Genomic DNA, 65,862 nt, shown 5'->3' on the forward strand with positions numbered 1-65,862 from the left:
TTTTCTGGAAGTCAAAATTTGTTTTCACAGCATATATGTCTTCTTTTTATGCCAGGTCATCAAATAATGATCGGAAGGAGTAGCTATTCTTTTTTTTCGGATAGGAAGGAGTAGCTATTCAAGTACGCACACATGCATGCAAATCAACATATAGTATTACCATGAGAATAATGGGAGATTCGCCTAATGACAGCATAAAGAGAGAGTATCAACAAATATGAGATGACTGCAGCTACATATAGTAGAAACCAGAATTGCATAAAGAGAGAGTATCAACAAATATGAGATGACTGCAGCTACATATAGTAGAAACCAGAATTACGCTCTTTGTAATCCTGACGTTCACAAACAGGCTCATACCTTGGAGGTAAGAGAAGACACATCAATTAAGTTTCAAGTTATATATGCTTTGATTGACGGCGGCGTTGGTGCAAATAAGGAAGAGGAAACACTCTCCTAATTTTGACTGAAGGGACAAAATTAGGAGAAGGGTTGTTCATGTTTGAAGGTATAATCAGCTTTCTTACCGTTGTTGATTCCATTTGCCACTATAAATTTATTACCTCCTAACTTCGGTCCCAGTCCCCATCATGAGCATGATGCATGCATTGAGGTTAAACAATGAAATTTCGACATTAGGACAGCCGGCAAGTATTCAAGTTCCACACTCATGTATTCATCAGCTAAAAACTGGTCTTGCATGGTTTTCAAAGTCACTAAGCAGTAAACCAAAGGTGATGGTACCAAAAAGGGATTATATTTGACTACATTATCATCGGAGTTGGTGCATGCAAGGACGGAACCAGAGAAAACGAGACGCGCGCAAGCTCCAGGAGCCACCAGGTAAAACTGATACAGAATATATACTTCCCAAACAAACAAATATTCTCTCCATCCTATATTAAGTGACTCAAATTTGTCAAATATGGATGTATTTATATCCAAAAAAACATCTATATACATGTAATATTTCGTCACTTGATATGGGACGGAGGGAGTATATAAACATTTGTTGCGTGCACTACAATGGATGCATAGACTGAGCTTCAGGCCTTCAACACATGCCCAACAAAGTGATTTGGTACGTATTTCTATCAACTCAAGAATCTGATGCTGAATTCAACTTTCCAGATATTTGAGCTCAAATGTTTTTAGACTTTGACAGTAGGAATTATAATGTATATTATACAGGAGAATTTTCCGTTTATTAAATAGAGTATTTTTTATTTAAGCTAAAATCAAGTGCAATGTTTAAGTATAGGAGTAGTTGTGATGCAGTTAGGCTAATGAGGGAAATGGAAAATGGAATGTAGATAACAAAAATGGGTTTGCTTCTTTACCGGAAAAATGGGCTTTCTACAATCAAGAAAAATGACCCAGAAACTTAAACTTCCACACATTGAAAATAGTACTTTTGTACATTAAGCCTTCAAATACAACATAAAGAATTTAATATAAGTGTGAATTTTATAAATGAATCAATTATTAATAAATAAATATTCAGAAATACATTAGATATAAATAAACTATGAGTTTAAATACACTTAAACAAAAATATTTGATTTTATAACACAAACCTAGCTAGTTTTAGTAAACAAAGAAAAATATGCAGCTATGTCCATCACGTTTCAAGGAAAAAAATCAACTTTATTTTAGCAAATCTATTTTCAGTTCACTCATTAATTCCCCTAGGATATATATATGAGTGAATATGTTCTCCCCCATGTATACGTTACGTCTTCTGCTTTAGTTGTTCCAACGAATCAAAATGGCAGCAAGATCTGCTAACCTCTTTATATACATTGGCATCCAAAGCTACCTACTGTGCTGTGTCCACATCCTCTTTTGTTAGAGCTTAACTGGCCATGCTTGCAATGGACCACTGAATGTTATCTGCATGCAGTCATGCGCACACGCAAAGATACTAGCTAGGGGCGTGGAAGGGATTCAAATAAAATGAGAAATATGGAAGCCATGTTTCCAACAGTTTGTAAGTCTTTCACGATTGAGATTAACAATTTTGGGCTATTACCCTGTCAAGAAACCATAGCATCCTTCCTCCACACCACCATAAAAACGTCACTAATTCAGGGTGAACGTTAAAGTTTTTTTTAGTTCCGTTGGTTCGCTATATGTGGCTTACTAATACTTTTTTCACCAATCGAATATAATTCAACTAATTCAGTTTTGGTCTATTTAAGGCGTATGTCATCCAGATTTACAAACAACCTACCAAGAAATTCCTACATTAAGGTGAGAAAATGAAAACTTCTTGGCCATATATCATTTGTGGGACCATAAAATTACGCACTTGATTTATCTGAATTAAAATAATTTTTTGGGGCGTAGAAGAGTGTAGGGAGTGTTCGGCTGCAAGGGAAAATAATTCGGGTGGGCTTTAAGGGAGAGGAGAACCAAATAACGGAAATGAGAAAGTAAAGATAAGAAAAGGAGGGAATTCTAGGTTGAGGCTTTATTCAGATGTGGATTGAGGAAAAATATGGGTAGCCTGACTGGGTTTGAAGTCCACGATGATTTGACTCTTAAAATGATTTTCAAAATTTGGAAAGCACAAAAAAATATACGAGATCGAAAGAGTGCATAATTTGAGGTGCTACTAAAAATATCTTTCACCAATTTTGAAATACCATGTTTGAAGCCCAAATATTTAAATCAATGAAATACATTTTAAATATTAGAAAACTTGGAAAAGAACATACTCCCTTCATTCCATAATTCTTGTCGAAATTACATGTATCTAGACACTTTCTAGAATTAGATACATCCATTTTTGGGCAAATTTGAGACAAGAATTATGACGGAGGGAGTATGATTTTTGAGAGAATACAAAGGCATCTCTAGAAAATGAATAAAATTTAATCTTTTTTTGTCTAGAATATATCTCGGCGTGTATATCATATATTGAAGAAGAAGACTGCGACGCGGTTACAAGCCCAAGGCGGTTTTACATGACTACTCACCCAGAGTCCACCCAAGATCCACAAAACCAAAAACACTAAAAGCGCTACCCACTTTGAGGAGCCCCGCACTCACCCAAGCGCTGCTCTCACGCCCTAGATCTCTAAGAATCTGCAACGCGTTTGGGGTAACGTCGTCGAAGACCACGACATTCTGATGCTTCCAGATACTCCGGCAAACAAGAGAGATCGCCGTGTTCAAATTCTTCCGCTCCTTCTTGTTGGCGACCTCCAGGTCTGTCCACCAGCTGGCCAGCGTGTGCTGAACAGTCGGAACCCAGGCAGGCCGATCCCAATGACCTAGAACCACAGTCCACACTTGCCGCGCAACCACACAACCAAGAAGAATATGATCGATGTCCTCCTGCACCCGATCGCAGAGGGGGCATCGGGGAGGGTGAGGCAATAAAAATTTAATCATGCATTAATTAACGTTCATAGTATAACAAATACCTTCAAATACTTTGATATGCTATATTTAGGATTACTTATGAATTTATTAAATTGGATAAATAAGATAATGAAACAGTACCAAGTCAAGTCTGAAAAAGTTACAATAATTTAGAGATGCATAAGTTTACATGAAGAATCGATGTCAACAAATATCTTTGGACCAATTTAAAGTTCTAATTCCCCAGGTGAGTTGATTTGTTTGTTTTGAAGCCCAAACGTTTTCAATGCATTAAAATATTTTCTAAATTTTGAGAAGTGTAAACGATTCAGAAAGTGTGAAATCAACTCCAAAAAGAGGTGTCAAAATTTAGGATTGCACAACTAATATGCAAGGTTTGACAATTCATTAACGTGAAACATATTAAGTCGTCCATTCAATATGTGAAAATTTTCATTTTCGTCCACAATAATTATTTGGATACAGATTCAGTGATGTTTGATAAAAGTACTATAATAGAACATGGCACAAAATAGTACCGCTCGTTTTGTTGAGATCACATCTAGGTACACACACAACTACTCCTTCCGTCCCATATTACATGTATCTAAATGTATTTTAGTATATAGATACGTCCATATTTAGCAATTTTGAGTCACTTAATATAATATAGGACAGAGTGAGTATAAGAGTACACAAATGAGGATGTCGATGTAGGCCCCACACCACGCTTGGTGGTTGAGCAATGGCTGGTTCGGGACCAGAGCACCAAGCTGGTGAATGTAATGACTGTCTATTCCAGCTAGCCATGGGTCCATGAAAGAGAGAGGACGAATGGTTGGAGGAAGCAGAACAAGCCATGGGGCAAAGCATCTCAACAGGATGAGAAAGGAATTATGGAGTGAAATGGTTCACAGGTCGCTCAAGCATACATGTTATGTTCGATGCAAACATGATTCATCCGCCTGGGTGGAATCGAATTCTTGGCTTGTTTTCATCATTATTGTGACCTGTCGATCGAGCTCGTATAGCTCGTACGTGTTGTCTACCATGCTTTAATTATTGTCTGGCCAAACCTTTTTCTTTTCCTTTTATGCTTATTTCCTTTACTCAAAACAGTATTTTTGCTCAAAATTGCTGGACAATTGAAGATTGACTCATACTCTTCCTCTGTTCCATGAAGATTGGCACGGTTTTGAACTAGCTCTAACTCAAACCACATCAATCATTATGGAATGAAGGGAGTACTAATCTTCATTATATTGACAAAGTTAATAAACTATAGTAGAAAATTGTAAACTTACCCGAACTAAAAGAACAAGTATTCTCCGTACGTACATAAAAGGAAAAGAAAAAGGTTAGCCATATACATTCCTCTTCCCTTTGCGGTCTCCGATGACGAGCGCCGGCGAGCCTTCACCTTTCCTTCGCCATTAGGTAGTGTTGTGTTTGCATGAAAGATCAATCACACGAAGAGACACACGCACACACGCAATCAAATACTTTTAGGGCATATTTCTTTTTTTTCTCAATGTTACAACCTTGACACAAACCATCAACGTTGCCTAGCAAACCAGCCACCAGAACCAAGTCTGACTAGGCGACTAGGACTCTAATATTGGCCTACTCGAACTCTAACTAGTACGTACTTAGATTAACTTCAATTCTAAACTCACAAGGACTCTTTACTTGTCGTCTTCTATGCTCCCCTGATTTTGACTGGCCGGGGATTCACGACTTGTTGACTACATCAACGTATGCTTTTTTTCTAGACTCCTGGTCATATCTTCCGCGTGGGTTGCACTGTCCACACCTAAAGCAATACGTGCTAGCTAAACCCATAACTCCACAGAGTGACATGACCTCATTGAAGAGACCCAGCTTCACTGGTTACCGTCCCACTGCGCAGTTGAGTTTCCGTCTTTTCGCCAAGACACACATATGGCCATCCGCTGCCGTGTCTGCACGCACGTCTTCAGCCTCAGTGATACACCTCACCGGACAGCCCTTTGATCGTGACACACTTCCACTTCAACAGGGTCTCACACAGACGAGCATTTGGACACAACCACGACTTAGAGACTCTGAAATGGACGTACATACACAGCTTGACCAGATGTCGAGTACTTTCCGACGATTTGTATGATCTCCCGTTACTAGGAGATCGGCCCATTGTGACAATAGTCCTATCTGATCTGTTGCACGTCACTCTGCACGTCGATGACGAGGCGGCCATTGGAGCAGCGGCCGGTGGAGAAGCTGGAGCCGCAGGGAAGGCGCGTGACGGGGTTCAAGACTTCGTTCACTTTGAAGACGATGGGGTTGTTGCGGTGTCGGTGTAGGAGTTGCCGAAGCTGAAGATTCGCGAGGAGGAGGGACACACACTGTGCACAGCAGCTTGCTCATCATGGCGTGGTTCTGGGGGGCGGGAGGATGGACAGCTTACGATTCAAACGGGGGCAGGACAGTATAGCGCACTCATGTCAACCCCAGTTTAGTTGCATCCGATGATCGGCCCGATCAGATCTGACATCTGCGCTCAGCAAGCTGAACATGGGTGTGACTTTGTCGGCTCCTGAGATGCTCTTTTTTAGTGAATGTCAAAAGCTCTTAATTAATGTGAGGGACTATCGGAGATCTTGCGCCAGAGTGGATCTCAGGGCTGCCGACGGCTGATGTCTACAGCTATGGGATGATACTTATTGAAATCATATCCGGGCGAAGGAATGCAGTGTCGTCCATGCTTTACTGTAGTTAGTTAGCAGAATATAAAGATCACAGTTTTGCCCTGTGAAAAGATCGCATGCGTTTATAGTTTCTTGTGACGTATACGACTGAACAGCAAGAAGGCATTTCTGGTCCTAAAGATATACTACTCTTTCGGACCCATATTACTTGTCTCAAATCTGCCCAAACTGATCGGTCTTGGCTAGCGCATGAAGAGCCATACATTTGAGTTCACACATGTTGACTTGGCTAGCTTGACTTCCCCGTCACATGTGAGAAAGGGTGTTGAAGTGTATAAGTGGATTGCCTAGCTTTTTCCATTGGATCGGTCTTTTGGTTGTGTTGGCTGGCGTTTGAAGCTTGACAGTGCATCCCCCTCTTGAAGATTATTTTCTGCTTAAGAAATAGTTTAGGAGATTATTACCTGGCTTAACAAGTTCCAACCATGGCATCTTCCAGTCACAGTGGTTACCAGTACCATCATTGTCAGATGAGAGAGGAGACATATGGCTGCGCTCGATGTGGCCACGATATGTGACCGACCGGCGATTCTCAGACCGTGGCGGCGTCCCCACATGGCCTCCCCTCACCGTAACTAAACATTTCCCTTGTCAGCTAGTTCTTTCTCCAACCAAATGTGTGGCTCCAAAGCAACCAGCTAGGCTGAACAGCCTCTTTGGAAAGAACTCATGGTCCAGCACCAGCAAGCAAGTTTTCCAGTATGACTAGGACTTGCCAGGTTATAAAATCCACATATCTTGGCCTTAAAAGCAGGCCAACATTTTCCAATTGACTAGTAATGCTAGCCGGTTTTTCAGGGTTTCATTCTCCTATTTGACTGGGACTTGGAATATTAGGGCTAGAACATCCACATTGTTAGTGTAGGTCCTCTTACTAAATGGAGAAGGTAAGCAAGCGCCTGCACTTCTCAGCACTACTTCTCTGCTTGATCAAGGTCATGTCGTCTGCATGTAAACTCGTCCATGCAACAGATACTCTCCTTCCAGGCCAATCTCTGAGTGGTAACCAGACCATACTGTCAAAACATGGTGCTTTCAAGTTGGGTTTCAATTGCCTATCCCCTCCATGTTATTTAGACTCTCCCTTTGGCATATGGTACATTAACTCATCAACTTGTAGCCCTCTTCTAGTTTGGGTGCCTGTTGGAGATCTCCACGTGGTTAACCCTTGGTCCTGGTCATTTAACCTCTCAGAATCTGGAAACTTACACCTAACTGATGGTGGTTTACCTATTTGGTCATCGAGTGGTATGAAGAGTACATATAGTTCTGCACTTGCAATACTTCTTGACAATGGAAATCTCATTATAAGAGATCAAGTGAATAGTTCCATAGTGTTTTGGCAAAGCTTCGATAACCCAATTGGTACAGTGTTGCCTGGAGGGTGGCTGGGATTTAGTAAGATCACTGGACTGAATACTTCCCTTGTTTCCCATTCAAGTTTGGGTGGATATATTCTGAAGATAAATGCAAGCCAAAGTAGAGGGTTTGTCGTCCAGAATAATTATTCAGAGAGTTTCAGGTATTCTGGCACTTTTCCAAGCTGGATGGGCATTCAAGAAGATGGAGACTCTTATCTCTCGTTCGATAACACAGATGTATATGTAAAGTTGGATGCTGAGGGTACTGTTAGTGCTGCTAAACTAGGGGGCTGTGGCTCTGTGCTGTGGTCTGCTCCAGATAGTCAGTGCGGCTTACATTCATGCTGTGGCCCAAACAGTATTTGCTTAGTGAGTCGATTTCACCGCCCTGAGTGCGAATGCTACGATGGTACCACTGCAGGCTGTTCGATGGTACCGTCCTTAAATTGTCAATCTAGTGGTCCCGTTTCTTTCTATCCGATATACGGAGTCTATAAGTTTCCTGAGAATCCATGGTCAATAGAACTCATAGGCACCAGAAACTGTGAAGCTCTTTGTTTCAGTGACTGTTCCTGTACTTGTTATGCTTTCAACGGAACATGCTTACTGTGGTATGGGGAGCTGAAGAACACGTTACTGCTTGATTATGGTTCAAATTTTTATCCTATGATTGATCAAACAGAAATTTTATATCCTATGTATGTTCGTTTGACCAACCAAGAAAAATCGGGTTCCAAGATTGAAATCGTTCTAACAGTGGTAGGTGTGTTAGCGGCAGTGCTCATCCTTACGTGTCTGGCTCTTTTGCTGGAAAGCCAAAAAAAGTTATTCATGGATAGACCAGTGGATTCCAATAGCAGCCTCAGGATATTCTCCAATGCGCAATTAAAAAAGGTAACGGGCAGTTTCTCTGAAAAACTTGGAGAAGGAGGTTTCGGCTGTGTTTTCAAGGGGACACTTCCAGGGTCTTCTGTGGTGGCTGTCAAAAAGCTAGAAGACATTAGACAAGGGGAGAAGCAATTCCGAGCAGAAGTGCAGACCATTGGAATGATACAGCATATTAATCTTGTCCGTTTATTTGGGTTCTGTGCTGAAGGAAGTAAAAGGTTGCTGGTATACGAGTATATGGAGAATGGATCATTGAATTCTCATCTGTTTTCGAAGAGTTCTGCAAAACTAGTCTGGGAGCTCCGGTACCGTATAGCACTTGGAACTGCAAGAGGCTTGGCTTATCTGCATGAGGAATGCAAGGATTGCATTATACACTGTGACATGAAGCCGGATAATGTACTTCTTGATGCAGAGTTCTGTCCAAAGATTGCAGACTTCGGTATGGCAAAGCTCCTTGGTCGAGATTTCAGCAGGGCACTGACAACAATGCGAGGGACCATCGGATATCTTGCGCCAGAGTGGATCTCAGGGTTGCCGATCACACATAAGGCTGATGTCTACAGCTATGGAATGATGCTTCTTGAAATCATATCAGGGCGAAGAAATGCAGAGAAAATTAAGGAAGGGAAGTTTACTTACTTTCCCATCTTTGCTGCGGTCAAGGTGAATGAAGGAGATGTTATGTGCCTGTTGGATAGTAGTTTGGAGGGCGATGGCGATGTAGAGCAGCTTACCAGAGCTTGCAGGATTGCATGCTGGTGCATTCAAGATGCTGAGGATCAGAGGCCGATGATGGGGCAAGTTGTTCACATGCTAGAGGGTGTCATGGATGTCGAAGTACCTCTGATTCCGAGGGCACTGCTTAGGTTTGTGGGCATGGAGGATTGCACTCGCTCAACAGACTTTTATACTCTCTGAAAGACAAAGCTTTGAATAAGTATTCAGAGCTCATTTCTCTTTTGTATTATCTAAATAGCACTTCTCCCTTATTTACCTTGGATCTGAATTGTAATCTCCCTGTCCTTAAAGACTTGTGATATCTTACCTCTTTCTCCGCTGTCAGGACGGTTTGTCCATGCATATTCTGAACATACAGAACTGTAAATCCTATATATTGGTCTGAAACTGAGACAAAGATACGAGGTGAATGAATTCTACTCCCTCCGTCCAACAAAGGATGTCTCAATTTTGACCAAATTTGAATTTGGTCAAAATTGAGACATCCTTTGTTGGACGAAGGGAGTAGTAGATTTATTTACTAGAACGATTATCCTGATGTTTGAAGCAATGTCTTCCATGCTTTACTGCAGTTCGTTAGCAGAATATTCTTTTTTCCCAATTCACCCTACACTTAGTCTACAAATACATACTTGATACTTGCAGCATCATGGCGTGTTCGTGGGGGCCGGCGAGGATGGACAGCTTACGATTCAAACGGGGGACAGGCAGTGTATAGCGCATTCATGTCAACTCCAGTTTGGTTAATTAGTATAGTTGCATCCGATGATCCAATCCGATCTGACATCTGCGCAGCATGAAGAACATGGGTGTGACTTTTCGACCCTGTAAGATGTTCTTTTTCAGTGAATGTCAAAAGCTCTTAATGTGAGGGACCATCGGTGATCTTGCGGCAGAGTGGATCTCAGGGCTGCCGATCGCACACAAGGTTGATGTCTACAGCTACGGGATGATACGTCTTGAAATCATATCCGGGCGAAGAAATGCAGTGTCGTCCATGCTTTACTTCAGTTTGTTAGCAGAATATAAAGATCACAATTTTGCCCTGTGTGAAAGAAAAAAATCAAATACGATTATAGGTTCTTGTGAATATCAATAGTAATGACGTATACGACTGAGCAGTATGAAGGCATTTGATATAGTTCTGTATGCAACCTGGAATTTCCAGATTAAATCCAAAACTTCAGAACACAATTCCAACACAAAGAGTGAGCGATTTCCAAAATAAACTCGGCGTCTCCATGTTACAGTTAGCATAAAACAATTAATCCGATTGTTAGGAATTTGTAATTTGCTGCTCATAATTCAGAGTCTAATCTTAGGTGCTTCTCTGCTTCCATTTCTTCGGTTGCTTCCAATGCTCCTTATTTCAGAAAGTCCTTGGTTGGAGACATGGAGTCAGACAGGCCCAAATCTACAATAGTTATCAGTCTGTGAATCCGATCAGCTCCTGCTTCCTTAGTCCTTACTAACTGGAAACTGCTCTGTCCTGAAGAGGAGCTATGTTGTCCAGCCAGCCGTTGGCGATATAGCCGTAAGCTGCCTCCGTCAGGTGGACGCCGTCCCAGAACAGACGAGCAGACGGTTTCTCGCAGAGCTTCGCACCTTCATCTCCACACCAAAGCGTCCCAGGCCCTCCGCAACAGATGTTAAGAACATCCTCTTCAAACCCTGCAAATTTGCAAGTTGCAACCACCAATATTTAACCACCATGTCTTCGCAAATGGCCATAAGAAATTAAGAATGCAGGATATAGCTCTTCAACATTTCTGCTGTGGTGCTTACCAAACTTGCTAGGCGACTCGACCATCTCCATGATGGGGCCGAAGAGGTCAGCATAGATGATCGTGGCATCCGGGTGCCTCTTCCGGAGCTTCTCCAGGGCCTCCTGCAGCAGCAAGTTGTGGTGCATCCCTAGCTTGTTGTAATCTTCAAGGCAACCGGTGGTAGAGTTGTATTTTGACGGGTCGGCGTGGGCGAACATGGCGAGAACCGGCGGTGCGCATCCCGATGGTATCATCCCGGGAACGACGAAACTCCTCACACCGTGGTTCATCAGCGTCTGTTACCAATGCCACAGCTAATATCAATATTGGAGTGCTACTACATCACATTCTCTGTTTTAAGGCTTCAGTTTGGTAACTTGCTACGCATTTCTTACTTTTCGAGGTGCTAGTACATTGTTTACTGACCTCAATGGCCTTGGAGATGGTGCCGACGACATCCGGAACGAATGACATGATCTCCTGCAGGCTCTTCACGGAGATTGAGAAGTGGTAGTCGTTGATCCCGAATTCACCCACGAAGAAGAGGGATCTGCCGAAGAACTCCTCGCACTCTGCGTCCCAAAATTTGTCACTCTGCAGGTAGAGCGGCTAGGTGCGTATCCAAACCACTGTTGTAGCTTTGACTAGAGGAGAATCAAGAACAACCTTGGGTTGTGCGGCAGATAGAAGGCTTTGACTAGAGGAGAATCAAGAACAACCTTGGGTTGTGCGGCAGATAGAAGGCTTGAGCGAGTCGAACCACTCCAGCTGCACGCCCAGGCTGGTGTTGAGCGGGAACTTGCTCTGGCTATGGAAGAAAGCGGCGTCGAGAGCGGTGGCGCCCCCGACGGCGAAGTTGGCGCCTCGACGGAAGCTCCCGTTGTGCGCCAGGGACGGCGGGAGCAGCGGCAGGCCCAGGCCCTGAGCTGCGAGAGACCGAGCAGAGGAACAAGTTAAACAATTACTACTAACGATTAACAGTTGAGTTGACCGCCTCAATCAAGTTTGATCTCTCCAGATCAGGAGAGTTCATTGGGGATTGGAAGTTTACCGACGAAGTCGATGATGAGGCGGCCGTTGGAGTTGCGGCCGGTGGGGCGGCCGCCGAAGAAAGCCGAGCCGTAGGGAGGGCGCGTGACGGGGTCGAAGATGGAATTGGCGGCGAAGACGACGGGGTTGTTGCCGGTGTCGGCGTAGGAGTCGCCGAAGCTGAAGATGGAGTCGTACGGCCGGATCCGGACGGACAGCGCGCCGGGGGCTGCTGCCCGTCCCAGTCCCAGGTTCGCGACGAGCAGCAGGAGAAGCGAGACGGCGCAGCGGAAGTCTCTCATCTTCGTGTGGCTGTTGGGAGGAACTTGGGAATGGACAAGATCGCACATGGTTACTGTCAGACTAAAATTGCCCCGAATTGAGGGGAATCGTATAAATTGCAAAGTCCTAATACATATGCTTGAAATCGGGTATCTAATCCTCTGTAAATGCACATGCAGCGGAAAGGCCTAATTATGGTTTCCATAGCTCCAATGGCTTCGGATCTTGAGGTCAACCCCAACGCTCATCTCTGGCCGCAGGCCAACACGTAGCGCAGAAACAGCCACACATTCATGTACTGACATGTCCAATAGTTTGGTACTTTGGTGTCCTCTCACAAGGGGGGAAATGAAGAGGAGTTTGATTGGCCAATTACAGGTAGAACAGTTCCCTGTTTATGCAAAAGTACAATCATACTGTGATTTTTCTGCAAACGGATCATATACTCTCTCTTTTCTTTAGGGATCATATACTTGTTTTTCCACAGCACATGCTCACACTTGTTCTCTTTCAGTTGAACATACGAGAAAAGTAATCTTCTTGCAAAATGTTCAGAGATCAGACAACGGTTTTCTTTGCTCGGAGATCAGCAGTGAGCAGGTACTGCATACAGAAATAATTTCAACAATTCCGCATGGCAAGGTGTTACAATTGCGTAACAAGTAAATCTTAAGACAAAAGAATCATACAGTACCGTCAAAACATAGAACTTTCCTTGCTCCTACCCTTGCAAAGTTGGACTATAGATACTTAGGGAGCTCAAGGGGCTGCAGATGAGCTTTCTGCCTTGTTCCGAGCTTCCGCCACTGGAGTTGAGGCCTCTGTCGAGGGCCGTGTCCCAGTGTCGTTCCTGCCCACCTCTTCAAGCATCCTCACCATGTCCGACATCTTAGGCCGCCGTTCTGGAGTCCTTGAGACGCACGCCATTGCAATCTGGAGCATCTCCACCATCTCCTCCTCAATGTTAGGGTACCTCATCAGCTCACCGTCAAACACTTCGGCGGTCCACTCCTCTCGGACAACGGACTGCACCCACCTGACAAGGTGGACTACCTCATTGCCCCCGCCAGTTATCTGAACGGGTGACTTGCCGGTGAGGAGCTCGAGTATGAAGACACCAAAGCTGTAGACATCAGAACACTGCGTCGATTTCCTTGTGTCGGTGATCTCAGGAGCGCAGTATCCTAGAGAACGAGACCTTGCGGTTATCGGGTTCATCAGTGATGCCAAGCCAAGGTCAGAGATGCAGCCATATTGCTGGCTGTTTAGGAAGACATTTGAGGCCTTGATGTTGCCATGCACGAATTTCCCATTGTTCGCAGTGTGAATGTGTGAGATCCCTCTTGCTGCACCCAGGGCTATCCTTACCCTGGTTTCCCAGTCCAATGGTGTTCTGTCCAGACCCCTCTTTCCTGCATGGGGAAAATGGCAAGATGAATGTCATTCAATTTTGATATAAAAAAAGTGCAAATGGCTTATGCTTGTGAACTGATCTCATATCAGATGAGAAGAAAAATTATCTGCATTGCTGTCACAAGCTCACAGCAGAACTATATATTCACATCAGAAATGCTTGTGTGGCAAACAAAGCCAACTGTTCCTAGACTGAAAGCACCTAGTATTAGCTCTACTTCTCCATCAGAGTACTGATGCATCTAACCGTGGTCCTCCTCTGGTCCTTGATTCTGATAGTGAACTGAGGGGAATTGGTTATGATAGTGAACACCTACGCCACTATTTGTTGCATTTATCTTTGAAATCTGTTTTTTTTCTTTTACCAATTTCGTGTGTCTGTCCCCATTTCAGTCTCATTCCTTGCAAATATCACAGTGACAGGTAGGCAACAAAGCTCTTTCTTATAAAAAAGAAGAAGTCTCAAGGTAAAATTACTAATGAGTTAAGTATGCAACGTGAAATCTGAATTCCAGGACTTTGGTAATTAAGTTCTTTGGTAACAAGATGGCACGATTACCATAACATGATTACTTGACGAAACAAATATTCTCATGCTACTCCATCGGCCTTGACATGACTAGCACCATACACCAAGCATGCGAGGCTGTTGAAGGCTTTGAATGCACATGCAAATAAAGTAAGTCAATGCAGCTAAGCATGGTGTGGACGCTTGAAGACTACCATTCGGCTATAGTGAAGAAAACAAGAAGTTTTTGATATGGAACAAGAATCCAAGTTGAAGTATAGGAAAATAGAATATGCTGCTCTTGGTGAAGCAAGTGTGATCAATGGATCGTGGTATGCTGAAGATAAACCTTTTAGACAAGGAAAGTACTCCAAGTATTCAAGCAAGACTTTTTTTATCTAAACTGAAATGAACAGTAAAAACAATGAATGATGAAATTTTATCAAAGAAGTAAAAAAAAAACCAATAGAATCAAAACTGAGGAAGTACAAACCAGAGCTGTTTCTACAAAAACCATGCGCTGGTAGAAAATTAGCAGCCCCGTGCCTTAACAGTAATCATTAACAACGGAAGAATAAGGGTCCATAATGTATCTGTTAGCCTTTCTATACTTCACTAATTCTATCACTAGCACATCCTAGTTATCCACCCTGCTATGCAATCTGACAAAGTCAACAGAACTTTGTTGAGATAAACTAGCTGCTTAGTTATCTATTCTAACATCTCACCCCTTTCCAAACTAAAAGCAACCTCAGACCTCCATGCCATCAGAACATCACATGCTAGTATAAATCACCATCCTTCTCAACTGCGACAGCTCCTAAATCCTAGAAAAAAGTATTTCTTCAATAGCACTTCTATCATTATCATGTTGCGGGACCATGCTAATCTTGTCAATACCGTTCCAATTTTATGGGATGTCTCCGATGGGACCACTCTCATTATCATCACCGTTTAGAGTTCTAACAAACAATGGCATTTACTCTCAAACAACTAAAAATTGCAATGTCCATCAGCCCATATTAAAATTGTGAAAGCAGCATCAAGAATGCAGAGCAAGAACCATACCATGAAGCATGTTGGATACACTTCCCCTGCTGTAGTAATCGTACACAAGCAGCTTCTCGTCCTTGGAGTAGTAGTATGCCCGGAGCTCCGCCACATTGTCATGCCGAATCCGACCAATGAGCTCCATCTGCTGTTCAAACTCACGTCGCCCAGCACTGACCTCCTTTAGCCTCTTCACCACCACCGTCGTGGCGTCCTCCAGCAACGCCCGGTAAGCCGTACCGAACGCTCCCTTCCCAAGAACCTCGGCTGAGGCATGGAGAAGGTCCTCCAAATCAAACGCCAGCGACGGGCCCTCGAAAAACACCAGCCGGTTGCCGTCCCCAGCCTTGCCGGTCACTGCCTTGGACTCCGGCGACTCCCTCCCCTTCTTCTCCCCGCCCTTCCCGGACACCACCCGGCTCCCCTCCTCGCTATCCCGCCTGTTGCAGAACGCTATCAAAAGCACCGCGACGACGGCGAACAACATGACACACCCACCGACGACGATGGCAAGAATGACCGCCTCGCTGAGCCGCGGCCGCTTCTTGGAGGGCGCACCGGCCGCAGGCGGCGACAGCGACGGCGGCGCTTCCGCCGGCGACACAGGCGCCGACCGCGTCATACTGTTCCCGGCGAACGCCGCCTCCGCGAACCTCAGTAAGGACTTGGGCACGGGGCCGTCGAAACGGTTGAAGGACAGGTTGAGAAACTGGAGCTGCGGGAGGCCGAGGTCCGGGACGCGGCCGGAGAGCGAGTTGTTGGAGAGGTTGAGCGCGGCGAGCTGGGTGAGGTTGGAGAGCTCCCCGGGCAGGGTCCCGTTGAAGTCATTGAAGGAGAGGTCGAGCACCTGCAGGCTCCGCAGGCGCGCGAGCCCGGGGGGCACGGTGCCGGAGAAGGCGTTGAGCTGGAGGTGGAGCCCCGTGAGGTCCGGGAGGCCGAGCAGCTCGTCAGGGAACGCGCCGGAGAGGCTGTTGGCGCGGAGGCTGAGCACCTGGAGGGCGGTGAGCCGGCCGAGCGTGCCGCGGGGGACGGGGCCCGAGAGGCCGAGACCCGGGAGCCGCAGCGCGACGACGCGGGAGCCGTCGGCGCTGCAGGTGACGCCCCTCCAGCCCCCGCAGACGCGCGCGGTGGAGGAGGACCAGTTGAGGCGCGCGGCGCGGCCGCCGCCCACCCCGGCGAGGAAGTCGAGCAGCGCCGCCCTGTCGGCGTCCGGCTCGGGCGCGGCCAGCGTGGCGCAGAGCAGCAGGAGCGCCGCTAGGCGGAGCAGCCGGGGCGGCATGCTGCTTGCTCCGCGTGCCGCAGCAGGCGCAAGGGGCAGGATTGCAGCGGCTCAACCTTGGATCTGAGCAAGGGTGAGGGAGACGAGGAGTGGAAGGGAAGCTGGCCTGGCTGGCTGCTGCCTGTGTGTGCGTTTCTTGGCCTTGGGGAAGCGTGTCTGCTCTGCGAATGGGGAGAAGAGGGTTCCGGTTCCGGGGCTCGGGCCGTGGGGCGCGTGTGGAGACCCTTTGTAAAATTCCTGGCGTTTCCATTTCCTTTGTGCTGGATTTGTGGGGAGCTGCATGTGGGTCGAAGGACGATCGTGTTGGATGGACCAGTGAACAACGAACGGATGGGTGCTGTCCCCCCGTGTCGGTCACCGCGCCGCGCGATTCTCAGAATTCCAACGAACGCCTCTTCGGGGAAGTTGGGAAAAGGTTTTTTCCGCACAGGGTAAACTAGTTTTTCTTCGGAGGAGAATGCATTCGGGGCCTCCGTCTCCATTCTCCAGTCTCCAGGTGGGCAGGGAAGTTGGGTCCTTTTTCCCTGGGCTGTCAAAAGCACCTGCCCTGCAAGAAGACGCCAGCAACGAACGAGCTTGCTGTACTTCTGGTGATTCGATTTACATTTAACATATTGGTGTTGTTCAAACGGAGTTACAATAATGTATTCAGTTAACCATGTGAAAGTGGCGTGCTTTACTAGCATGGCATGCCCGACTACTGCCCCTAACATGTCCTCTCGGAAAGTCAAAAGCACCACATTGGCAACATCTACCAGGTCGGAAAATTCTGTAACCAAGAAGGTAGTACATACCCCTGACAAAGTTTACAAAGCAGTATAGAGAGAGCGGAGGTTGCTTAATCGCATATATCAACGTCAAGGCAGCATAAAACTGGGTTTATCTTTGGACTCAGGGCGGCGGGAAAAGCGACTCGGTTCCCATGGATTCTGTTCAGGAAAAAAGATGGAAGCCGGTGATGATTGCGTCCAACAGCAGCTGCTTGCTTGCTTGACTTCGCTTTCACTTTCTCTTTTTGTCAGATCACAAGGACAAGTTTGAACATCCCCAAGCCCACCGGAAATACTTCCCTCGCTTCTTCTACCTTCCTCCTTGTGGGACACTGCCGTTAGCATCATCAGGGTGCAATCATGTCAACTCGAGGAATCGAACAAAAAGGTTGGCACTAGCATTAGGCATTAGCACACCCTAATTGCTTTCCGATCGGCTTCAAACATGAACGTACACGTCTCGTCATTAGGCATGATGGGTTGCAGCATTATTGATCGGGGGTTGTTGATTTGCCACTAGTTTGCACGAGAAGCAATTAGGCAGGCAATCATTATGTGCTGACTGTTAATATAGTGGAGCATGTACCAACCACCGTGTGTGAGGGTGGTGCCATGGATATTGTGGCGGATTGGAGCCTTGGAGGCGTATGGATGCAATATGCATGCACCGTGTCAGCACGTGTAAGCTGAACTTGTGTACATTAAACGGAATTCAATGGCAAGCCAGCCATGCACGCCAACGGCAATGTGGGCGCCTAAAGACGCATCTATGCACCAGCACCACAGTGAGCAGGTTGGGAAATTAGTATAAAGCAGATGAAGATACTTATTTCTGCCACACTCCATTTTTCTAAATAAAAAAGGTTTGGCGGCAAATAATAAATTGTCACTTCTAGGTGGACTAAATGGCGTCGCTCTGCTGAGCCTTTGGGCCGCCATCCTAGCCGCCACTGTTTTAGCCCTCTATTTCCCGGTCTTTCATAGTTCATCAAAAATTCAAAATGTCACTACGCGAACTTGGTTGTCTAAAGACAGAACCGCCTCCATGTTGACGACAATATCGTTTCAAGCGGGGTGACGAACCATTTTTTTCCGCTGGTTTTGCCACTTGAGTGATACTAAATGGCTACGACAAAAAAAAATTGTCTTAAATCTCAGTTCAGTATCAGAACCGTTGGATTAAGATCCAAGAGTCATCCTTATTCTCCCATGTTTCACGTGCTATCGTTTGGATTAAGATTCGATGACCAAGTACGTCTACTGATCTCTAACTAAAAACAGACGAATTCTCGGTAGCGAAATTGATTTTATAACATTATCCAACTAAAATATATTTTTCTCCCTTTTTGCTAACATGTTTTGTTCGTTTGCACCGTGTTTTGAGGTGGGGGCCAAGAAAAGCTATCAGAAGGATACATCGAGTGCCTTTCTTTACGGTGACATGGAGCGTGTGACTATGAACATAACCATGAAGACTGTATATTGCTGTTCAGGTACACAATCCGTACTTACGAATCCAATGTACACCACCAAATCTAGGAACTTAACTGGGCTAGGAGCTACTCCGTACCGTCTTCCGTACACAAAGTCGTACTAGTATCTGTACGTGGATCTAGATCTCTACGTACGTCTTCGGCGACAGATACGTGCCTCAGAGCTAGTACACTTAGGCTTTGCATTTTAGAGGGGTTAGGCCTTCATTTCTAGCTTTTGGGTAGGAATCGACATGGAAATGATGGAATGGACCCCTCACTCGATCAATCAGCACACATCTCGCACACCAAACAGGACATCATTAGTTCCATCTTCTGCATAGCATCCAGACAGTTGCTTGGATCGCCTTTGTTTAACGGTGTTTGTGTCATTGTAAGCGGTTTGTCCTTCCCAGAAGATCATCCCTGCTTCTTTTACGTGTCGTCCGATTTTCAAATCCTAGGCCACGGAGAGCGGATAGAGGTTAGTAAAGGTGAGGGTGACGTTGCCGCGCATCCGATTTTCAAATCGCCTAGCACACTCGTCATATCAGAACGACTAACCGGCCATCATCTGTTGTCGCCTTTTGGCTTTCCGGCTTAAGACACGTCTGACGTCTATATAAGCATATGGAGCTTTCACCTACTTTTTTTGTTTTTTTTGCCACGAAGCGACCTTTTATTTAGCATGTTCGTTTGGCAATCAGGCGAAACAACTCGGCAGAAGCACAATCTCGCACGACTAGCTAACTGCAATCTGCAAGTTCTATTGACTGGTCATTTCATATTTTTCGGTTTCCATTCAGTAGCTGAAGTGCTGAACAACCAAGAAAACAGAGACTCAGAGAGGATTGCGAAGCAGAGTAGCTGAGCAGCGTGCTCCTACCGTTTATCATCCGCAGTCCTTTCGGTTGAAGGTGCGCTGCGAATTTCAACAGATCACAATAGGGTTAATTACGGCGTGCTGTAGTAATTTCGAGCGTGTTTTACGCGATCCCTGCTTTGTAGTAGTAGTAGCACGAGAGGAGAACCCGTGGAAGGGATAGGACAATAACAATTGGACCCCTTGGTGACACGAAAAGGCGATCAGGCCAGGCGATGACGAAGCGTTTCTGTGGACTGTTGTGGTCGCCAGGGCCAGGCCAGGCCATGATGCGAGACAAGACGAGCGAGGTTTGGACTTGTCACTTGTGGCCCGTGACGGCGACGCCAGTCCCCCGCTTTGGATGCCAACCCCTACCAATCTGGCCATCTGGGTACGGAGGAAAAATAAACAGAAGCCGGCGAAAAGAATCGCGTCCTCAATGGTGACCGACGAAGAAGAAGGAAAACACGACACGATGGTACGCTCCAGGCCCCAGCGTGCCTGTGCCGCGCTCGTGTGTGTGAGCTGCGGCGGAGGCGTGAGGTGCAGCAGCATCGAACGACGGGCATCCTCCTAATTCCTACGCATACAAATAGTTCCGGGTACTGCTAGTTTAATTTGGTCAGTTCGCACAGATTCTAACCAGTTTTCAAAATTTAAAAGATGAGCAATTTGTGGATGAGTTTTCAACAAATATTGACAAACTTTCAAATTCTAGGAATATATTTTTTATTTTTGATAAACTTCCAAATTTCTGCTGATGGTCTTTTTGTCCAAACTTTCAAATTTTCTGGTATTAATTTTCGGATGGACATATTTAATTGACTTCCAAAAAAAAATAGCGGATGGGACATGGATGAACCCATTTGCATCCTTGGGCATCTCCAAGGAAAACCCCCAAATCCTCCCATTTGTCCAAAACTGTCCATATGGGGTCCATGAGCAAAATAAATAACCCAATGAGAACCCCCATTTGTCCAAAAATGGTCCACAGCCCCCATTTCTTTCACAAATTTGGGGAGAGTATGGAGAGTCCCCATTTGTGCAAAACTCATTCAAATCTTGTCCACTTGTCTTCTTGCCCCACATGTCAAAGACTCATGAATAGATAAATAGGAGTTTATCATTAGACAACTTGATATTTTGACCACCCCCATTTGTCAAAAACTCCTCAAATGAACAAACGGGGAGGACAAATGGGGGCTCATCCTTGGAGATGCCCGGGGTCTACCACGAATAATTGCATCAGGTTGGGCTGATTTGCTCGACCTAATGTTGGACCACGAAGCGCGGTTATGCATGAGCAAGGGATCTCAAATAGTTTAATCCGTGCCACTTAACATTTCATATACGATGAACAAAATTGGGGTACTTTTTTTTCTTGTAGATGTAGAAGCAATTTCTCACCACGTTATTTACCATATATTAAATAAAAATGGTTATGTTGACATCTTTTAAGTTGGATGACACAAGATAATATCACAAGAAAAAAAAATTAGATATACATTACAACTATATACTACAACGGATGTATAAGAAGTAACAGATACTGTTCGTTGCTATCTTTTAGTTTATGATCGCTTTGGTGTACGTGGCTATGGTGCATTTCAAGCCAAAGGGTTAAAAAAATCCACTCATATATCCCACGCACAACTCTAAGGCCAGTTTTGTTCTCACGTGGGCTGCGTGCTGTTGTGTATGGGTGAGGCATGAGGTTCGAATTGTTTTTTTTAAGGCCCTCGAATACAGCACAACTGTAGTATCTGAACTTATGCACTAACACACACCATACGCACACCACACTCACACAACATACACCCCTAATGCGCAAGCTAGAACTATAATCCCCACACTAGATTCTCAGAGCCACCACAGACTCTGTCGGCAACATGTACGTTGCATTAAGCGTGTGAGGCTGAAACAACTAGGGGATAAAATCCTGGGTGAGACACGCGAATTTGATCCCACGGGGACTCGAACAACCGCGTACCTGGCCACCTGCTCTAGCGCAGCTCTCCTTCGGAATTTTTCTAGTGCTACGTAAGAAGGTTTCTTCTTTCAACAATGCTCTGGGGTTTCTTCTCCCTGCATACCTAATTTGTGACTGTGTGGGATGTTGCATATTGGTCTTTCACCAATTTCACAAATCGAATATTTCATGTAAACAATACAGTACTACTCCTATATAACACTGCTATAAAACTCATCATCCTTGCACGGTCATACTCACGGGCGTTCAAAATACGTCAATGGAAAATGGATCCTCTGACATGTCCTCGGTACAACCTGTGAGCAACGTGTCATCTGCTCTGACGGGTTATGATCCGGCTAGGGTCCCCTATCCGTCAAAGCTGAGGGTTTAAGAAGCATCATTGATAAACCTTTTTGATCCAGTGTAAGAAATCTAGCTTTAAGTTTGATGAAACGTGTCTACTCCTGTAGGAGCCACATGCATTTATATCGATTCATGGAAACCGGTTACAGGAGATAAGTCAGAGTCGGCTTAGCTTAACTCTACTCCCAAGTTTATCTACACAGGGAGAATCAGGTTTAAACTCTAATCGTGTATGCATGTAGCTTGGGGTTGTTGCAAGATATTTCAAGAGCTTGGACCTGATCCTTGGACAGGTTACTGTCCTGATCAGCTTAAATGCAAGAGGAGATGCACAAGTTGCTCTCCTATTTTTAAACACAAGCAATCATCAGTACTGGAGAACTAAAGGAGTGCCGAGTCTTCTATGGAGATGAGAGAAAAATGAAGCTTCTTTGCTCGAGGTATGCATGTGCTATCTGTTCTTGTTTCAGTTTGTTCCTTCGTAACTGTATATATTGATCATTTCTTTGTGTTTCTCTACTTCTTGCTTCATAGATAGATAGATAGATTGTGCTTGCACGAGAAGAAATGAACTGCATGTGTTCTTTCTCTGCCTTCTTTGCTGCGCTGATCCCCTACATGATCCTAGCATTTGATGGTAGCCAAGCTGCAATCGCAACTGATACCCTTTTTCCTGGCCAATCTATCTCCGGCAGCGAAACCTTGGTTTCCAAAAATGGTGTATTTGAGTTGGGGTTCTTCTCCCCAGATCCAGGTGACACGAGACTCTACTTGGCAATACAGTACAAAAACCTGGCAGCCATCCATCCAGTTAGATTTAGGCTGGGGGACAGAGTTCCTGTCACCAGATTCCCCAATGTAACGTTGCGCCTCGTTGCGGGTACACTACAGATTGAGGAGCTCGGTTCTGTTCTCTGGAATTCAAGTTCAGAAGAAGATGGATCAGCCTCTGTTGCGGCAGTTCTCCATAACAATGGGAATTTTGTTGTGAGAGATCCGACCAGCCATTCTAAGGTCATATGGCAGAGCTTTGATCATCCAGCTGATGCGCTGCTACCTGGAGCAAGGCTAGGATTCGACATGGTCTCCAGAGCCAACATTTCACTTACTGTGTACAGGGATCCTTATAATTGCACCCTCATGATTGACCAAAGTAGGAAGATGGGATTTGTCATGTTCATTGATGGGCTGCATGGGCATGAACACCTAGGAACCTTTCCAGATTGGATGTTTACATACGAAGAAGGCAGTTTGGTCCGTCTAAATGATCCTGGAAACCCAAATGATCTCGAGTTCTTGAGACTGCGTGTGGGGCATGTCAGTTTGCTGAGGTGGATAGACAATGCAACGATTACTGGTTGGCAACCTCTATGGAGCTATCCTTCAAGCTGCAAAATCAGTGCTTTTTATTGTGGCGCATTTGGTGTTTGCACAAGCGCAGGAACATGCGGATGCATTGATGGTTACCAACCAAGTGATACAAATGAATGGAAGCTTGGGCATTTTGTGAGTGGGTGCTCTAGAATTACGCCCTCAAATTGCAGAGACGGCATCTCCACCGACTTGTTTATTTTGTCGGGCAACCTGCAGGAGCTTCCTGACCAACCTAAAGACACAAGGGCAGAAACTAGTCAAGACTGTGAAGCAACATGTCTGAGTAATTGCCAATGTGTCGCATATTCCTATGATCACTCTGAATGCAAGATATGGTATGAAAAATTGCTTAATTTGACTTCAGCTAATAACATGCTCCAGGCCAAGATTTACATTCGTATAGGTACTTCCCATGGTAAAAGGCTGCGGCACATACAGCTTGTCATATTGGTTATTGGATCAATATCTGTTGCTCTTCTTATCATGCTGGTGCTTATCTGGGTGTACAACAGATCATCAAGACAGACTGAAGTGGAAGGTTTTCTTGCTGTTTACTCTTATGCACAGCTCAAGAGAGCAACAAGAAACTTCTCTGACAAACTTGGGGAAGGAGGCTTTGGAAGTGTTTTCAGGGGAACAATTGCAGGGTCAACTGATGTTGCTGTGAAGAAGCTTAATGGCCTCGGGCACAGAGACAGAGATAAGAACTTTAGAGCAGAAGTACAGACTCTCGGGATGATTCAACACACCAATCTTGTGCGCCTTCTAGGATTCTGCACCGAAGGGACTAGAAGGTTGCTGGTCTATGAGTATATGCCCAATGGCTCTTTGGATTCTCATCTCTTTCCAGAGAGAAGCATATTAAGTTGGCATCTTCGCCATCGCATTGCCATCGGTATCGCGAAAGGGCTGGCCTACCTACACGAGGAATGCAGACACTGTATCATACACTGCGACATCAAGCCTGAGAACATATTGCTCAATGCTGAGTTATGCCCAAAAATAGCAGATTTCGGTATGGCAAAGCTTCTCGGGCGGGACTTCAATGCAGCGCTGACCACTCTCCGTGGAACCATCGGCTATCTCGCCCCAGAGTGGGTATCCGGTGAGGCTATTAATCACAAGGCAGATGTTTATAGCTTCGGTATTGTGCTCCTCGAATTGATCTCCGGGAGACGGACTGCTGGGAATACGAGGTACGGAAATCATGTGTATTTCCCCCTTCATGCCGCAGCTAAAGTAAATGAAGGAGATGTTCTGTGCTTGCTCGATGGTAGGCTGGGAGGAGATGGCAATGTGAGGGAGCTGGATGTTACCTGTAGGGTTGCTTGTTGGTGCATCCAGGATGATGAGATCCACAGGCCATCCATGGGGCAAGTCGTTCGCATGCTGGAAGGTGTTGTTGACACCGAATTGCCTCCAATTCCTTCCTCCTTTCAGCACCTTGTGGATGGTGACGACAGTGGTATATATCCTGCAGAAGGTTGATATAAATATCTATAAGAAGCGATATAAGTACTCCTCGCCTAGCGAACATGTATTAGAATATTGTATCCCTAGTATTGAGGTTGTATTCGACACATAGCTGTATTATGTATGATCAGATTGAACTGCAGTCTCTAAAGATAAAGAAAGAATTAACTGCTAACTAGCCGTATGAAGGTGATTCGAACCAGCAGAGTATTTCCTCATTGCATTTACACACCCATAAGATCATTACAAAAACTAGTAAGGTGCCGGTGCACCTGCTACAGAAACTAAAAGTATATTTTAGACATTCATTACAACTGATCATGGCGAACAATCCTTCAATCTAAACTTTTCATTGGGGTGGAAAAAGAATTACTAGATGATACGATAAAACACACAGTTCATATGAACCTGGATATTAGTAGCTAAAAACTTGCCTTGGTTGAACTCTTCAAATGCAAGAACAGTCCGGGTAACATTCGGTTTAAGCATGCGCTCAAACTGGCACTAGGAAAACAACCTGAGAAGCTGCTGACTATAGTGTATGAATCAGATGCTTTGGCTACAAATAAAGTCAGAAGTCTTTCATTTTCACATACCAATATACGGATTTAAAACAATAATATACGGGATTTATTCTGCTTTGTTGCTGACAAAATAATCTTGTAGAAAATTAATCTAGCAATCAAGCAAACCAATATATTGCAGAGACTAAACTAACACAGAAAGAGTTTTTTAGGCAGCAGTCCACAAACTTGGGTTGACTGCCACGAGCCGAAATAGGCACTCCCGCTAGCCCCGGGTTTTAACGAGTTCTCTCTCTCAGATCTTGACGTGGCTTATCTTACAAAGGAGGATTTAGTCAGAAGTGGTTGGCGATGTTTGCAAACATGTTTCTTGGTTTCTCAGTTTTTGCCCCTGTAAATATTCTCTCTGCACTTTAGTGTTCTCTATGTTAATGAAATCGGCAGAACGCCTGCCTTTCTCGTAAAAGAAAAACTATTCAATTCGAATTTCTTTGGAAAAGTATCAAACTCACTAGAGCTGAAAAACAATATATATACTCCAATTTTTCATCTTTTGTGTACATAACACATATGAAACATCAAACCCATGCTAGTCATCTCCAACAAGTGTGGTTATGAAAAAGTAGAATTGCTACTGCAAAACATCAAAATAAACATAATGAAAAGGCATTTCGATCCATAAGTGTTTTGGTGTTAATGACAACATGACTCGTAGACTAACCGTGTGCCCGAATGTTTCAGATTTGAGATCATATGGCACAAGACGGTTCGTTGCCTTCAAAAAGGAAAGAAGCGTATCGGTGTTTAGCGGCTTTTTATTTATATTGAGTCATAGGAACTCCGTACTATTAAGAGGAAGTCTACATGGGAAAGTAATGGGTGAATCAACTTCACGTACACAAACTACCATATTTGCACGTACATAAAGCCTACCCGTGCGAGAGAGAGCCACCCAAAGTCTAACTGTGTTGCTAGGTCTGGAATTTCCGACCTACCTCCGGTAGGGCGAAACTTCCACCCAACGTCCGGCCTACCTCCGTGATGCTACTGGAATTCATTTGTGTTTGGCGGAGGTTGGACCGGAACATGGGCGGAAGTTTCGGGGTACCAGAACTTCCGGGGTATGACCGGAACTTACTCCCCTGGCAGACTTAGTGCATAACGGTTAGATTTCGGAACCCCCATAAATAGTCATCCCCTACCTCGGGATGAACTTATCCGAAGCCCAACTCTCTCCACACCATTTCTAAAGCTTCAAAGTGCTATATCTCCCTCCATAGAGCCCCCTCCTTGTTGATTCTTTGAGAATTGGAGGAGGAGATCTAGATCTAGGGTTTCACTAAAGCAAAAAGTCGGTTCCTCTTGTTTTCTTTTTGGATTTTGTTACTCTTGGGATTTTGGGATCTCTAACCGGAAGGTGTCTCCTCAAGGCCACTAATCTTGTGAGGTGGTACTTGTGAATTTGGGAAGGAGCCTCCAATTAAGTTGTGGAGACGTGCCCTTCTCCTCAGATTGGGAGCTTCCAATTAAGTTATGGAGAGAGCCCCGGTCAAGTTTATAAGAGTTGGCATTCGCCCTCAAGGAAGCCACTTAGTGGAACTCACGTCACCTTTGTGGTGCTGTGAGAGCTCATCCCAACTTTGTGGTGTGGTGAGTTGGAGAATAGAGTGAGCCTTTGTGGCGCCTCTACCTTTGTGGTAGAACACTCCTCCAAACGGAGACATACACCGAACCCAATAGGTGGAACTCCGGTGAAATCTTCGTCTCTCCATGTGGTATCATTCTTGCCCCTTTATTTACTTGCAAAGGTTAATTGTTTATCTTGTGCTTCGGCTATCAAGTAAGTTTCAATTGATTATCTATTGCTTGTGCTTGTGCTCGTGCTTCAGCTATTGCATCATACTATGGGTGTTCATCATTTAGACGTTTTAGTGAACCCATGTATTGATGCTTGTATCCTTAAAAGTGAAAAGAAAAAGTAAAATTGTTAGTCGCATATTCAAACCCCTCCTCTAGTTGACCATACCGATCTTTCACATAACCCAACAGCCAAAAGAACTTCTCGACACTTCTTATTTTCCGTAACTCTTCATAGCACCTTCCCAATCTCCGCCTAAAATGTATTCACAAATCCTCTTCGAATAAATATGTGTGAGAAATAAACTTCAAAACTACATGTGAGAAAAAATGGCATTTTGATTGATACGATCAAACCTGAACGTCGCATGCCTGGCTATGGCATTAAAAATATCTACTAAACAATGATGACTCATGAAACTTGGCAACAGTCTCTGCTTCTTATGTAGGAGTAAGCATGTTTTGTATTTTTTTTCCAAGTTCAGCAGATATCTTCAAGAATTAAGAAACGGAGCGAGAAAAAATAAATCATTTAGCAATTATGTCATCTTATTTGCTATGTACATAATTGTTCACATGAAAGATTCAAATTGGTCAATGGACCAATATGCAACTGCTTTATGCAATTCGCCAGACTATGCAAAAGAAATAGAGATTAAAACATGCAACAGCTAAATCCCACACCAAAGAGACAAATAGAGCCATTAGCTACAACAAGATACACAATCAATGTAGCCAGATTAAGAAAAGGAAGTTCAGCTTGCGAGCTTCAGTTTTTTTAGTGCCACTTACACAAAAGTTCCAAGGCAATCTCTGTAACTTTTCATGCATAACGTTATCAAACAAATATGCAGAAGACAGGACTCGTGTACAAGTATAACAAAAGCCCACATTGCCATTCCTTGTAAAATGCAATTGACAATTACGCTCGAGCATGAACATGGTTATCTAGGAAATTCATATCAAAATGTGAAGTAAAATGTCCCATCTAATTCCTAAATGACCCAATAAATTATCTTCTGCCCGCCAAGTGAACCATCTTGAGCTAGCTGCACATATATACAATTGATATACCATCCTACACGCACTACAGTCTACAACAAACCGGCAGTGTACAAGTTCACGGAAATTACTTACTGCTGAGGACTTTTACGTTCTGTCTATTGGCCAGATGTGGCTATAGAGGTGAATGTAGAGAGTTAGAAGATTGAGAGAATGCACCGTGTGGTGCTGCCATACTCAGGCTCTCATATAAATAGAGTACAAGTTGTGGTGCTGCCATACTCAGGCTCTCATATAAATAGAGTACAAGTTGTGGTGCTGCCATACAAGTTACAACGTGGGGAGGTGGAGGCAACCGTTAGAGTGACACTACTCAACACCCTCCTGCAGTTCGTGCGTCGGAATGTCGATGCACAAACTGGATCGAAACTCAGAAAAAGTGGATGCCGGCAACCCCTTCGTCATAATGTCAGCGAACTGCAGCGTCGTGGGCACATGCAGGACACGGAGCTGGCCAAGCGCGACCTTCTCTCGCACAAAATGAATGTCGAGCTCGATGTGCTTCGTGCGTCGATGGTGAACTGGGTTGGCAGCCATGTAGACAGATGAGATATTGTCACAGTAGACGACGGTCACGCGGTCGAGGGGAACATGGAGCTCGCCGAGGAGCTGGCGAAGCCAGCAGCTCTCCGCAACTGCGTTGGCCACGCCGCGGTACTCCGCCTCGGCACTAGAGCGGGAGACAGTGGGCTGGCGCTTCGACGATCATGACACCAGTGCGTCACCAAGGAACACCGCATACCCGGAAGTCGAGCGGCGAGTGTCGGGACACCCGGCCCAGTCAGCGTCGGAGTAGGCGACAAGGTCCAGCTGCGATGACCGCCGGAGATGCAGACCAAGAGTCGTGGTGCCGCGAACATAGCGCAGGATGCGCTTCACCAGGGGAGCGTGCATGTAGAGACACGCCTGTTGCACGGCATACTGGAGATCTGGGCGTGTCATCGTGAGGTACTGGAGAGCCCCGACGAGTCTCCTGTACCCAGACGCGTCGGAGACCGGTGCGCCGGAGTCGGCATCCAACTTGGCGCGTGTGTCGATCGGCGTGGAGACGGGCTTGCAGACGGTCATGCAGGAACACTCGAGGAGGTCCTCCGCGTACTGTGCATGGTCGAGGAAGAAGCCGGCTGAGCTCCTGGAGACATGGATGCCGAGGAAGAACCGCAGTGGCCCCAAGTCCTTCATGGAGAACTTGGCGCTGAGCTGGGCGGTGACCGTGTGCAGCAGGATGTCGGAGGAGGCCGTGAGGACGATGTCATCGACGTAGAGGAGCAGGAACGCCGTGTCAGCACCGCGGCGGAGCACGTACAAGGAGTGGTCCGACTTGGTGACGGAGAAGCCGATGGAGCGCAGAAATGCCGTGAAGCGGTCGTACCACGCATGAGGCGCCTGCTTGAGCGATACAGGGAGTGATCGAGCAGGCACACATGGTCGGGGTGGCGCTCGTCGACGAAACCAGCTGGTTGCTGACAGTAGACGCGCTCCTGGAGGAAGGCGTTGTTCACGTCCATCTGGTGGACCGGCCAGTCCCGAGCAGCAGCCACAGCAAGGACGGTGCGGATTGTGGCGGATTTGACGATCGGGCTGAAGGTCTCGTCGAAGTCGACGCCCGGCCACTGAGAGAAGCCGCGAAGAACCCAGCACGCTTTGTAGCGGTCGAGGCTGCCATCTGGCCGAAGTTTGTGCCGAAACAGCCACTTGCCAGAAACAATGTTCGCACCGGCTGGTCGAGGCACCAAAGTCCAGGTGCGGTTCGCCATCAGCGCCCGGTACTTGTCCTGCATTGCGGTTAGCCAACAGGGATCTCGCAAAGCTGCACGCACAGAGGTAGGGAGGGGGGAGAAGGAAGGAGTGGTGGAGGTGGTCAGGCTGTATTTGGGGTTGGGCATGAAAATGCCCGATTGTGCGCGGGTGCGCATGGTGTGCGTGGGGAGTGGGGCTGGTGTGGGTGCGACAGGAGCGGCGACAGGATCGGGAGAAGCTGACGCGGCAGGTGAGGCATCAGGGGGGTGTGATGGGGAAGTGGTTGGGATTGGTAGGGGCGAGATCAGGGGCAGAGGGCGGGGAAGTGGGTTGTTGCGATGGGGGGGGGGGGGGAGCGAGTCTGCTGCGGCAGGGGCGCGGCAGGAACTGTCTGCCGTGGCAGGGGCACGGCAGGATGGATCTGCCGAGGCAGGAGCCCGGTAGGACGAGGCTGCCGCGGCAGGGGGTTGGAGGCAAAAGGGAAGATCTGCTCATCGAAGTGGACATGGCGGGACATGATGACGCGATGGGTGGAGTAGTCGTAGCACCGGTATCCCTTGTGATCGGGGGAATACCCGAGGAAAGTGCATGCAGTGGAGCGCGGGGAAAGTTTGTGCGGCGTAGTGGGGAGAGTGTTAGGATAGCAGAGGCAACCAAACACGCGTAGGGGAGTGTAGTCAGGGGGCACGCCGTAGAGAAGCTCGAACGGTATGATGAGTTGGCGAGGGCGACAGGGACAACGGTTGAGCAGAAAAGTGGCCGTGGCCAGAGCCTCAGCCCAGAACCGCGGAGGCATGGAAGCATGAAAGAGCAAGGTGCGGGTGATGTCATTGAGTGTGCGAAGAGTGCGTTCAGCGTGTCTGTTTTGTGGGGACGTGTAGGGGCAAGACATGCGAAGTTGGATGACGTGAGCGGCAAAGAATTCCCAGCTAGAGAGATTGTCGAACTCGCGGCCATTGTCGGACTGTATGGTGAGGAGGGGGAGGTGGAAATGTGTTTGCAGGAAGGCGTGGAAATGTGTTTGCAGGAAGGCGTGGAAACGTTTGATCGCTGGAAAAACATCGGACTTGCGGCGAAGTGGTACGGTCCAAGAGAAGTGGCTATAGTCATTGAGCGGCAACAAGTAATACTGAAAGCCAGAAACACTAGATACAGGAGACGTCCAAACATCACAATGAACAAAACTAAAAGGAACAAAGGAAACATGGTTTGACAAACTGAAAGGTAAACGAGTGTTTTGCCTATGCGACAAGCGTGACAAGTATGGGAGGTGGTGGCGGGTTGGCGAGGCGCGACATGTCGAAGAACACCAGAGAGTGACTCGCCTCCGGGGTGACCCAAACGTTGGTGCCAGAGATTGGCGTGCGTCGTGGCGGTGTGGAGGCTGAGGTGCGGCTTGGGGCGGAGCGGGTACAGATCATCATCGGAATCGTCACATCGGAGCAGAACCTCTCGGGTGCGCCGATCCTTGACAGAAAAACCACAATCATCAAACTCAAAATTCATGGGATTCTGACGAGCGAGACATTTAACAGAGATTAGGTTTTTGATGAGGGAGGGAGAAACAAGAACGTTGTGCAGAGTGAGGGGGGAGGTAGACATGGGAATGGAGAGGCTACCAGTGTGCGACACAGCTAGCGAGGAACCGTTGCCAACGACAATGCGAGAACTCGTAGAGGGGCGGAGAGTGGTGAGCATGCCAGGATCCGAGGTCATGTGAGCAGTGGCGCCAGTGTCCATGTACCAGTCGCCCATCGACGGCGTCGCAGACTGCATCGAGAGGGCGTTGAGGGCCTAGATGAGACCCTGCTGATCCCAGGCAGGTGCAGAAGGAGCAGGGAAAGGAGGCGGGGCAGAAGGGTACGCGGGCGGTGCTGGAACATGAGTCGACGAGCCAGCGAACGCGGGCGGCGCCAGGGGCCGTGGGCCGCGGCCCAAGGATCCCCGATCCAGGAGCATGAGGACGCCATGGCACGGGCCAGGAGTGAACCAAGCCGGTCCAGGGGTTGGTGTTGGGTGCAGGTAGAGGAGGTGCCGACGTGCCCGAGCGGTTGAATCCCTGGGCCAGCGTGGATCCGCCCTGCGGCTGCTTGCCCTTCCCTTTGCCCTTGTTCTTGCCACCGCGGTTGGTGGAGGTGGAGCCGGAGCCGGTGTTGCTGTTGGTGGCCACCGCATGGAGGGCGGTGTTGTGGGAGACCCGGGCAGTAGACTTGCGAGTCTCCTCCAGGGAGAGGAACGCACGGCACTCGAGGAAGGAGGGGAAGGGCGTCCGGCCGACGAGGATCGGGATGTAGACGTGGAAGTGCTCATCGAGGCCGCGGAACATCTGCATCACCAGCTATCGATCTGTGAGGGGCTCGCCGAGGTCACAAAATTGGTCGGCATACTCCTTGAGGCGGCCAAAGCACGTGAGCACGGGCAAGTCGCCCTGTTCAAGGGTGTGGAGGGCGTTGCCGATGTAGATCGCCCGCACCTCCATGTTGTCGAGGAAGAGGCCGTGCACGGCTTGCTAGACGGTGGACGCAGTCGGTGCGGGGACGATGATGAGGCCGAGAATTTCCGGTGACACACGGAAATAGATCCAGGAGACGATGAGGGCGTCGTCCTGGAGCCACACGGGGTCGTGGGGCTGAGCGTCGCCGGTGAGGTGATCGGCGAGCCCGATCTGCTGCAGGAGCAGTTTGAACATGAGGCGTCAGGGGGTGTAGTTGGGCGGCTGGAGTTGAAGAACCAGCGGCACGCGCTCGCCAATGACCACGGCGTCATGGCGGTTGGGAGCAGGCGCACCCAGGGCGCCCGCAGCGGCGCCCGCACCGGCGCTGGTGGAGGAAGAGAGAAGGCCAACAGCAGGGGAGTGAAGACCGGGGGAGCCGAGGACGTGGGCGCCGGCGGCGTCGAACGCGGCGGTGAGGCCGCGGCCGCGACCGGTAGGGGGTGGGGGAGTCAGAGTCATGGCGAGGTGGAGCAGCGGAAGTGGGATCGTGAGCAGTTAGAACCCAGCGACTGATACCATGTAGAGAGTTAGAAGATTGAGAGAATGCAGCCATACTCAGGCTCTCATATAAATAGAGTACAAGTTACAACGTGAGGAGGTGGAGGCAACCGTTAGACTGACACTACTCAACAGTGAATCTGCTAGGCTCCAGCAGCCACCGTCGTGCGTCTCAGCCGCCTACTTTTATCTGATTGGTTGAGAGGCGTGAGGGGACGGGCTGGAGCAAGGGAACGCTAGCGGCCTGATCCACCGAAGCCCTCGTGCTGCGACAGGAGCAAGTGAGGCAGCACGGGGTCCGACGACAGCCTGATGCGTGGCAGGGGTGGCCTGATCTGACGGGAGCCCTCGAGCGGTGACGGACGGGAGTGAGGCGGCGCGGGGTCCGGAAAGGGCCTGATGCGAGGAGGCGATGATCTGATCCGGTGGCAGCCCTCGTGCGGCAACGGATGCGAGGAAGAGACGTAAAGTATTAACTTCTCTTCAGACTTCAGACTTTCAGAGCGTAAATATGGTAGTGTTCACTCAATCGTCACCACTCTCATCAAGTCATCATGGAATAACACCCCATTTTTCCAGCAAGAACCACATGAGCGACCACTGAGGTAAAGTTACTATAGAAAGAGATCAACCAAATCTATTATATACTAAAGGCAATATGAGTGGTACCGAGAAGATCCTGATCCACATCATCAGTATTATTTAGACAGTTAGAACGTTAATTTTATGGCCAAGATCTAACGAGAGAAATAAATTTTGTAGACTCGGAATGGCTGTCACGGACCAAAAGTCCGGCTTTATCACGACCGAAATAATTAAAAGATTGAGGAAATTTACGGTAACTGCACGGGCTCCCGTCGCACGCACGCATGCTGCCGCCTGTCTAGATCAAGAGCGCGTCTGACTCCCTGTCTTGCCATCCTCAGTTTGTCCAGGGGCAAGCTCAAAAAACAAAAGGAATTGTCCAAGGCAGCGGAGGGAATAAAGAAAACTTCCAATAGAAAAAGAAAATGGCAAGTAGCATTGCTTTCCCATCTAAGAAGTATTTATCTATTACAATATGTCATCTCAATCTCAAGTACAAACCGTCGGTTGCTTCAATATTTGTGTCTATTTATTTTGAATCACAATGAAAAATCCGCAGAGTCATCTTCTATATCTAAGTAGAAGCAACCCACTACTAGATTTATCTAAATATGCAAGAATGCCACATCATTATATAATTAATTTGTTCACACCTATTTAATGAAAAACCCATATTTTGCACATGCATGCATGTTACTTCCATCAAGCTATTCCCACTAAGTGAAAAATTTAATATTTTTCAATTTTAAATACTCTTTGTGTTAACTAAAAATTTCCGCAACAACGTGCGGGGCATCATCTAGTTCATATAACATGTGTGACACGCCATATCAGGGAAAGACCAAAGTCGGCAGGTGATTTGAACTTTAATTTTGAGAGTTAAATGCACGGCATGTCCTAAAAGTATTGGCGTGGTGTCATCTAGGTCCTAATAGTATGAAATTGCAGTTTTGGATCCTAAAAGTACTTTAAGTGTGTCACCGGACGGTGCTAAACATGCCGGAGCAGGTCTGACCTGCCCACGTGTCCTGTTGACCAACTCTGACCGGCCATGTAGGATTAAGAAAGGATACTCAATTTTGCAATTTGCCCCCAAAAAATCCCCCCACCCCCGAATCGCGGCCCTCTCTCTTCTTTTTGGTCGGCTTTCGGAGCGCGACCATGCCGCTCGCGGCGGGCTTTAGGCGCAGCCACGTGCGGGCGATAGCGGCGGGGGCTCACCGGAGAGCGGCGGCTGGGCTACGTGGAGAGGAAGAGGAAGGAGGGCGGCTCACAGTGGGCTCGAGGGGAATCGACGGTCGGAGGAGGGAGGCCGGCGCAGTGCAGAGGATAATGGCAACGGCGGTGGATTCATCGTCGGAAATGGGGAAGACGGCAGCAGATCCGTCGCCTCGAAGCATGACGGGGTGCGCCGAGTGGTCCTATGGATGCGCTCCTGCACGGTGAAGCAACAGCGTCGACGGCGAGGGAGACGCGGTGCTGGAGGCAGCCGGCGATTGGGAGCTCGCGGCGGTGGTGAGGAATAACGACGCGGGGGAGATGCGGTGCGCAGGAGCTCCGGAAAAGGGCGGATCCGACCTCGGGGAGTCGAGGCGGTCCTTGCAGTCAGTTCAACGAGGCGACGGCTTCGAGCCCGATGGCGCATGGCCGGAGCTCGGGAAGATGATGTCCGCGTGGCACTTGAGCGCGCACGGGCCTAGGCGGTTCGGATGAGAGGGAATCGCAAGGCTGGGGCCTAGCCAGCGCTGCGTAGACGAGTTTGCCAAAACTAGAAGAGGAGGCGGCCATGCGAGAAAGAAGAGAGAGGGCCGTGATTTGGGTTGGGGAATTTTCGGGGGCAAATTGCAAATTTGAGTATTCTTTCTTAATCCTACGTGGCTGGCCGGCGCTGGTGAACGCAACACGTGGGTAGGTCAGACTTGCTCTAGCCTGTTTAGGACCGCCGGTGACACATTTAAAGTACTTTTATGATCCAAAACTGCATTTTAATAGTATTAGGACCTACATGACACCACGCCAATACTTTTAGGACCTGCCATGCATTTAACTCTAACTTTAAATAGTAACCTAACTTCACCTATAAAACGATCAATCAGTTCATGCAAAAGCTGATCGACCAGTGAGATCATGATCAACTAAATAATATATCGTTTCAGTTTTGAACATGATCTGACTCAATATACTTTCGTACTTACTATATATGTCGGGGTTGATTAATTATGTGTTTCTAAGTCATGTAAATAATATAACAATACAAATATGTGTGAGTCAAAAAATGAAAATGCACAAATATTTCTCGCAATACTAAAAGCAGAGGTGTACTGAGAGGAGGCATCACGTTGATCTACATCATTAGAATTAGTTAAACCTTTACATATTAATTATATCTAAACATCAATGTTTAATGAGGGAAGATATGTTTATTGGACTAGCATGGAAATCAAATTGGTTTAGCATAAAACGTCAAATTAGTCTACGGCCCACCCAGACCCAATATGTTGCGGTTAGTGTTAAAATACGTTAGACGATCAATATTTTACGACCTCTCGTGTTTATTTTCGTTGTTCCTTCACGAATCATGAGAGCAGTAAATAGTAAGAGCATCTCCATTCGTCATAATCTATTCCTTTTTGCGGGGATGAGTTATTAGCCGGCATTTGAAAATTATAACTATTATCAATACATGATCCCAAAATTTAACCCTGGCTACGAATTGACATCATGTAGTTAGGAAATGACTGCTAGGAAACCAAACACGTCCTTATCAAATATTGCTACAAAGTACCGCAGAAAACAAACATCTAGCTCAATTGTGATAGTATATTCAAGTAAAACTTTAAAATCTTGTATTATGACTTATTATCAAGAAAAATCCTACCTACTAATATAACTTGGCATACACACGATTATCAGTGCGAATAACCGATCCACCTATTTCCGCATGTGAACTTGAATTTTGTTTACAAATGTTATGTATATCACCTCTGATCAACCGTGTTAGGTAAATACTAGCGGTCGATGGGTGATCTGAATTTTAACTACAAAAAGTAAGGTAATATCACATACCAATAATCAATTCGTCTGATGCAAAAGGTTGATCGACCAGTCGACGTGCGACCTAACCTTCAGTTCTTGATTTCAGTATAAAAAATACAGATAAAACACCGTCTCATGTTCAAAACAAATTTGACTCAATATACTACCGTACTTCTAGGGGTTGTGAGATCGATTAATTATAATTTTCTAAATATGCTGGGGGTTCATTAATCCTGTCTTTTTAGCAACGTTTCCCGCACAATTGCGCTGGACACCATGCTAGTTCAAGAAACAGTATTAGCAACGCTACGTGAACTTTATTAGGTGTACTCCTGTTCCCTTGCAGCCTCTAGGATTTCCATGGCCATCAAACTATCCAAGCCTCTCTTGCCCATCAACTAATATTACTTCGTCCATTTTCAGGCAGTGAAAACTCGACAGACGGACAGAGAATCTAGATATTTCGTGTGAGTCATAAAAGCTAAGCCAAGTTGTAGAGCATATGAAGGCTTTCCCGCAAGACTAAACACAACACTCTGTTATGGCGGGGCAGATATTTAAATTTTGGAATATATAATTGATCATCACTACAAAATTTAGAAGGGTAAAGTCAGCTGAGCCTGTGCTTGTTCTGTCTACATTTGTCTGATATTTAAATATTGTGTCTGTGGCAGTAAAAATATTCTTCAAGCATGGATCAGATCTGAACTAGGCAACCAATCAGGTGATAAGACGAGGTAAAGTTGATCTGATAAATGGTCAAGCATTTAAGAACAAGATGGTTTGGTAACCGTCACAAGATCGAAGGATGAATCAAAGCCCTAAACACAGAGCCATGTTTGCGAGTTTAGAAGGTACTACAACATGAGGATACAACCCTCTGAGAAATTCAGAAGAATCAACACAATGGTTGACATAGAAAACAATACAGTAGAAAACTACTTAAGTTGAAAAAGAGAAGGACAATACCAGTTACGTAGGCATACCTGTCACAATCATAATGCCCTTCGCTAACCATACAAATTTGAGCGGCTTCCTGTTAGATTACATCTGGTCACATGGTTAATTGCCTTTTGCTAACCAAAAAAAAATTGAGTGGGCTTATTACATCTGGTAAGATGGTAAAGTGCCTGCAAGATCAGTATATATTACAACAATATCAGCAACTGCTGGAACATGAAACATCAAGCAGCTCTAGAATGCAGAGAAGGGAATCAAGAGACATTTGCCTCTCGTCTGATTGCTCTGATGCAAATTCAACAATCGCAGCATGCCTCGTGCTACTGAAAGAAATACTAACAACTTCACTGATCGACCAAAAAAGATTCTGTATGTAAACATGCCTATTTCTAGAAGTTGCAGCTGTGACCCATAAGTTTCCATGAATAAAACCTGGATCTCTATGGATAAGTGAACACTTGATCATATTGAACATTGTCGGCCAAGTCCGAAGTTGCAACTAGCGTCAACACTGGTTTAGTCAAACCCTTTTTTTGGCGTTACTTTTGGACTGCACGTCTGCACAAGCTTCATAGGAATGCACAAGGGTCAAAAATAGGCTTATGAGCTCTTGGAGTCCTCTTGGTCAGTTCCTCAACACATTCTATCATTTATCTTGCTACAAAATGGTATCTCAAAATCAAATAGAAGTCACCGGCATATTTCACTTTGTGTGACACTGCTGGAGACTGTACTACCACTTGTTAGCAAACTCAGGCAAATACGAGGTAGAACTACAAGGAGGGATGTTCAAGCAAGGTTTTCTCTAATTTATGGTCTAAACAGGTCCTATATCTACAGGGAAGGGTTCATGATAGTAAAAGAAATCTGAACACGAGTTCAGATCACAACTCATCAACAAACAACTAAAGTCCTAGCTGCCATAAATAAAGCTGGCTTTTCAATATTTGGTCCTCACTCCTAGCCTCATTCAGAATATATAGCACTATTATCCCCCTCAATAAGGTTCTGAAACGAAGCCGGAATGGGAGGCATTTTGGTATTGACGAGACCTTCCAGCATGTGAACAACTTGCCCCATTGACGGCCTGTCGTTCTCCTCATCCTGGATGCACCAGCAGGCAACCTTACAGGTGACATCCAGCTGCTTAACATTAGCATCTGCTTTCAGCCTACCATCAAGCAAGCACAGAACCTCCCCTTCGTTCACCTGAGCAGCCGCATAAAGCGGAAAATACCTGTGGTTCCCAAATTTCATCATTTCAGTGCTCCTTCTCCCAGAGATTATCTCGAAGAGCATGATGCCAAAGCTGTATACATCTGCCTTCTTGGTGATCGGCAACCCGGATATCCACTCCGGTGCGAGGTAGCCCATGGTTCCCCGGATGGTAGTCAATGCCGAGTTGAATTCTCGTCCAAGGAGCTTCGCCATGCCAAAATCAGCGATCTTGGGGCAGAACTCCGCATCAAGCAGTATGTTTTCGGGCTTGATGTCGCAATGTATGATGCAGTCCTCACATTCTTCATGTAGATAGGCAAGACCCTTGGCGATACCTAGTGCGATTTGGTATCGAACGTTCCAACTCAACAGGCCAGATTTGTCAGCAAAGAGGTGAGCATCCAACGAGCCATTTGGCATGTACTCGTAGACCAGCAACCTTCTGTTCCCTCTGACGCAAAACCCCAAGAGACGCACAAGATTGCTGTGTTGGATCATCCCAAGTGTCTGAACTTCTGTTCTGAATTGCTTCTCTGCTTGCCCCAGGACTTTGAGATTCTTCACAGCAACAACAGTCGATCCCTGCATTGTTCCCTTGAAGACACTTCCAAATCCTCCCTCGCCGATTTTATCAGAGAAATTCATTGTGGCTTTCTTGATATGTGCATAAGGGTAGACCACAAGCGGGCCTTCTACCTCAAACTTTTTGGCAGCAGACGAATTCCTCCTGAATCTCCATATCAGCACCAGTACCAGTATCAAAGAAGCAATGGCTACGGACCCAGCGACCAATAATGCGATTCCTTTCGTTTGCAAGCCTTTGTTGTTCCTGATCTTGGAGCCCAAACGGATGTAAACCTTGCTGTACGGGGGAATAGCAGCCAAGCTCAGATTGTACAGGTTGTGGTACCAGAGCTTGCATCCATGGCCGTGACCGTAAGAGTACGCGACGCAGTAGCATTTGCTCAGGCAAGCCGCTCTGCAGTCTTCATCAGTTCCGGCGACCTCGTCCTGAGCATTGTAAGGAAGGCCTTGCAGACTGTCCAACGGGGCAAAAGAGTCATCGTGCTCCGTCTGACCGCCAGACTCGCAGCTCAGCGGGAGAGACCTCGAGCAGCCGGTGACGAAGTACCCGAGCCCCCACTCGATCGGGTACGACGGCGCGAATCCATCCACGCATATACACTTCCCGGTGCTCGTGCAAGCGCCGAAATCGCCGCAGAAGAATCCGCCGGATTTGCAACCGGAAGGGAAGGTCCAGCGAGCGACCCAGCCGGGTGTGCTGCCGTTCCCGGCGGCGGGATTCGATTCCGACCACCGCATCAGGCTGACTTGCCCCAGATGGAACTGCAAGAACTCCGTGCCATTGGGGCTTTCCGGGCGATTCAGCAGCAGCGAGCTGCCATTGTCTCGGGAGGACACCATCCAGTCCGGGAAAGTGCCGCGGTGGTCATGGCCATCGGTGGTGAGCACGAACCCGTTCCTCCTGCTCGCGTCGACGGCGAGGCTGCCGTTGTGCGAGAAGTCCCGGAACGTGAGCGAGACGTTCTTCCCCGTGTCCCTGTCGAACCCTAGCCTCCCGCCGGGGAGCAGCGCGTCGCCGGGGTAGTCGAAGCTCTGCCACAGGACGAGGGAGGAGTTTTCCCGGTCCCGCACCACCAGGTTGCCGTTGTCGAGGAGGACCGCGACGGCGGCGGCGGGCGTCGACCCATTGCCGGCGGGCGGCGACCACCAGAGGCTCGCGCCGCCCTGCTTGATGTACAGGCTATCGCCGAACAGCTCCAGCGACGCGCTGGGCAGGTCGGTGATGACGACCCTGTCCCCGACCCAGAACGTGGGGCTGTTGCCCGCCATGTTCCGGAGCCGGACGCCCAGGAAGTAGTGGATGCCGGGACCTGGGGGGAAGAAGCCCAGGTCGAACGCGCCGCTCTTGGAGACTAGGGTCTGGTTCCCAGAGATGGGCTCCCCGGGGAGGATGGTGTCCGCGGCGCTCGCGGTCCCGGCCCAGAAGTCTCCCCCGCAGAGCATGAGGAAGAGGAAGGCCTGCGCCGCCGGTTTGGGTGGGGAGAGGTCGAGGTCGAGCGGCCGCGCGGCGCCGCCGCCATTGAGGGGCATACCTTCCAGAGAGAGAAACGAAGAGGGCGCTGAAGAGGTCGAAGCGCCGCCGCCGCTTACCACCCCCTCAATGCGCCTGCTGGCTCAGTGGTGGTGGCCTGGGGGCGAACGGACTCCACCGCCGCCATTGCCTGTTGGCTTCAGAGCTCAGGCTCGTCCGCGCTTCAGGACCTTCAGGTTGACTCCAACGGATGCGGTCAAACAGAGTCTGCTTGCTTTCAGCCTTTCGCAATCAGGGGCTGGCAAAGAGATCAAGTGCTCGAGCACCACCTTAATCACTTTCTTGACGACCAATAGCGTTCCTAAATAACGAACATTATGGTTACATGGATCACTATGATAAATCAACATTCCATTGAAAATGACCCCAGGCGTGTAGATTTTGTCTCCATTGGAAAAAGCGTGATTCGGCGTCTCCCTTCTCTCCCCATTTCTTCAACCGGCCACTGCATCAAGTTCCTGTCGACCATGGATTTCCAGTCAATTGCGTTCACACCAGAGACCAGACGTTAATGCTATCCGGCGACTAGCGCAACCAAGATTGAAGATTGGAGATTTGGCAAGTACTCCAGCCAAGAACGTCTCGCTATCGACGGCGAATCTGTCAGTGCTGTCACCTATCCTCGGACGAGTAATTGTAAATTAGCCAAATGAGGCACATATGACGCCAGACACGGCTAGTTGGGAGAGTTGCCAAGGACGTGTTCCATGCGGCGAGAGGATGGAATCCATTACCAAGAAGAATTGCATTCTGAGAAAAGAAGATGGATTACAGTCCCTAGAATATGGGTGTGATCGACAGTTCAGATGAAGCGGCTGGGTAGATTACATTTAGAGATGCTGATGTATTTCTGCTTGACGCATATTTGCTGAAACTGTAATCCGTTTTTCTTTTCACTGTTGTTCAGACCTGGGCCTGTAGACGCTGGTTTCTCGTAATAGAAATCGGAGAGGAAAAACCTCTCTTTTTCAAAAAAAAAAAAAATATGACGCCAGACCTTTAGTGTGCAGAAGATATGACCATTCACTAATCACCCAAGCTTAGGGAGGGAAGGAGTGATGCTAAATCATAGTCGACTGAGATTTTATCTAATCTCGGTCAACAACGATTAGCCACGCAATTTGTGTCTATATATGCACGATATTTGTTTTCAGATTTTCGTATTCGGCTTTTGAGGCCTTGAGTCCTCTTTTTTGAAAGAGAGCGATATTATTAAGCCTTCAAGTGCCATGGCCCATGGGGATGGAGGACACTCCCCAGGCCGTCTAGTTTTTTCTTTTCTTTTTTGAGTGGATTTTCTTTTCTTTTTTTTGAGAAATTTTTCTTTTTTTTTTCTAAGAGAACAGGCCCTATACTGCCGCGGGATTGCGGTTTGGGGGGGTTACGTTTTTTTTTTTTTTTGAGCGAAGGCCTGTGAAGTGTCAACATTACAAATGGGCCCACCCGTACAATCAATCCAGTTAAAATTAGGCCAACCCAGTTTATGGATACGCCCACAATTGCTCTAACACTTCGGGGCTGGGCCGTGTTGTTTGATTTTACGGCTGGGCCGTGTTATTATGCTCCCAGTCTCAACCATCACTATCTTATATGGGCCTCCAAGACAAGCCTTCAGTCAGGCAGCACATCTCTAGTTCCCGTTCTTATTCTCAAAAAAAAAGAAAAAACTCTAGTTCCCGTCCTGCTCTCCAACCAAAAAAAAACACACTCTCCATGCCTACTTACCTCCATTACAGATGAATCCTTTCGGGCCAGCTCAACATTTTTAGTGGTGTCCGCGCCAGTTTTGTAAGTTTTGTACTCCGTATTCAATTTTCTCAGTTACTAGCATTTTCTGTCGGTGTTTCCGCAGCTGCCGCTTTTAAGGGGGTGGTGTAAAGACAAGTGGTCAACCTGAATGTGGCAATATCCGTAGGTTGATTTGATGTTCGCCATGACCTTTTCAGGTTGATTTGATGTTCTCCATGTCCTCTTCAGGTTGATTTGATGTTCTCCATGACCTCTTCAGGTTGATTTGATGTTCTCCATGTTTCTGTGCTCCACAGTCACGGTGCCTTCCCTGGCCCAGCTTCAGTTAGCAGATGCCAACAGATTGTGCTGGCTTTGCACACTATTCCCTGCTGTTCCACCGCTTCCATCCCCCAAGTGTTTCGAGTTTTGACTAAGGCCGGACAATTGTTTTTGACTAAGGCTGGCCATCATGCGAGCATGGCATAGACTTCACTTCAGTAATCATGGGCCGTTCTTCGTGTGCTACAGATATCATGGGCTGAGAGCTCCAGGCATTCGCGCAGATAACATTTAGAATGACAAGCACACAGTGATGTGATTGGGTGTGTGCGAACGCTGTAATGTTCGAGCGAGTGAAAGATGTCTGACTGATCCTGAGAAATGCATGCAGCTGCGGACTCGCTGCAGGTTGCTTTGAAGACAAAGGCATATGTTGTCCACCTGAAGATAATCTGCAGCTGCGGCCTGCGGAGTGGAACTGAATTAGCACTTGCTATGATCGATCGTCGTAGTATCCTAAAGCGCTACAATTTCCAAGGCTATGATCAGCTCTCCCATTCTATTCCTGGGGTCAATAAATAGTGCCTGCACCTGAATCCTGATGAACAAGATCAACTTGGAGCGTCTGCACTGTTCTTCTATAGCGGTGGGCGATCATTTGCGATGATGAAATCCATCGATGAACACGCAAGGAAAGTTACTGTTTACCGAGTACATTCGTATGTATCTTTGCAAGTTCAAACAGGGCAGCATGGGAGGCTGTGGCGAGCATGCATCCATGGGCTCAGGCTGTGCTGCGGCCGGTGTCTGTCAGGCAGGAGGACCCAGCAGCCGCTGTTGCTTTCTCCCCGGCCCCCAGGCATGCGTGCCAAGCGCAGACAGACAGACATACAGACTGGGGGACGGATCCGGGTTCACGATTCGTTGAACCGGTCGTACGTTCCGAAACCTGGAGCCGCGAGATTCGAGAGATACCCCGATGCAAATACAAGCACGCATCGCACGAACCCGTGATTATTGTGGCCTGTGGTTATCGCGCGCGCTTCTTTTCAGTGCGCAAGCTAGTCCCCCTTCTTTTCCTGCATCGAGAGGGATGATCGCCGGATCCCTGAAAAGATGGCTTCTTTGCCCAAAGAACCATGTTCCTTAGCAGCAGAAATGTCGATTTTAAACATGCAAACCCAACTTTGAGTAGTAGGACTAGAAGTCTCGTTCTCCGAGGCTTGTTTGGTTGGTCAAATTCTTGCCGTCTGCCGGTGCCGGACCCAAAGATGGCAAGATCCGGTTTGGTCCACTGACAGACACCCATTGACGGATCGGTCACGTGTAACTGGCGCACAGGAGGACGTGCCAAAGCTAGCCATGCATACGGACGCCGGCCACGGCGTGCATGCGCGGCCGGAGCTGGACCAGCAGCAAGCAATGGAACACGTATGCACTTACGGACCGCCCAAAAGCCGATCCAAGATGATTTTTACCTGATGTTACAGTTAAAAGCAAACTGCGTCTGAATTTCCACAGGCCGTTGCTGCATGCATTTTCCGTCCGGCATTGCATCTGAGGCCAAGAAGAGGCAAGCCGATCTTTGCTAAAAGCAGCGAGCCCGGATGCACGGAGATGCGCGCGCCGCGTCAATCTTGCAGGCTTGCAGCAGAGATTAGCGGCTTGCTTGCCCGGCCGTGTTTCTGTATCGGCATGCATTGGTTACTTTGGCCGGCCTATGGGCACGCAGAAGAGGCGTCCTGAGTCCTGACGAACTACTGAGACCTCAGCGCATGGCAGCGCTGCTGCTGGCCGGGCGCATGCATTCGCCGCTTGCCAGTTCGTGAAAGTATTTTCTTGGGCTTGGACCTGTCCTTGTTTCAAAATACTGAACTGTTTTACACCAGCTTCGGTATAAGAAACAAGTTCAGGTTGTGCTGTATTTCCGGATATAGTATACTCCTGTTGGCGAAAAGAGATTTATTTTTTTCAGGAAAAAGGTTATTGACAGAAAACGTCCCATTATTGCGACGCTTTGCAGTACTTGAGAGTTTTAATTATTTGTTCGTTTTACCGGCTGCATAATTGTGCCTCCTGACTGACGAGCCCAGTTTCCAGCTCATTCGAGCTTGCTATAGGGTTGCAGGCTGCGCGCACTGTAAAGGCAACCGATAATCTTGTCTCTGCAGAAAGCATTTTTGGCTTGTACCAGAAACAAGGTTGAAACAAACGATGGTTCTGACTTCTGACGCAATAGTGCTGGTAAATTTTCCCACAGTAAATTCGTGGGGATGAATAGAAATTTAATTTGCTAGTGTCAATGGGTGACTGATGGCACAAAGCATGGTGTTGTATCAATGTATCATCAAGTCATAGCGATCACACAAGACTAATAGTTCAAGCATGACATGGGAAAACAGAAGTTGTAACAATCTGTTCCACTTCGCAGTCTCGCAGAACATATAATTTACCTGCACTGCTGCCTGAAATGACATGCCACAACAACAATACTCAATTGTGCAGGCTACAACAATCTTCGAAGGTGTCTTCTATGCAAATGCAACAGCCAGATACTCTTAGTTTCATATGTAGATATTCAGCCACAAGTGATGCAGGAGCTGCCTATTGATAATCCAGGTCAATTGGTTGACCCCGGTACATATGCTTTTGAAAATTGGGCTGTTTTCTTCAGTCATAATTGCACTGGACATTACACTTTGGCTGCCACGAGTGCTTCCTCGTGTCTGATGTCCTAGCATAATTGCACAGAATCTTGGCTCTAGCGTTTGACCTAAATGAGATCTCTGTGAATACAATAGTAGCTCTCAGGTATTAGTGCTGCATACACAATCACACCACTTCTTTCAATTAGCATGGGAGTATATATCGATCCTAGTGGTCTGATGGACCACTGTACATGTATATGCATCTTAACAGGCAAGTTTGATCTTAGATCCATCTCAACGACAGTAACCAAGCCCATTCTCTCTTCTTCTCTTTAATAGTACTCCACTTAACAATTTAGCTATCTGGAAAAGCGTGTACCAAACTGTACTGTGCCATGTTCAGCATAGTATTACCGATGACCGCTGTTGAAGAAAACTGAAATGGAGTACGTCACTGGTAGTATTAACAACTTGGGTTGAGGCAGGGTCGTGGCCTCCATCGCGGTATGGAGCTGGTCAAGCATAAATAGCGATTATTAGTTCTATACGAGCAAAAGAAACAGTGTCAGATAAAATCATGCGAGTGTACTTAATTACAATGCGCTTAGTGACAGTAGCTACTAGTAGCACTAGCGTGGAGCAGGAGAGTGTGAGACTCGCTCGTGTGTTCATGGGGAGTAGTGGAAGAGGAGTGAGCAGCTCCTACTGGTAGGTGCCGCTAGCTTAGCGGCCTATCTATCCGTAGCCGGGTTACTTTTATCTGGTGGCACTGTTTCAGACGTTCGGCTCGAATCAACACCACGCTAAATTAGAGGTCAAGTTCTCTCTTCCTCTCTGCCTTTTGTGGCTAGAATTCGAGGTCAAAAATTCGGCCGTCTTCAAACTGCATGGGGAAGAGAGTCCGGTTTAATGGCCTAGCATTGCAACCTTCAACGTCTCTCAAGAGAGATCAGACAGGAGCTGGCCGCTAGTTCTACTACGACCTCAATATCCTAATCTCAATGCATTGCCAGGCTTAATACTATACCCGATCCAAAGCATTGTTAATATACAGAGAGAAAACAAGTGTATTGAGTCCCTTGACATCTTCATATCGGTGCAAATTCTACCCTGCCGAATCAGTTTCACAGAGAGATTTTCCGCGAAAAAAATCTCCAACGAGGACTAGGACTGACGAAGAATCTACAATAAGAGAGTTAATATACAGAGAAAAAAGCTGGATTCTCCGGCAAGTCCTAATTAATATACTCCAAGCTCCCTACTTGAAAAGCACAAAGCGAACGCCAAGCTTTAAAAAAAAATCCCAGTTTGACAAGGTGACGAGGATAGTTCAGTACCTTGGATTAAAGAAATGGTTACGAGCTCGACCTGCCCATATGCCTACACGAGCAGTGGCTTTGATTGGATTTTGTCTAGTCCCCGGATTCCTTCTTCTGAGTACAATTGAAAAGAGTTTAGGTGAGGGGAAAAGGCTGTGGTGTCGTCGGAGAGGAGTTCGTGCACACGAGTGCGCGAACCGGCCGGACCCTGGAAACCAGGTGCCCCCTGGCCCATTACTAAATTATAAAGGTCTTTGGGTTCGGCTATATACGACGATCTACCCAGGGTGGCAAATTACACTCGTATGCATAGTTCAATTGGCAGGTTCAGTGTTCTTTGAAAAGAATAAAGGGCCATCAAATCGAGCAACAGTTACATAATTGAATTGGCAAGTTCAATGTTCTTTGAAATAGAAGAAAGGGAGTTGCACAATTGAGTTGGCAAGCTTGATGTCAAGAATGAAAGATCATCAAATCGAACAAAAGTTTTTACTAATACAAACACCTGGACTGATCTTCTACAGTATCCCGAAATTAATTTAGACCGTTCATTTTTCTTGATCCAAGGGCACAGATTAGTTACTACTCCTAAATACTCCAAGTTACATCAATGGAGTATCCTGTCAGAACAAACGGAGTATTAAGAAAACGAGGGTAAAAATGTAAAGTGGGAGAAAAACGGCAACCGCGACTGGGAGGAGACGGCCGGCGTGGGCGAGGACAGTGGCGGCCCCGCCGTCGCAGGGAGGTGTGTGGCCGCGTGTGCTAGGGGGGGCGGCCGGCGTGGTCGAGGACGGTGGCGGCCTTGCCGGCGCGGGAGGAGCGTGTGGGCGGGGCGGCCGGCGGCGGCGACGCCGACGCGGGGAGGCGCGTGTGTTGGGTGGCGGCCGGCGTGGGCGAGGATGGGGTCCTGGGTATTTTTTGTTTTAATTTTTACTAATTGTGAAAAGTCCATAATGCCCTTCTCTGATACTCCATTTAGTTCAAGGGAGTATTGGGTACCGTAGAATCTGCATTTTAAAAACTGAGGTATTTAAAAAAAAAACTCCATCTTGCAACTCATTCTCTTACACAATCAATTTTTTGGCGGGTCAAGAGAAAGTGAGAAACCTCTATTGATTAAGATAGAATATGACAACAATCACACGCTAGTGGCTCGTTGCAGGACCGTGCAGCAAGCCAATCACACAGCAAGGAAAAAGATGGCTTCTCTTCACTAAGTTTGCCAGTTCATGACCCACTCTATTACACTCTCTCGAATGTTGACCTAGACATCCTGCAGCATACACAGGTTAGTATTCGCTTCCTCGCACGGATGACCAACTCAATATACCAGTAGACTTTGGTCTGAGAAGACAACATTGCAATCTGTCTCGACAATTGCCAGCAAGAAGATATATTTTCGCATCAGATGAGTGCCAAATTATAGATTTTGTTTCCATGCTACTTACTTATACTCTATAGAATTTTGATCCCTAATAATGTCCATACCAAAACAAGTCTAATCCTTCGATTTCACACCGAACAACAATTTTCTTCGAGCCTTGTCAAAGCATCATGGCTAACACAAGATGGTGGTTTGCACAAGTGGCAACACAACCAGTACAGAATAATAATCACAAAACTAAAATTAATTTGAAACTAACTTAGGGAAACTGTCACATTTATAAAATAGATATGATTTTTTTAACATGAGTAAAACAAAAATAGTCTGCAAAAACCTATTGAAAACTAAGAATTTGGAAACATGTATATTCTGGAAAGGCCAAGGAGCATGTGATGACTCAATAATTATTTGTGAATATCATGGAATGCCTTTTGATTTGTTAAATTATTTCGCAAACTTTTTTATTTATTGTTATTGTTATTGTTATTGTTATTGTTATTGTTATGGTTATGGTTATAGTACTACTATTATTTTTACTATTACTGTATTATTACAATATATTTTAATTGTCATACTATTTATTTTCCCTCTTTTATGTTGTCTAGGCCAGCACGTGCACGAAATTTATCGTCATGTCCTCGATCATAACTCTTTGACTATGGTTAGAGATTAATCTAACTTGTATTTGAAGTTATCACTTTTCAGGATTAAGCTTTCTAGTTTTGCAATTTAGGGACAAAACTAATTAATGTCGAGGTCCAGAAATAACTCGGTTTAGGACCTTCCTAATTTGTATATGAAATAAGTATTCACACTTTCCGGCACAGAATCCCCTAGTTCTTATTTCAGAGGATTTTGTCATTAACAGGGTTGCTAATTATAAATACCTCAACTCTTTTATTATTGCTTTTTTGTGCATACGTCGCTTCAGAGGGATAGAAAGGATCACGGCTGAAATGAGGGCAATGGGAGCAAATAGACTTGGCTAGGATGACAGATGATATATAGCGATTCGCGAGACTCAAATCGGCATAGGTGGACATGATTAAACAAAATTAGCATTTCTTCCATCAGCATGAATGGCTTATTCTTTTTCAGCCTCCACTTCTTTTCATATAGCAATCCTATTAGACAAGTTTATTTTGAACCAAAACTCTTAGCACACACTGAGATAACAAATTGGAGCAACCCTAAAGAAACTTAAATTTGAAGCCCGGCCGGTTTAATGTAGATCGATTTTCGTCATTTATGGAAACACAAGAGAATGGATGCACAAAAACTTCTCAAAAAAAATAGGCACAAACTGTTTCTTAATTAATACATTTTGGGTTTACGGAACCACTTGGCAATTTTTGAGGCAAAACTGCAAATGAGAAAGTAAATTCCATTGCCTTTCCTGCGAAATTTCTGAAACATGCATCGAGCTTGTCTTTTCTTTTTTTCAGAAGTAAGGGGGGGGGGGGGGGGGCATTTCAGAACGGTGCTTGTATTATTCTGCACCGGCAGAAAGGTCGCTTTATTAGAGGGGTTTTGGATTATTTTAACGAGGACAAAGATAGCCGTAAAGAAGAGCTGCATTGCCCCCACTCAGGATCCCACTGGCGACTGTCCCATATACATGTGCATGGATCCGTTCCTTGGGGTAGCTCTCTGCTTGTCTTGGTTTTCGCAGTTTTCCGCGTACTGCCTGCTGGTACGGACAGCAGCCGAAATAAAGCTAAAAATGCTGAAAGATAATGTATGTTAGTTAAGCTGACTGGGTGAAAAGATGTAGAGATTGATATATGTCGTTGTTCGCATGTAACGTGGAACTTGTCTTCGCCTTTTTCACATCATCCTTTTTCAGGGGTCACCTTCCTTCACATGATTTAAAGGTGCTAATTATGAGGTTATGATGCATTTTTTTTGTTGTCAAAGGTTTGATTGGTTGTTTTTTGCATGTGTGATCCAATTAATACAGCCAGCCCAGCTCCTAATCTTCGCTCTTGAAAGGGTTAATTTTGTCGACCATCTTGCAAAAGCAACTAGCTAGCTAGGTGGACATTTGAAAGATTGGAATTCTCCACGAGAAAATTGCATGCCGAGGTTAATTAGAAGACACGTAGAAGGTACATGCAAGACAAAAAAAAAATCAAGAGATCTAAACTAGCTCTTGCTTGCTTTGAGTCTCATTGATTGGGATATATATGAAAATGATATTAGGTTTTTTATGCACACAAAATAATATAAAAAGTCGTTTTTTAGGAACCCATCGCAGACGCAGACGGTCGCAAACATGCGCGCAGAAATTTGATGATCATGTTTTGTCCAAATGATCTCGATCTGCACGAACAAAATTATGTATGGCTGAAATTAATCATAGAACGTTCAACGAATAGACCCGGACTGGTTTCTTCGCTAGTGTACTGTTTGAATTGAAACATCGGAAGAAGCGCAATCTTGCATCAATACATGCGTGAAAGTCGGATCTGCAAGGGGCGGCACACCCAACAGCCTCCGCCGGCCAGCGGCCACCCTTGGTGACTCGTCGGTTGCGACGGCTTATCTGGGGTCTCGACCTTTGACAATGGTAATATGTTTGTTTGCTTTCGTTGGGGCAGACATTCTGTCATAAACCGGTGCTATGCACGGCGACTCATGGTGAAGCGTCAAGTCATGCTTGTTGCTGCTCGTCCGGAGGCAGTGATGTGATGAATGGTTCAAGCAGTTTCGACGGCTACCTGCGCACTCCGGTGCATGGGCATTTGATCCCAAATCGATCAGGCAATGTCGATGCATGCATGCCTACATCGTGACCCTCTTGAAGGTGGTGGTTCGAAGCTTTACTTTGTGGATAAAAACCCCGTGTTCGATCTTTAGTTCGACGCCCCATCATCGGCTTTGTCTAGGAGTTGTGTTGTCTTCAGCCTGTACCATGCAGTCAATGGTAGTTCGGGGGAGCCGTTGTTTTCTTTTTCGGTTCGACTTTTTTCGTTTTTGATGTCCGGTTTGAGTAATGCATGGTTTGTGCATCCGTCAACATAGAGACCGAAAATTATCCTCTTTTCAAAAAAGAAAGAAAGAAAGAAAACGTACGCGCGCGTCCGTCCGTACATACGTACGCGTGTACTTTTTTATTTCTACGTGCTATATGAAGTGATGAGGGCCGGATCGAGGGACCAAATCACACGGCTCGACCTATCCTACGACGATCCCAGTTGAGATCCTCCCTAGCTAGTTTGTGTAGCTTCTAAGCATCATCAACTGTCGGACCGGCCTGCAGTTATCCATGCATGCATGTGCCAAATCAATGCAAGCAGACGACCCCCGCGCACATACGTGAGCCGTCCATGCAAACAGCTTCCACCGATCCCCACACGTACGTACGTCCCTCCCTCCCGCCTAAAGTTCAATTCCCTACACGTGGGCCTGCGGCAAGTCGATATAGATCGACCGACACGTACCCAGCCAACACCAGCTAGAGCTTTGCCCCCACGAATCCACGATCGAGTCGCGCAACCAGCCGGCCGGAGGCAAAAGACTGGGCGCCAGCCACACGACACGTACGTTCACGTGCCTGCGAGATGGCGCGCGCCGGCGATCGTCCATCGAGCCTCGCTATATCTCGGGTCGACCAACGTAACATGTGCTCGCGCCGCGCGTGCCGATGCGGACGTACGCCTGGACGAAGGGCTCGAGGACACAATTCCATCCCACATTTAAACGCGCTCCATACAATCCATGCATGCGTTACGTGCGTGCATATATATACGGATACGGACTGTAGCACTACCTCGGACCGGAATTACTCGTCGAAATATTACATGTATCTAGATACATTTTACACATAGATACATCCATATTTAGGCAAATATGAGACAATTAATACATCTTTTTTTTCCCAGAGATTTATGTTTTGTTTGCGTGCAAAGAGATTCAAAACAAAGCACTTGCAAGTTGACAACTTTATGCTGCTGCTGCTGCTACTCCATTGCGTGCCTCCAATTTGTAGGCGCACAGTACACGGTGAAGTGGTGTAGTAGTCGGTAGTGGAGCAGCAGATGGCTGCGGTTGGTGGCCGGGAGAATCACACACCGGCGCGCCTCCGGAAGAATAGTCAACCGGGGGATGCCCTGTGGTCCACGGACAGCGCCCCGCATGTCCCGATTTATGGCCCTGCTTAAATTGCTCCCCATTTTGTTCCTGCTCGCAATCCTGCGACTCAGATACGCTGCTTGAATGTGAGTGAGTGAGTGAGATCAAGTTGGGACGAGATGCTCAGATGCCTCTGCCTGCCCCTGCAGCTTCCATGAATGACCCCTGGTGAAATCTTAGGACGACGACGACTACTACTACTAGCTTAGCTTGTTACTCCGTACGTGCAGTTATATAGGTTGCCACGTACAATTCCTCAGATTGCTATACGGTCGTAGAGATGATCACCCAGAGGAGAGAATCTCGGTTGGCCGGAGTGTACGGAGCTGGTGGTTGAACTGCATATCGTTCACCTTGTAATGGGAAATTTGTGGGAGCGTGTCCATTAATCCCCTCGGTTTTTTCGAAAACAAAAGTACTCCGTACTCACTTACTGCCTGTACTCCCGTCCGTTTTTGTTCAGCTTTTGGGACGCAGATCACATCACCTACTTAATCCATCCATCTTTTGTTTCACGCATGGATGCACGGCCGCCCGCGTATCGCGCTGATGAATGCGGTCAAATTTTGCAGCCCTGACATGCCATCAATAAAACTACACGAACGAGGGATCAAGACCCACGCAGCTGCTGCTGCCTGCGGTACGAAAATGCTGAGACACAGCTGATATATTCGATGGCGACCAACTGACGAATAGTAATATGCAAAGCGAGAGGGGGAGCACGGCACTGCGTATATGCATTGTCGGATCACGTACTACGTTGGCCGATCCCAGAATTGGAGCACCGCTGATACAGAAATTTGGATCGATTCTCCAGGGTCGAGGAAGTGACAGTTCGGTTAGTATTGTCCAATAAATCCAAGGGAATTTGATTAATTGGTCGCGAGAACACAGTACGTACGTAGAGTACTACCAGGAGAAATGAAATCATGGCTCGGACAAAAAGAAAATGTAACTGGACAGTGGTCACCGGCCATGAGAAATCGTATTGATCCTTGAAAGTGGTCGGCGGAGAGATCATATTGACATTCCGTTCCACTCCAACCTTAACACTAGCTGCGGCACGTCCGTAGGCACGCAAGCATTGTGTGTCCTTGGCGCGTGTCATCATACCCGGGAATTGAAGGCCGCGCGCAACCATGCGAGTACGGAAAGAGCCCCATGACATATAGATCCTTAGCTGACATTCGAACACACCGACATCAACATGTAGCAGACCTTTGATCTAATAAGAGCTTGGTCCACGAGAAGTACGGGGATCCATAGTCCAGTAGATATCAAAGCCATGGTCGATGCGATGCGTCTATTGAGCAATGTTTTGAAACAGGAGGAGGATAAATTTGAACAGGAGATGCATTAGACACGCACGCGAAATAATGCGTTTTATCAGAAAGTAAACAGTACGGCTGGCTCTACCGGGCGGGGGCCAAATTGCTTTGTCGGGAAGAACTGGCCCAAACATATTAATAGATCTGGTCTTCGGCCGTACGGCTACAAGTTCATCCCCATGACTAAGATATGGTATTATAAAGGCTCCGGTCTCTGTAGCTGGTGGTTCCGCGCTGCTTATTGCTCTGCAAAACTCTGCATTAGTTGGAGAGACTGCTCGTATGGCCATCATGTCGCCGTGCAACCTTTGTATCATCCGAACGCTGAACGCATAATTATCGCTACCGCATCCTTTCACTCGTCGCGCACGTGATGCGGAGTCCCAACCAGTATATACTCTCCCTGTTCTTTACGGCCTTGCTTGGACCGACCCTGTCTGTATTGAGCAGTAATTTTTGTGTGTTCACCAGTACTTAGCTCAAACAGCCCCGCTTTGGTTGAGTGTAATTTTTGTGTGCTCTCCGGGACCGGACCGGGGAGAGCACATGCAATTTACACCACTAATGCAAGCAGGGCCAGAGTCACTTTTTCCTTGTTCTCTTTTCTTGGATCTTGGAGAATAAACCGACCTGCAACATATTTATCTGCACTTTCCAGACTTTCGTTAGGAAGCTCATGTTCCGACGAACTGAGTCAAATCGTGTTTCATTCTGATCATGTTTCTTTTAATCGGAACCAAGTCTGGGAAAGGCCAATTTCGAGCTAACTACTGCTTCATGTGCGCCTTAATTGGTTTGTGCATTCCCATGACGCCGAAGGCTAAAAAAGATTTAGTGGTACATCCCAAGAAGCTTGTACTTAGTAAACCTAGTGGCCCCCTTCTTGCTCACCACGGAAAATCAGACATTCAGACTTTTTACAAGGCTCTAGGAGGTACTACTGACATTGATCAAATGATTAACGTTTAAGAGGCCTCGCAAAACCAAGAGAACGTTTATTGAGATTGCAAAACATGCATGTGGTTTTTAGTGCTTATACCCCTGAAGTATATGATCAGTAGTAGTATGTACATTATTAATTGTTGAAAATCGGTGTGTACGTGGCTAGCGCACGTACCTACAAGTGGATCGTGCTCTACTAATCAATGATATGAATTGGTGTTATTTGCAGCCGACTAAAGGCGTCCCATGTAATCTAGAGAAAAATATATTTTTCGTCTCTCAACTTGTCAAAATGTAGGCATATCGTTTCTAAACTTTTTTCATATAATTTTCGTTCATGAACTGATGAAACCGAACTCCAATGGTCCCTCAACCCATTTGAAGCGGTTTAGGTGCTAGCGTGACAGGATTTCACCGGATATGCCATGTTGTCGTTTGATTGATTATCTTATTAGACCCGAACCCTCGACAACTGATACGAGGTGCTGACGAGACAATTTCAATCACGTTTCCTCATGCCGGACGTCGGTCTACTTGAGTGTTTTCTTGATCTTTACGACGAAAACAAATGAACTCGGGGCTCAAAAATCTAATGCCAATATGTCATCCAGACATGGCAAGTCGGTGGCAAAAACCAGCCAAGTTGGCACCAAAAATGCTTTACACGGATTGAAGGATCATTGGTGTCTTGTTTCGTAAGTTCGGGGGCGTAAACCATGCGGAAAAACGAGTTGAAAAACCATTTACATACTTTTCGGCGAGTTTTGGGACAAAAATATACTTTTCTGAATATAAACAATGAAAATAACTAGTTATAGTATTGCCTCCGATCCAAATTACCTATAACAATTTTGTCTAGATACGCATGTATCTAGATGCCTTTCAGTGTGTAGATACATGCGTATCTAGACACAGTTGCGACAAGTAATTTGGATAGAAGGGAATAAAAAATTGGATAAATTTTCACCATGAAAGATCTTTACACATCTTTAGTATTTTGAGTTTGACACCATAGTGACATATAACAGGTAATCACTAGTCATACTGTATCAAAAATAGGATTTATCGGTTTCAATAATTCGGACAATTTTACTATGTGCCCGCGTCTCATCGCAAATCGGAGGACCGTGAGAGCTTTTTGCGCGCGTCTTCTCTCAGGCAGATGACCGCGTGTTAAGATTTAGGATAATAATAAGGGCATGCGTTTTAAGTCAAAAAAGAAATCAAGTAGTCGTGCATTTTGGAAATTGTGTGGACCTCATTTGACTTTAAGGGTCCGTTTGGATTGCGGTGGATTATCATAATGTCTTTTTTTTCGTTCACTTTTCACTATTTTCATGTTTAGCTAACCAAAAAATTTCTATTTTTAAGTGTATTTTTTTGCAGTAGGTTATAAAATAAGTGCAGCGCAGAACAGTTCAGCAATGTTAAACCGAGCCTAAGTATATTAGCTATATCTCAAATAACTTAAAAGGCAAAAAATCCGTATAAATAAATTGGACTATCATTTATGTCGTGTACGGATACTGTAGTAGCAATATTTTTTGTTCTAAGAGAAAAGTTAATAATATTCAGGAGATAAAATAAATAAACAGTATCGTAATTATTCTCACCCTTGTACGCCTCCAGTTCAGAACTATGTCTCTCTTCGCTATCGCTGCGCAGTAATAATCCCAAGTCCGCGCCTCCGCACCTGAATACAGCACTACGCCCGTGTATTGACAAGATGCACGGGCGCATGCGTAGGATCATACTCATCTATCGTAGACCTTGCAAATTAAGATCCCACCCCCACCAACCGACTGGGCGCATGCATGCCGATCGAGCTATAGGCGGTGCCGCTCGAGTATATACTTAAACAAACGGAACGGAACAAGGCGGAAGAGGCTAAACGCGGAGCGCAGGAACATCTAGGGGGCGGTGATCCATTGACCTTGTCGTTAATGGCGCGCTTAGTTGGCCATACGCACCCAACTCCCGCGCTCTCTGCTACTAGCTTAACTTAATCCCCCCCGGCGCGCGCGCACGGGTGCCGAGAGGCCAGGAACAAGGAAGGGCGCTCCCCGCCAATACACACACACTCACGCTCGCTAACCTGTGGAGTACTAGCTACAGTATAATCCGTACGTCTCTATACTTAAAGTAACTATGTTAGCACTAGCAGCTTAAGCTCCCTGTAAAAAAAAACACTACTGGAGTACTTGGTAGCTAAGCTGGTGTATCTAGCTAGCTTAGCCAATCGAGTGAAGCTAGCAGCCGGTCCACGGAAACGACGTGTCCGCGAATATGTGTTTCCCTCGGCGTGCTGTGCTGTGCTGTGGCTGTGGCGTTGGACGAATAGAAAACTGAACAACGGCAGAGGCCGGGCGACCGACCGAGCCAGCGCCGTGTTCCGCGGGGCTCCGGTTCGGCCGGTGGCCACCCCGCTTTGTCGAGCCCCACGGTCGCTACCCCTCAGCTCACTAGCTCAGCTGTCGTCCCCCCCTCCACTCTGCCCCTGGCACCCGGAGCCCCCGGACCCCCCCCCACACGAGCAACAAGCTATATATATATATAAACAACCAACCAGCTGCCCTGTTACTCTAATCTGATCGTATTTTGGGCGGTAGCTAAACTGATACGGGTGCGCGCGTCCGCTTATGGCCGCTGCCGTATCGTTATCGTTGGACGGATCGGAGCCAGCGTGGAGCGGCGACCGCGACCGCACGCCTGGCCCGGCATGCCGTCGTCGTAGCCCCAGTGTGCCAGAGTACATACATATATACATGCCTTCCAGTGTTGTGCTTGTACCTTGTGCCGGCCGCACCTGTATGTAGCGTTGTTCCCGCGCTGCGTGCTAAACTAGCTTTAATCCGGCACGACTCCAGACCCTTTCCGCTGACGCCGACGGGTCTCGGCCGCCGCGCGATGAACACAATGCTCGCTGCTCGGGCCGTTTCCCTTTGTTCGTTTCTGGCTCGGTCGCCTCTGTCCGTATCCGGTGTCGCTGCTCAGTGATTAGCGCTCCGGTTAAGTTATTGTTTTTGCCATTGACTGGCTGCATTATATGAGAGCCGGGAATCAGCTACAAGCAAGTGTACAGATTTTTCAGCCGTCCGATTGTGTTTTGATGCCCAGGATGCACGGCACGCATGCTGTCGTAGCGCGGGCCAACAGGCGCAAGTGGCATGGCTTGTGGGCGACGCTTGGTATCTGTTTTCTGGTGCTATGCTGCCAGTCAGGGCTTGGCCCCATCGGAGATCATCCCCACCGTCCAAGTAAAGCCGACAGGCGAAGTGAGAAAATCGCGGCCGTCCGACGAGGAAACCGTGATCTGCAGTGGATATTCATTTCAGGTCGGCTTATCATTGGCCGCGAGTGGGCGGGCCCACTTCCCATTGACATGCGACAAGGGGTCTTACCTGTACAACAGTACAAGTATTTGTATGTGCGTATGCCTGATTTAGAGTATATAAATGTTTGACGGCCGGACTACGACATCTACGTTTCAATGATTATTTGCTCAAAATTCTAAAACCCCACAAATATTAGTAGCATATAACCGTTTGATCTAACAAGGCTTCGTGGGTATTATAATGGATTTTGATATCATGTTTGCCACACCATCTGTGGCCTTTTTATTGTTTGGCAAGATAATGAATTTATCCTTTGTACGTAGCAAATTAAAAATAAGTTCAGCGTGCCTGAGTCTATAAGCTTGTGTGCCTTCTATATTGTCAAAAACAAAAACTTGTATGCCCTCTATAACTAAGCGGATAACCCTTTGGCTAACTATCCATTGAAACAAAACACGAGGCCAACAAGTTGTGTGTGTGCTACGAAGGCATTTTTCCTGGTTGTGATGTGAGTCTAATAATAGGTTGTGTAATGTTTGATCCTATATATCTTTTGTTTTGTTTTTTTGTAGTTTGTCACCGTGATATCATGTTTGCCACAGATATTGTATTTACTTCTAATAATAATCAAGGATGTGTACATCTTAAGATAAAGAGACAAGACTTATTCACTATCTCATTGTACCGGCAAGAAAACAATTTATAAACGATTAATTTAATATCTCATTATCACACTGTAATTTTTGCGTATTTGAAAAAAATGACATTGTCATTCATCAATAAAAAATGCACAACGATGCATATTTCAACCCCCTGTAGTGGCATTTTGTTTAAAAAAGTATGTAGATTTGCAGTGGTATTTTTTTTTAAATGAACATTACAATGACATTTTTCAAACATGCCAAAATTGCAATGACATATATCAAATTAACCAGTTAGGAAATGTGGCAAAACATTTGTCAAACCGAGGCTTATTACATTGGGATGTTAGAGATATGGTATGGTTGGGATTAGAGATAAGATAGAATCGGTTTAAAAAAATTACTTGTCTTGTACTTCAAGTCTATCTCCCTCATTGTACCTCTATATATACCCCATATGAGGGTCAGATCAAAACAACAACACAGTATATCGTGAAATACCAATTAGGTTTCCAATCTCATATTTCTATATGGTATCAGAACGGTTAGACTAACGTCGCCGATCCTTGGACACATCTTCCGCATCATGCTGCCTCCGGGGAGATCGATCTAATCTCCCCGGAGGGCTCACATCTGTAGTTTCCATCCGATCATCAAAACTGAGATCGGTTTCATAGATTAGTTTAGATACTTTTCTATAGATTGATTTTTCCAATTAGCCACCAAAATACCCTACGATCTCCTGCCCTATGCGAAGTTCTGTATGCGGCTCCACGACCGCCCGGACAAACGCCTGCCCTCGGCAACTGGGCAACTCTCGGCACGTCTGGCAAGTACGGCCTCTCGCGAGCGCATCTACGACGACCTCCCACGACTGGTTCCACGTTGATCAAGCGCGCAGGATGACAACATCGACGCCCGGAGCCCCGGAGACGATACGAGGACGCGACGTCGCAATCTGATCCGCCGACGAATCCCGGGCGACACGCGGCCATCCATCGACCCAAGTCTTCATCACGCGCCCGCAAGTCCGGTCCACGTCGTCACCGCACGCAAGGGCAGGCCGATCGATTGATCGATCAGATCCATATATACGCGCGTGCATGGCATGGCACCATGGCACTCGACACCACGCAGCGATCTGCCGATCTACCTGATGCATGTAAGGCCTACGCGCCGAGCACATCTCCTGCATCGACGTCTACAACGAGCCGGCTCGCCGCGGGACACCGGGACACACGGACGCGACTACACAGATACTGCACCAAGGATCGACCCTGCACCAAACGACTGCACCGACACAACGCCGAGCTGTACGACGCCTAGCCACGAGAGCTGCACTACGTCGAGCACATACACGAGAAGCGACATCAACATCCATCCACACGTCAGGCCGGCGTGGAACGAGATGCAATCTCGATCTAACTTCTCAGGCACGGCACGCCGCACGGCATCGACACAACGTCGTCAAAAGGAACGTCTTCAAGCGACAGATCATCGTCGATATGTCCGCTGATACGGCATCGCCGACACTTCATTGCCAAAGGTCTTCGTCAACGTGGTCTCCATCAACTAGCCGCCGCAGTTTCGTCCACATGGATGGACATTTCTCGCGTCCTCTGACAATTCAACTGCAAGACGCATCAGCAACGACGGCATACCCTCGTTAGCTTCATCGACGACGGCATCCCCGCGTCAGCGACATCGACGCTGCTTGACCGTGTCCGACGTAGAGCAACTGCATGGACACCGGCATCACTATATTGTGATAGCCTCCACACGGTGCACATGGTTCTGGCAAAACTGTTGTGTGCGGTGTGCTACCTCCAATCTTGGCAAAATTGGTGGTCTCACCTACGACTGCGTCCTCTGACATCCGCAAGACGCCCCCAACAGTACCTCTCAAGGTGCAAAACGTTGGCCCCGACGGTACCATGTGATTTTCACAAGGTGCAAAACGTCCCTGATTGCAGCTCCGTCATACACATCGCGTTTTTTTTTTGCACCTCCGGCTATTTGCGGCTCCATCCACTACGACGACTACTACTTCGACCACGACTACCTCGACCACGGCTACATCATGATCGGCTACCTCGACGTCGACATCAAGGGCTACGACGCCTATAGCGACTCATCGGCAACAACTCCAGTCAAAGCATCCGCGTCGTCACTAGCGTCCACGACACTCCCGCTATGACTGCGGGAGGGAATAGAGGAGAGACATGGGATGGCACCAGAAGGGGACGGTAGGCACCGCCCTAGGTGACGGACCATGGTCATGAGGCCATCGAGACGTAGATGATGATGGCGAAGAGAAGAAGACGATGGAAGCGCAAGACTTTAAATCCAGCCGCAATCGTCCGCTTCGTTCCCGCTACGACTGAGGGGGAATGTTAGAGATATGGTATGGTTGGGATTAGAGATAAGATAGAATCGGTTTAAAGAAATTACTTGTCTTGTACTCCAAGTCTATCTCCCCCATTGTACCCCTATATATACCCCATATGAGGGTCAGATCAATACAACAACACAGTATATCGTGGAATACCAATTAGGCTTCCAATATCATATTTCTACATTGAAAACCATAAGCACGATATACAGTGTGTTCCTTTGTACCCCATAATTTATATGTAGCCGTGAAAACTACTAGAGGGTGAAGGTCTTTTTCTTTGGAACATGGATAAATATAAGATTGTTCTTTTGCTTAACAAAAATACACTTCTTAATGTTCTTCAATTTCTGTGAAAAGTAATACAAGCGTGTTGGTTAGTAAGTTGTGTATGTGAATTGTGCCAAAAATATATATTAATTGTTTCTGCATAGTTTACGAAAATAACAGTACGCGCATCGTACAAAAGTCTACGCTTGGTACCCATAGATTCAGTTGTAATATCACAAGTCCCCAAACATATCAATCTTTTCTCACGAAAATTTACAAGAGAAAGTTTCCCTTCTAGCGTAGTGGCTAGGGGCTCTAGTAGCACCCATTTGGTCCTGGGTTCGACTCTCATTGGGAGCAAATTTCAGGCCGGAGGGTTAAAAAAATCCTCTCGTCTGTCCCATACCCAAACATAGGTCTAAGGTCGGTTTTGATGTCACGTGCCACAGCGGTTCCGCTGTGTATGAGTGGGATATGAGGTTCGAGAATTGAAAGTCTTTTTCTTTCAAATGATACCGGGTTTTTTCCCGCAGGCTTATTTTTAAAATATTGCTTGTATAAATATTTTTGTAATATTTTTAAACCACTTCATATAGTTTTTCTACGTTTGGAAACGTATTTCCACTGCCCCACCATTCACCACAGTGGCTAGCACGAGACTTAGCTCGTTCTTTGAGGGGAGGCGCTGGCTCAAAAGAAAACCTTAACGAGACCGGGTAAAAATCGAGAGCCAGGAAACTTCAGATACGGGTGTTTCGTACACGTCAGCATCAGAGGATGGGACGAGAGAGAGGCAGCAGATGGGATGGGCAGGAGTATGCGGAAGGAAGGTGGAATTTACCCCACCGAGGTGAAAAACATTACTTATACACTAGCTTCCGTACGGTCGATGGTAGCCTGCAGAGCAGCCCTGCAGTGTTACAGCAGGGTAACATGGGCAGGGACGGGAGCCGGTGTAAAAAAATTGGGTGCAGCAAAAATAACCACCCACTCGCAAATCACATGCCCTGGCTCCCCTCCGCCATCATCTACTGAGAGGCGTGAGTCACCTACAGCTGTGGCCTGTGGAGCAAGAAAAAGATTGCGGTAACAGAGGATTGGAAGGACACACTGATGATGCACGGGAGCAGCACTTCCAGTATTTTACAGTTAACCTGTACTGCGGCAATGTTTTCTTTTTCTCTTCTTCCCGTCGTCTCTTTAACCCGACGCGGCTTGACTGACCGACCGAGCTGCGGCTGTGTTCCGCTGACGTGTGGGCCAGGCGATGAGTGCAGCCGGTGGATTTTTACCGCGCCCCGCGGAACGAGGCTGTTTTGGGGCAGTTAATTACATGGGTATTGGTGAATAATGTTGTCGATCCACATGGTTTGCGCACTTGCTTACCGCGAGCTGGTACAAACTCGAATCTGACCGCGGCACGCTTCGCAAAGCTGCGCGCCCTCCCGCCGTGTCGGTCTTCATGCTGCCGCCCGCTGATCTCACGGCCGAGCAACCTTTTGAAAAACGAAAGGAACAATGGCAACACGCCGAGAAACAGTAGGTAGCACAGCAACACGTAAAAATATCTGTATCCGAACGGTTTCGATCGAACCCTCCGTTTCTAAAATAAGTTGAGTCAAAATTTTCAAGATCAACTGAGTATGTTATAAATATATATACTATCAGTTTTAATAAAACTAGTTTGAATTCTAGACATTGGTAATTTTCTTGGGAATTTGATCAAACTTGAAGAAGTTTATCTTAGGTCAAAGTTAGAAACTATTATATTTAGAAACGGAGATAGTAGTACATAAAAATATATCGAATAGGGATAATTATAAAAATTGGTATCAAATCATGTGGATTTCTACATGAATATGAAACCATTAATTGTACATCACAGTTCTTGGATGTTTTCCCTCTAATTTTACAAAAAAACTTATTCTTCGAGAGAAAAGGAGATATAAAACGTAAGATTTGGATGGTGACCAAATATTACCATATCAGTTTCTTGACCAATATTTGGTTATTGTTTGAATGATAGCCAATTATTTGGCAAATCAAAACCCCACTACCGATTCTAGTTCATTATTTTGGAATTGGCTAACTCGTGGACAAGGAAATCCTCGACCAAATTTTTGGCAGGCAATTTTTTGACAAGGCCACTATGAGCTCAAACCAAACAGCCCGAAAGAAACATGTTGGAGTGGGGAACTAGCTGGAACGAAGTAAGGAGAGACAACGGTCAGGCCAACAACTTAATTAGCGAGGCTAACACGGTCAGCCCAGTCACATCCAAGAAGGCGAGGCCCAACCCGTGTCGGGATAGAGCTCGAACGCACCTCATAGCCCCTCCGACTTGTAACCGTTTAGTCGGTTCCATGGCCGATCTTATGGTTCAACCTGTATGCGTCCATTCAAGTTGCGCACATGGCCGGGTCTAAGGATCCCCATGCAAGCATTTAGTCGGTCCCACTTGTAAGATTTTAGCAAGGCCTGGTAATGTCCGGGTCTCATGGTCCCCACATGTCTGCATTTAGCCATCCGAATAAAGCTGGATTTTTCAGTCACACCTATAAGCATTATCAGGTCCCACTCATGTCATGAACTCAACCAACTTACGGTCAAAGAGGGGTCGACTCAACAAAATGCATTTTGGCTGACTATAGTTTGAAAACAATCTCGTTATTAATGTATGCATCCAATAGTTACTCAGTACCTAATTTAGGATTTGGATTTCAAAAAGGTTAGCTGATTATCAACAGTCCTGTTGCCATCTCGTTGCAACATGCATCTTTCCAACTTTGTCAGGATTGCAAAGTTTTTATGCCTGTTGTGGAAATATTTATAGTAAGTTTGCTTGCATATTTTGGTCAAAAAAAAGTTTGCTTGCATAGATCCACCGAAATTGTGCATTGATATATATAGTAAGAATGACCGACCATCCAAAAAAATATTAAGAATGATCTCGATTGAAACCTCGTGATAGATTTCTACCCAAGATGAAGTCCATTAATCAAATTTGCTAGGTAGTTCTCCCATAACCTTTTGTTACTATCCTGATTCGTGAAGTTCCCATCCAACATTCGTGTCATGTGCATCCATGAAAAAGTTTACAGAAATTTTTCAGAAAGAATTGTTGTAGTACTTCCAAGCTTCCACATGATCAAGCTATCAATCTAGTGAATGTTGGGCACCTTAGGCTTGGAAAAATGATTGCTTCATGACATAAACATTACACGCAATCGTACATTTTGCCCATCAGGATACTTGAGTGCGTCATCCGAATACACATGTGTTCGTGTAATTGAAAATATCCCTTTTTTTAAGAAAACTGTAAGGGAGACCCAAACATTATAAATATAAACATGAAGCTAAATTCACATCCGTTAGGACTTGAACCCAGGTGGTAGGATTGTACATCCATTCCCCGACCAAGTGAGTTAGGAACACTCCCATATGTTTGTGCATTTGCAAATATCCCTATTACCGACTTTAGAATCGAAATGCACCACTAGATATCGCCTTTAATTTAGACACCTAAACAGAAAGAGGAAACAAGAAAAAAAAGAACCATCAACAATTACATGAAGTCACCCAAATTACCCCTAGGGTCAAAAAAATATCTTGACCGCCTCAGCCTTTGTCGGTCAAAATCATTCGAGCGCTGCTCAAGTTCCCCGACAACCCCCGCTCGCGTTACCTTATCAGGACCACCCAAATGTGAGGTCTCATGTCACTGCCAGTAAGATAGCCGCGTGATAGATTTGAATACCCTTTAGGAATTACGAGTTACGTCAATGACAGGTAACTCTATTGAAAACCCGAGCTAGCTGCCATGGGAAATCATGACCCGTATCACCGCGAGTCATATATTCACTGACCGATTTGGATACACTTTTCGTGTTACGTCATTGACATGTAAGTACATATAAAATCTGAGCTAGTTGCCGTGGGAACCCATGACCTGTATCATGACCACCGACATGTGAGGTCGTGCCGCTGCCAGTCAGAGATGGCCACGTGGTTGATTTGGTCACCCTTTAAGAGCTACGTCAATGACATGCGGGTCCATAAAGAACATAAGCTAGTTGAAGTCGGAACCCATGGCGGATTGGATGTCATGCCGATACATACGGCCACGGAGGTCTGCTAGCTTATTTGGTTGCTCCGTAAACTTTCCCGCAAATGTTTGTGAGCTTATAAAGCGGCGAGCTAGGTTGGGTATTTTTTTCACTGAGACTGGTTGACGATGTAACCTATGACCGATTTGCTGCCGTTGGTTACATCCAACCACGCGAGTCCGTTAGATTTACTTCATACACTGGTTGATTTACGTCAATGACAGATAAGTCTATAGAAAACGTGAACTGGTTGCCGTGAAAACCCATGACGCGTATCAAGACTAACGACAGGTAAGGTCATGTCACTGCCAATCAAATAGCTGCGTGCTTGATTTGGATACCCTTTAAAAGTTGCGTCAATGATATACAGAAAATGAACCGTTTATAGTGGAAACACGTGAGAATTGGCTGGCGCGGCGATACATACAGCCACGGAGGTCTGCTAAATTATTGCCCATGTAAAAATGTGTGGCAAAAGGGTGTGAGTTTATAATGAGGCAAGCTAGGCTGGATATTTATTTTGCTGAGTTTTGAACAG

The 65,862-nt window shown here is 46.5% G+C and overlaps 4 protein-coding genes, 1 non-coding gene and 1 pseudogene across 7 annotated transcripts; 2 read left to right on the forward strand and 4 right to left on the reverse strand.

Annotated features, from left to right (window-relative positions):
- Positions 1-6,881: 6,881 nt before the first annotated feature.
- Positions 6,882-9,520, forward strand: LOC100842026 (G-type lectin S-receptor-like serine/threonine-protein kinase At2g19130). Its single transcript, XM_003565688.4, has one exon. The coding sequence runs from the start codon at positions 6,995-6,997 to the stop codon at positions 9,284-9,286; it is 2,292 nt and encodes a 763-aa protein (XP_003565736.1). The 5' UTR covers positions 6,882-6,994; the 3' UTR covers positions 9,287-9,520.
- A 710-nt stretch (positions 9,521-10,230) lies between these two features.
- LOC100831117 lies at positions 10,231-12,483 on the reverse strand (annotated as a pseudogene).
- A 214-nt stretch (positions 12,484-12,697) lies between these two features.
- On the reverse strand, positions 12,698-16,708 carry LOC100844159 (probable inactive receptor kinase At4g23740). The gene is made up of 2 exons (XM_003565692.4): positions 15,173-16,708; positions 12,698-13,595 (listed from the first exon to the last, which is right to left on the reverse strand). The coding sequence occupies exons 1-2, from the start codon at positions 16,431-16,433 to the stop codon at positions 12,943-12,945; spliced, it is 1,914 nt and encodes a 637-aa protein (XP_003565740.1). The 5' UTR covers positions 16,434-16,708; the 3' UTR covers positions 12,698-12,942.
- On the reverse strand, positions 14,936-15,037 carry LOC112271233. Its single transcript, XR_002964225.1, has one exon. It is a non-coding gene; the product is annotated as a U6 spliceosomal RNA (small nuclear RNA).
- A 5,366-nt stretch (positions 16,709-22,074) lies between the features above and the next one.
- On the forward strand, positions 22,075-24,900 carry LOC100824172 (G-type lectin S-receptor-like serine/threonine-protein kinase At2g19130). 3 transcript variants are annotated; one of them, XM_024459678.1, is made up of 2 exons: positions 22,075-22,315; positions 22,571-24,900. In XM_024459678.1, exons 1-2 carry the CDS (start codon positions 22,296-22,298, stop codon positions 24,735-24,737), a joined length of 2,187 nt encoding a protein of 728 aa, XP_024315446.1. In that variant the 5' UTR covers positions 22,075-22,295; the 3' UTR covers positions 24,738-24,900. The 3 variants fall into 3 exon arrangements, with proteins under 3 accessions (XP_024315446.1, XP_010230641.1, XP_003565754.1); XM_010232339.2 differs by having other exon boundaries at positions 22,076-22,315; positions 22,414-24,900; XM_003565706.3 differs by having other exon boundaries at positions 22,078-22,315; positions 22,410-24,900.
- Positions 24,901-38,099: 13,199 nt separating this feature from the next.
- Positions 38,100-41,072, reverse strand: LOC100826331 (G-type lectin S-receptor-like serine/threonine-protein kinase At2g19130). Its single transcript, XM_003565711.4, has one exon. It carries the CDS (start codon positions 40,809-40,811, stop codon positions 38,445-38,447), a length of 2,367 nt encoding a protein of 788 aa, XP_003565759.1. The 5' UTR covers positions 40,812-41,072; the 3' UTR covers positions 38,100-38,444.
- Positions 41,073-65,862: the final 24,790 nt, after the last annotated feature.

The sequence above is a fragment of the Brachypodium distachyon genome, chromosome 2 (genome assembly GCF_000005505.3).
Source record: "Brachypodium distachyon strain Bd21 chromosome 2, Brachypodium_distachyon_v3.0, whole genome shotgun sequence".
Classification (NCBI taxonomy): Eukaryota; Viridiplantae; Streptophyta; class Magnoliopsida; order Poales; family Poaceae; genus Brachypodium; species Brachypodium distachyon.

Excerpts from the sequence above, each read along its gene's own strand:
- LOC100842026 (XM_003565688.4), top strand. The coding sequence starts at position 6,995 with ATGGAGAAGGTAAGCAAGCGCCTGCACTTCTCAGCACTACTTCTCTGC.
- LOC100844159 (XM_003565692.4), bottom strand. The coding sequence starts at position 16,433 with ATGCCGCCCCGGCTGCTCCGCCTAGCGGCGCTCCTGCTGCTCTGCGCC. Across the intron at positions 13,596-15,172 it reads TGTATCCAACATGCTTCATG|GAAAGAGGGGTCTGGACAGA; the intron begins GTATGGTTCTTG and ends TTCCCCATGCAG.
- LOC100824172 (XM_010232339.2), top strand. The coding sequence starts at position 22,443 with ATGAACTGCATGTGTTCTTTCTCTGCCTTCTTTGCTGCGCTGATCCCC.
- LOC100826331 (XM_003565711.4), bottom strand. The coding sequence starts at position 40,811 with ATGCCCCTCAATGGCGGCGGCGCCGCGCGGCCGCTCGACCTCGACCTC.